The sequence below is a fragment of the Magnolia sinica genome, chromosome 10 (assembly GCF_029962835.1).
Source record: "Magnolia sinica isolate HGM2019 chromosome 10, MsV1, whole genome shotgun sequence".
Lineage (NCBI taxonomy): Eukaryota > Viridiplantae > Streptophyta > Magnoliopsida > Magnoliales > Magnoliaceae > Magnolia > Magnolia sinica.
In genome coordinates, this window is record NC_080582.1 from 24,403,550 (window position 1) to 24,475,638 (window position 72,089).

A 72,089-nucleotide genomic window follows, 5' to 3' on the forward strand; every position below is an offset into this window, starting at 1 on the left:
GCACATTTTTCAACCAATGGTAACTTTGGTTAGTATGAGTTCATTATCCGCATTATCTACGATGGTAATCCCAGACTTCTTAGGTATCACCTGATTTGGGCTCACCCATTGATTATCGGAAATAGAGTATATGATACCCACATCTAATAACTTTAACACCTCAGCCTTAACTACTTCCTTCATATTTGTATTTAGACGGCGCTATGGTTATCTAGATGTTTTCGCATTATCTTCAAGATGAATGCAGTAACTACAAATTAGATGTTCGATTCCCCTAAGGTTCGCAACCATCCATTCAATGGCTCATTTATATTCTTTGAGAGTAGAAATCAACATATTCTCATGTTCCTTATCAAAGTAGGAAGAAATCACCATTGGATATGTTTCATCTTGACCTAAGTAAGCGTATTTAAGATCAACATGTAATGGTTTTAGGTTAAGCTCTGGTGCCTTGACACTAGACGGTAGAGACTTTGAGTCAGTTAGAGGTAATCTTTCAAATTCAAGCTTTCATCGGTTAGTTTTAAGTACCAGTGTAACATCAAGCAAAGCATTTATCTCCCTAATCATTTCATCATCTAAATCAGTGGAGTGGGCCAAGCATATCTGTAAAGTGTCGGAGTATAAAGTCAAAAGTGACTTATCTTCCACGAATGAATCTATCAAGTTAATCTCGTAGACATCATCACCATTCTCCTGTTGTTTTCACATGTTAAACACGTTCAACTCAAGTGCTAGGTGATAGTTTCATAATCTCATTCTTACAATTGATTATATCATTTGATATGGCTAGGAATAGTTAGCTAGTGGTGACAGGAATTTGAGTGCTTGCATCAATGACAGGTTGTGTATCTAAAACAATAAAATATGTTGGATAATAGAATTTATCAACTTGGACTAGCATTCCTCTATCATTCCTCTTAGTATACCAATTGAACGATCATCGACTTGGAGTGTGGTCCAGGAGAGTTTTAATTCACCTAAGCCAAGCTATTTTTAGACTGAGTATAAGATTAAATTCACGCTCGCCCCCAAATTAAGTAGTGCATGCTCAATCTAATGATCCCCGATCACCCATGAGATGGTTGGGCTACTGAGATCCTTGTATTTTTTGGGTACATTTTGTTTTATGATGGAGCTCACTTTCTTTGTCAAAATATATTTTTCCGAACATTGTGCTGTAAACTTCAGTTGGAGGAATGGGCCAATGGTTAATGCAGACAAAAATCTTCAAGGGTCCCTTCCTTCAAGACTCATTCTACTATTAACTCAAAAAAGACCTTAAGAGCCTGTAGTTCAAGGATTCATGCACAATCAAGAGCATTTTAATCACAATATTTTGCAAGCATTCTAGGACATTAAAATATCCTTAGGAGTGTTTGCATTATCTATTCAAATATTGGAGTCACAATTTACTGTTAGGGAGAATGAGACTCTTTCAACCCAACCTCTACCTAACCTGAAACCGCAATACGAGATAAGTGACCCAAACTTTTCGACTCAACATGTGGAGCAATCAAAATCCATCACCACTCTTAGAAGTAGAAAATCAATCAACAAGAACATCCCGATGAGGGATGAAAAGAATAAGGACACGGAAGAATCTAAGAGAGATGATGGGCCTAGCAACATTTCACATGGGAAAGAACCGGAAAAAGAATATAAGCGGTTGCTCCATTCCCACAAAGGTTGATCTCACCAAAACCTCTAACTAATAATCAAGATATCTTAGAGGTTCTAAGACATGAAAATCAACATTTCTCTATTAGATATCATAAAACAAATTCCATCATATTCCAAATTCCAGAAAGATCTTTGTGGTTCTACAAACTAGGATTATATGTATTTGAGATGAGAGCGTTGAACAGCCTCTGATAATTGTTTATGGCATTGGATTTCTCATGCAACAACTCTTGAAATGCAGAATTGTAGGACACTCCAATATCAAGTATATATTACTTGCAAAAATATCACAAACAATTTCAACAATCTCCTCGAATTTGACCATTTCTACTTTCTTCAATTCCATCTCCTCAACCTTTCCTGTAAGGTTATCCACCTTAACGTTAACGTCGTATTCTTCATTTAAGACATATATTCCTCCCTTCTCTTTAGACTGAATCGATTTGGGATTAGTGGGTTTAGATGAAGAATCTCATGAGTACACATTTTTAGCTAGCATATCAAAATAGTCCTACGCATCATCAGAATTTGTGTTCATGAATTCCCCATTGCACACCATCTTTATGAATTGGGGCATGAGTAAAGTCAGTCCATCAAAGAAAAAGCTTATGACGCACCAAACTTCATAACTATCATGTGGGCAAGCACTTAAGAGGTCCTTAAACCTCTCCCAGCATTGAAAGAAGATTTCTTCCTCTTTCTGCAAGAAATTCATAATGGCCCTTCTAAGGGAAATAGTCTTATGAACTAGGAAGAACTTTTTAAAGAACTCCAGCTCATCTCAGCCCATGTCTTAATCGATCTCGGTCTCAAGGAGTGAAGCCAAGACCTAGCCTTCTCCTTCAATAAGAAATGGAACAATTTTAATCTCACTGTCATCCGAAACATTGTTGAAGTGTAAGGACACTAAATCTCATCAAATTTCTTGAGATTAGGTATGGACTTTCATAATCTAGTACATGGAATTTTGGAAGTAGTTAAATCACTTCTGGCTTAAAATCCATGTTTCTTACTTTGTGTGAAAAGATCAGACAAGAAGGTGTAATTGTCCTATCTAGTTGCAAATAATCACATAGAGTTCAAGCTAGTGGGATGTTTTGCACTTCTTTTTCAACTTGTTTCTCAACAGCACAATGATAAGGTTGATTCTCAACCATATTATCAGCTAATTTTGAGGATCTTACGTGTTTTCTAATCCAGCGATAGATATGCAATCCTTAAATTAATCCTCATTCACTTAAGAAATGAAGAGTGTTATCACGAACCCACTTGGGCATGAACCACTCTCAACCCTATTTCTAAAACTAAACCTACTTTTATTGAAATATAATCAATAAAAAAAAAAGAAATCTGAAATAACTTAGAGCAAGAGGGTTGGAAGGATAGTACTTGATTGGTAATTCTAGGTTAGATTTTATAAAACAAAAGAAATGTTAGTATTTAAAAAAATAAATAGAAAAACCTAATCTAGAAACGCAGTGAAGACTAATCCTAATCTTAATCTTAATCCTATAATAATTCTAATACTAAAGTATTTTAGAAAGAAATAACCAAAGTCTCCAGCAATGATGCTAAAAACTTAATCGAACCCAAGGGTTGACAACCCCAAGTGCAAGGCTGTGATGTAGTAATAACTCAGTGAAATTAAGGTCGTACCCACAGGGACTTATAAATGTGCGATTTCTAGAATACTTTAGAATTAGAACTAACTTATGGAATTTAATAAAGTAATGATATAATTAAGAAAGAAATAAATAAGGATAAAATAATAGAGCACTAAGGATCCACTTATAAGTATTTTTAATGTTTAATTCACTTGATTCAATCATGGAAATCAACTGTAAGTGAAGTCTTATCCTATCTAGCCGGATAATAGAGCAATTAAATCATCATTCATATATCAAGATAGATTTGAACTCTACTTGAATTGGTTCCCACATAAAACGTCAAGGTATTGATCATAGGGAATTCAATGCATCCATCGTGCCCTTAGTCTATGATAGGTCAATGTATTTTATAGATCGATCCCTTGCAAAATAGATAAGCAATTACTGTTACATTTCCTAAGCATTCAATGTTTTCGAAGTCGACAATGGATCAAAATAAACTAAAAATATATTTTTATTCAAACCAATATTAATGAATTATTCAACAATTAAACAAATAATATGAATCAAAGTAAACTAAGACATTATAAACAACTACAAGCTTCACCTTTTAGTCTTAGCTAAGAGATTAGCCAACCAAAGACATGATTGAATTAAACTCAAAATAAAAACATAAAAATTAAAGAAGAACTGAAGGATTAGAAAAAAAAATGAGGAATTTGTAAAAGCTCTACAACTGCTTACTCTTTCTCTTCTATCCTAATTTGTATCTAGGAAGGCTAGATTCACCTCTTTAAATAGAAAAAATTTGCATAGACTTTTAATCGACTTTAAATTTACGCACTTTTGTTACTCTTCAATCGCACTAAATATCACTTCGATCACACCAAATTAGTCTCTTATTTGCAGCCGAATTTCTTCAATATTCATCTGAAGTCCATGTCTTCCTCAAGTCGCATCGAACCTCCCTTCGGTGGCACCGAACATGGCTTTGATCGCACCTAAGTGTCGAGCCGAATTATCTCCCAAAAATCACAATTCCTTGCTAGACTATTATGTTCACATTCAGTCGGAAGAACCAACCTTAGGTGGGACCAAATAGTCTGTTATTTCTTTTAATATACTTTATAATTGTACCAGTCTTTTCTCCCTTTTGTACTTGGTTTTCTTAAATCTTTGACACTTGAATTCTTTATTAATCACATCCAAATCTCTAATTTTTTATCTATTCTTTATTTGAGCATTAAATCTTCTCTTTAATCATTCTTTTTATCTTAGTTTTTCAAATCATTTCGCATAACAAAATATACGTAAATAAATCAATTAAGCACATCTATGCTTATAAAACTAATGTACAATAAGGGAGAAATATACAATATTTCTCACTCAATACCCACATGATGGACAATAACCTTGATGGTGGCCCCACATGATAGATGACCTATATCAAGGTAGGCTCCACATGAGGACAATTTACATCAAAGGTCTCACCTTAATGATGAACGACCCACATACAAGGCGGGCCTCGCATAATGGATGACCCACTTTAAAGTTGGGCCCTACGTGATGGATAGTCTACATTAAAGGTTGTAATACTGTATGGGCCATCCATTATGTGAGGCTCACCTTGATGTGGGTCATCTATCATCTGGAGCCCACCATCAATGTTATTGCCCATCATGTAGGGACCACCTTTAACATCCACCACCCATCATGCGGAGTGCACCTTTGATGTGAATCGCCCATCGTGTAGGCCCCACCGTTGATGTGGGTTCTCCACCGTGAGGGGCCCACATTAAATGTGGGTCATTAATCATTATAGCCTAACCTTTAATGTGGACCATCAATCATGTTGAACCCACCTTAATGTGGGTGATCCATCATGTCGGGCCCACATCGATGTTATTGTCCATCATGTAGGACCCACCTTCAATATCCACCTTTGAAGTGGATTGTATATCATGTGGACCCCACCTTCAATGTTGGTTGTCCACCATGCATCGATCCGGGTTTTAACACCGCATGGATCATGGTTTAAATACTTCATGGATCAAAGTTTTAAAATTGTGTATATCAACGTATAACACAACCTAGATCGTGGTTTTAACACTGCATGAATCATGGTTCTAACACTTCATGGATCGAAGTTTTAACACTGCATGGATAGTGGCTGTAACGTTGCATGGATCATAATTGTAATATTGCCTAGTGTTGAGGGTCAAATATTGCATATCAGACCCAGTTGTTACCTAGATTTACGAACATGATACCGCTTAATGGCCTGATTAATCGTGTTTGTAATGCAGAGTGTATGTACGAGCCTGGACCGAAAATGGTGCTTAAAGCATGGACTTAACGCTCTAATCACACCAAAGCATGGGACGGACTCCAGAGACCCAAGATCGACAGAATTATACGTTAGAGATCAGAGAAAGTCCAGCCACTCATCTTAAACAGGCCTAAAAGATGTCCAGAATACAAGATCATAGGGTTCCCACCATCTGATCAAGTCGAAACTTCATACGTGGCCTAAAGACCACAAATTAACCATACACAGCGAATTCCAACCTTCAGATCCCTCCAGAAGTGGCCCAACGGACAGATCAGCCCCTAAAATCTTGCTTTGGGGCCCGCCTGATATCTGGATACACTTGAATTTCATTATCAACGCCTTAAAGTGGATGAGGAAAAGGATGGACGGAACGGATTTCTTACAAAAATCTCAGTGGACCCTACTCTAGAGAATGCACGTGCACAATGTGCATGCACTCGCTGTGCACCGCCAGTGTCCCAATCGGTCAGCATTACGCTGACCGACATATTCTCAAATTTTCAAAAACGCTCCAGCATTTCACACTGCAGCTGCGGTTCTGGCCAGTGGGCCCCACTAGACGCCCGGAGCGATGATCAGAGCCGTCCATTCGTTTCAAGGGTTAGCCAAAACCGACGCCTAGGTTTCCTTTCTCCTTCATGCAAGCATACAAGTGAAGATCTTAACCGCATGCAAGATGAACGGTAACTCAGAAAATCGTATGGACCACACCGATTCCAGTTCAAAAATAGTCCTTTTCGAATGATGTTTCGAGTGCATTCCAATGAACGGATCGGATTGTCCTAAACACGTTGATCATAGGCCCACCGATCATCAAAACAGAATTTCGGAAGCTCTGTTTCGCAAGGGAGCCTGCGAAAATTTATGTTGGGCCACCATCTGAATTAATCAGGATGATCAGAGCCATCCATTCATTCCAGAAGGTCGAACTGACCGTACAGAAGGAGTTTCTCCAAACCCATGCACACACACTCAAAAGAGTCTTGGCCAAACGCAGTCGGACGGTAGAACAATATTCTTGATGGGCCACACTATATGCGACCCGAACAACATCAAATCCGACCGGTTTTGCGAGACTAATCCAATGGCCAGAATGGATTTATGGTCTGACGATCGATCCTAGGCCACACAAAGCGTCAGCGCAAGCAACTTGCGACAACATCGTCCGAGACCCGATTGATCCGGGCCATTCAGGGACCATTGACAGGATCGGTCCGATGATTGTGACTGTCCAAATCCAACCCAGGCGACCACCGATCAAGTCCAAGGAGCCTGGATGGCTTGGATCTATCATATGAGGCAATCATGGGCCCCACCAACTGAGAAGCTCGATCCGCTAGACTGGCCTGCGCACGCTGCTGCGTAAGAAGTCTCACCAACTCTCGGGCCCTGGGGCTATAAGAAAGACGGAGGAAAGCATAGAGGGGATCGGCTGCAGGAGTGAACGAGCAGGGTGGGGTCTTGGCTTTGACGAAGGAAGAGAAACGGAGAGAGAAAGGGAGAAGGAGCGTGGCTGCTGGCACGTTAGCTGGGACGTGGGAGAAAGAGGGAGGAGCCTGGTTTTCCTCTTCCTTTACTTTATATTTCCTTTATTTTTTAATGTTCAGCCCATCCATGTGTAGCTAATCCTCTTAGCTGGGGCTAAGAGGTGAAGCCTGTAGCGAGATGGGAGACACTATTTCATGCATTTAATTTGAATTTCTGAACTGAACTTGGTTTCAAGTTGATTATTAAAAGAATATTTTCTCAGTCTTTAATGGTCTGTTGTGGCTGGAATTACAATGGGTTTGCAATGGCTTTGAATATCTCTTTGCCTCTTTTTATATTTATGAAGTCAGGAAGCCCTGTTGTTCATCATTGTCCCATGGGCATGGTAGGATGACAGTACCTTCCTGATCTTCATATATTGTTGATTGGTTGGTAATTAGTTTAATCCTGTTGTTTGCTTTGTCTCCTGGGCATGGTTAGATGATGGAATCCATTCTAATTCATATACCTTTCATCTCTTGAAAACCAGATCAAGTAAGTTTGAATTCCATAATCCTTGATGCAGGCATAAGATCTCCCTGATCTCTACAAGTGGATCCTCTGAATCCCTAGTTTCCTTCCTCAGAATTCCTTAAAGTTTTAGATAATTATTCCACAATTGTTTCTTAAATTCTATTTGATTTAGATTGCATCCTAAGCTAGTTCTATTTCTACCTAGTTTCAGGAAACGTACAGGTTTCAGTCCCTGTGGATTCAACCTCGGTCTTACCGAGTTTATTACTACATCACAACCCTATACTTGGGGAGTGAACACCTGGATCATAGTTGTAACATTGAATAAATAGTAGTTGTAAGACTGCATTGATCATAGTTCTACATGGATAGTAGTTGTAACACTTCTTGGATCATATTTCTAACACAGGATAGATCAACGTTCTAACATAGCAATATTGTATGAATCATAGTTCTAACACTGGATGGACTGTGGTTCTAACACTGTAGAAATAGTGGTTGTAATACTACATGCATCGAGGTTGTTCTAATAGCGCATGATCCCACGAAATCATTTATAACTCCTTCATTATAAGTTGGATCAGGGGATCTGGACATCTTGGAATAATAATTCAATGATTTTTTAAATGGACTAGAAACATCTATTTTCAATCGTTTGACATTTTAAAAGTGATATTGCCAAAGCCCAAGTCGGTGGTGTGTGGTGTGTGGCGCACCACGCAATACGCTTCCCCATGTCATCATAGGAGGTCTAGGTCTACCCACTGGCTCGGGAATAAGAAAGTCTATAAATACACAGGCCTGGTCCAAAGCCTTCCCCCAGTCAAAAACCAAAAAGAAAAAGGTTCCAAATGACCTCATAGAGAGTGGTAATTAAGCCCACGGACTTGCACTTCTCTTTAATGGACACTAATAAGTTCCAATCATATATTTTATTTTATTTTTAAAAAAAGAAATTTGCAATGTGCGAATCTTAATACCCTCAGATCATGATCAGATGGTGATGCATAGTAGGCCCTAGGCCTCACCTCACAACCTGTTAAAGAGTCTTATTGAGGGAGGCCCATGGCCCATCACTTGCTACTCTTTAACTGTTAGGTATAAGATTGGGGCTGAAAGTCGAGCGGGTCGGGTCAAGTTGGTGCTCAACCCTAGCCCAACCCAAGGTTCCTATACCTCAACCCTAACCCAACCATGGGTTGGGAATTCTTAACCCAAGCCCAACCCAAGGGGGCTCAGTCGGGTTGGTCAGGTGGATACATGTTAATATTTTCGTTATTACATTAGTATATTATATTTCAATACACGTCTTATTTTTTATATCTATAATTTTATTAATTATATATGTAGTTATTTATCATAAAAAATTTCTTTTTTTCTAAACAAATAAGATAAAATATAGACAACTACTTCTTTAAAAGTTGTGTTGTATAGCACACAATCCATTTGGGAGAGAGAAATCCGACATATCTTATTAGCTTGAGTCATAAAAAATGATGTGGACCAATGAGACCCAACGGCAATGGAATTTCCTATGCCTCCAAAACAGACTATCCACACTCAATTATAATTTATAAGTAACTTATATATCGATTGGGTTCGAGTTGAGTCAGGCAACCCAAGACCCCAACCCAAGCCTGACCCAAGTTTTATCAGGATGGTGTTTGTATAGCCCAAGACCGAGACAAGACCGATACATCCTGCCCAACCCCAAACCAATGTCAGGATGGTCACATGTCCGTTGGGTTGAACCTACCCAACTTTCAGCCCTAGATAAGATGACCCAAAAAAAAACATTCGATGGTGGACACATGAACACAAGGGAATGCACGGCAGGTTTGCGTATTGAGTAAACTCTATGAGGCCCACCATACTCTATATATTTTATCCAGTCTGTCCATCCATTTGACCAGATAATATTAGGGCTTGAACCAAAAAATTAAGCATACCCAAAGCTCAAGTGGACCATACCATGGGAAACAGTGTGAATTGAACATCCACTATTAAAATTTTACCCTCATCCATTTCTGTGTGATCTTATGAACAGGTTGGATGACAAATAAACGTCACTATGGGCCCTAAGAAGGTTTCGACGGTGGAAAATTCTCACTGTTTCTTGTGGTGTGGTCCACTTGAGTTTTGGATTTGCTTCGATTTTGGGCTCAATCCCTAAGATGAGCTGAAAAAAATAGATGGACGGTGTGGATAAACAACATACATTTACGGTGGGCCCAACAGACTTTACTCACTACAATAAAAGCCTACTCAGGGCCTGTTTGGATTCATGTATAAAGGTGCGTTGTATGGTATTATAACAGAATATTCTCGAATATACCCATTATACAGCGTTTGGATTGGAGCTGTCTTCCGGCGTTTACCATGCGTGCGAATACACCAATAATCCAAAACTTTCAAAAGGCGGTAAACTGATTTGAGATGCACTGGCTTCCGGCGTTTACCATCCGTGCGAATACACCAATAATCCAAAACTTTCAAAAGGTGGTAAACTGATTTGAGACGCCACTACATCGTGCAGTGCAGTCTCTTCAATGTATAGTATTATTGGGCGGTGTCTATCTCTTTGGATATTATACGTTTCAACTGTGGAGAATGGAGATATCCTGCTCCATCATCGCAGAAGATCGTCTTCTTCCCAGTGCATGTGGCCATTCAGCTGTGGAATAATTTCCTCTATTTGTATTGATAATCTATATACCATTGGGCTATGGTGTAATCTCTCTCCTCTCCATTGTTTCTCTCTCTACACGTAAAACCGTGCACGTAGCAGCATTCCGTGAGAGATGAGTCTAGAACCACACTATTAGGATCGTCACGGTTATTATCTTCTTTATATTTATAGGACGCCCATCGTTGCCTTTCTTTCTCCATCTCCATATGAACCTCTTTCTCCTCCGTCTATCAAAACCTTATCCCGTGTCAAGATGGCATTTTCTCTCTCAGGGATCTGGATCCCTGCTTCCATCCAGATCGTCGGACCTTCATCCCGATCGAGTATCAACAGTGATTGGATGAACACGAATCTCTCTTTGCCGAAGAAGGATCCTCTCTCTTGTAATCCTCTCTGTTCCGATCTCTGTATTTTCTTTTCTTTTCTTTTCTTTTAAAAAAAAGTCCATCTGACTGATAAATACACCCATGCTTTCTGCTTTTGGTAATAGAATAGTACGAGGTGATACTATTCTCTTTTATTTTTATTCCTTTTTAAAATCCTAGATTTGTAATTTTTTTTAAAAAAAGTTCATTTCTGCTCTTGGAGGGAAAAAGCCCTCCAGATGTTGTACTATGGTACAATATGCAGGCTCAATACGTCGTATCCAAACATTGCATAGTACAAGAAATTGTATACTTGCCCGAACAATATGTCATATCCAAACATTGAATAATGGCATGCTGATTTGGATGTATTCTCAAAACCATCCAATGTATAAATGAACAGTACCTAATTACAATACAATATAATATTATACGCGAATCCAAACAGGCCCTAAATCAGTACGCAATCCCATTTCGGAATACACGGAGAGGAAGTGGAGCACTAAACTTAAAAGGAGCCGTTCATCAACATCCTAAAATTATACCAATCTCATATAAAAGAAAAAAATAAAAAAAGAAAGAGACCACACATGAGCATTGCATGGCTTTGATCGACGATCATATATCTACGTGCGCCACATTCATGCAGAATTCAGGCTTAAGCACGTCGTTGTGAGGCCTCGAAAATTCTCCCCGCCGTGACTGCCACCGGAGGCGGGGGCCGCGGGTGTTGGAGGCAATCAATCAGCCGGCGCACGAAGTCGAAGACGGACCGGCACCGTACGATGATGAAACCGATCTGTCCAGTCACTTCCCCAGTAAATGTGACTATGGCTAGAGACTCCGTCTTCTAGAAGGCTCTCGGAGAATTTTCTAGAAGCTTCTTAGCTAATGAATGAGATGGGTTTCGAGAAGGGAAATGAGAAGCATTTGTAGTTGATTTTTTGGAAGGTGTAGATTTGTTGGCTGAGCTGTGTTTTAGGCTGAAAATGTGTGATTGGGCCCATACAAAAGTTCTCAGTTTCGGGAACTCTGGTGGTTTTATGTTTTTTAGTGTTAACCACGTTTAAACTAGTGGGGCCCACCTCAATGTCTGCACATGGGATCACACGCGTGTAAGCCAACAATGGTTTGTTGGGAGATCAAGGCAAGGAATTATATAGGTGTTGAGGCTCAATAAACGTAGTAGTTGCTGAATGGGCAGGATCCGTACATGGGTGAGTGATCCAGACCGTTGATCTGATGAGCTTCAGATTGCATAGTTGATGGCCCAAAAGGCTCCCAGGTTGAAGGATCTTAACCCTTCGTTTCGGTGGCCCTACAAATAGATGATTACGAGAAGATATGGCGCTGTCCACGCGTAATGGATATTCCCTAATCGGCGGCTATGGGTCCCACAAAATCAACATTCTGGATCACTGAATCATTGGGTACACATGCGGACCTACATTTTTACAAAATGTTCATTTGCCGAGGCTCATCTCCCAGACCCACCATCAAAACGCAGTTGGCAGGAATCCCACATTTCAAAACTCATCTGCCCGTGCTGGGGCCCACGCACCTTGCCCACGTGCATTGTGTTGCACCTACATCCATATTCTGATGACCTTCACACTAGTCATTATCCTAGCAGCCTCTTACGGAAGCTTCTACCTGGATCCCTTATCGGGCCCCACCTACTTGATGGCCACATGATCACATCCAACAATTAACCTAGGATCCACTGATTGAATCCTAACCACCCATTTCACAAAAAATAGAACCCAAGCTTCACATTCAACAGGCTGCGTCTCTGCCCTGTGGACGTTAGGATATTCGACCAAAGCTGTCATTTATTTTTATTTTTTGCGCCAAAGGCAAATCTACGGCGGCCGCCAGACGAGGGGAGCGGATTAGGTGTTAGTGGGTGTTACCCTTACCATGTAGGGCCTACCTTGATGAAGCTTTTGCACATCCACACCGTCCATCCGTCTTCCCATATTATTTTAGGTCGTGATCCCAAAACTTAAGTAGATCCAAATCCCAGGTCGATAACACCACTGGAAACAGTGGTGAATGACCATTAAAAGCTTTTTGCAGGCTACAAAAGTTTTGGATCAAGCTGCTCTTTATATTTTCCCTTCATCCAGGTCTGGTTAACCTTATCAACGGGTTGGATAGAAAAGAAACATTACGGTGGACCCTAGGAAGTTTTTAATGGTGGGGGCTCAGTCACCACTGTTTCCTTTGGTGCAGTCCAACTGGGGTTTGGATCTACTTAATTTTTTCGAACATGGCCTAAACTGGGCTGGAAAAACAGATGGACGGTGTGTATTTACAACACATCATTAAGGTAGGCCCCACAGTAAGGGTAAGACCCACTAAAGGTGTTACCCGGGTTAAACCTAATCCACTCCCCCAAATGAGCAGTCCTAACGATGAGGATGATACCATGCAGGTGGGCCAATCAAATGACTCTGAGCAGGTTTTTTAACGAGTTCCACAACAAAAACAGTTCCTACATACTAGTAGTCAAAAACTGAGCGACTCAAAACTCTGAATTCAGCCAGCTCAACCGAAGACACCACAAAACTCACTGGCAATCTCAACTTGACCAATTCATTAACTCACTGAGTTGACATTACTCGAACCTAGTCACCAACAAGCCATGCCCTTCATCTCTGATTATTTATGTCAATTCTTATATTCACAACCTATTAAATTCATATTAATTCAATAATCATATATCGAATCGACCCGTCCCAGCTGGACATTGAGTCGAGTGGAGCTTCCAGGTTTTGGAACTATGAATAGAAGATCATCAAAGGTTTGATACTGGAGTTCTACAAATCAATAATACCAACATACTGCTTTTAACTTACATTCTCCATCTTTTCTCTACTGCCAAATTGAGAATAACATTCCCTCCATGCTCTTTCAATATTCTCCACTTCTGGTGGTTGTAGACTCAGTTATTTAGATCACATTCACTTTTCCTACAAAACCCGCATCAAGTGATTGCGGGCCGTCACTATTACATCTCATACATTTGGTGGATGGAAGAGTGACGCCTGTCACTATGTTGATTTGTTTGCCCTCGAAGTTTCTTGGGTTTAGTTATCATGGCTTACTGTCCTATCCATTCTCCTTGGAAGACTTCCTAGAAAACCTGCATTGAGATATTAAGGGCGATTACTATTACATCTCATACATACTTTTGGTGGTCGGACACGTGACAGCGGTCATGATGCTGATCGGTCCTCCCAGTTTCTTTGGGCTGTTATCATAGTGCTTCCACGTGCTCTCCCTGGGGCTGTCTGGATTCATTCAATGTTGATTTTCATGCTATCTAGCGAATGCACAAGCCCATTCCGGTCGCTGAGCTTGTGCATCTCAGATTCAATGGTTTGGGCGATCTTCGTTTTTTCGGGCTCTGGATCTGGGAAATCGACATGGAAGGAGCCTTGCTTGATGGGCGCAGCAGGTCCCTGGCACTGAGATTGCTGCTTGATGTAGTTGTAGAGCTGTTGGTGGAAGGTGTGGTCCAGCGAGAAGCAGTCATCGGGCCCAGCAGTTGAATGCCTGGAAGAACCGGAGCCTTCTCTTCTACAGAAATGAGGGAGGGATGCATAGTCCATGACCTAAAGACCAAAATCAATAAAAAGAGCTCTCTGGTCACATGAAAATGAAAAGAAGCAGAAATCTGGACATGGCCTACTGAATCAGAATAATCAAACTAGGGCTGCGACATGGGTTTGCATCAACCTGAACACCACTGACCCAGCCCGAGTTTGAGCCGGGTTGAGTTCGGGTTGGAAAACGCCAACTGATTTGCATTCGGGTTGGGTTCAAGTTGAGCAAATTTGGGTCGGGTTAGATCATGTTGGGAATAATCACACGTATTTTGGGGTCAGGTTGGGTCAACTAAAGAGGACTTTGGGCTGGGTTCAGTTTTGGGCACCTCGGGTTGGAATTTAAGATGGGTCAGGTTGCACGTTGGGTCTTCTTGAGGTTGGGTTAGGCATGGGTTGACCCCCAACCTACCTCAGTTGCACCCATAAATCAAACAGCTAAAGGCAAAGCAAATGCTGGAATCTAAACTAGCAATTCAGACCATGATAATTTTAAGACTAGTTCATGAATCATGATGAGAATTCCATTTGTATGATGGGATTGAGGAAAGAATAAACAAAGCTCTCAATTTATTCAGTTTCCCTTTTCTTTTCTTTAATTTTCTTTTCTTCTTCTTCTTCTTCTTCTTCTTCTTCTTCTTTTTTTTTTTTGCATTCATATTCTTCTTTCCCACTCAGAAGAGCAAATCTTCAAAAAATAAAGGATTATTTGTTCTAGATAGTAATTTCTGGACCGGAATTCTGTCTTCAAAAAATAAATGATTATTTGTTCTTGGTCATTTTTGGATAGGAATTCTGTGTAAATACCGCTTGATCATTTCCACCAACTTAAAGCTCTTATTTACAGTCGATGATAGCTTATCTACTAATGAACATTACTTCAGCATAAATAATAAAATAAAAATGCTGAATATTTCCATTAACAATGGTGTTATAAATTGCTGGAAAAAAGGGGGATCATACCAGCTAGTTCAACCTGGTTTGGCCAGAACAGCAGGTCAGCTGATTGGATTTAGCACACCGAACTTTTTCCATGGTTTAAATCCACAATCCACTAGATCGGCTAACCGTTCTGTCTTAAAATGTCTTGGTGGTTCATCGAACCAATGGTTGCGGTTTACTATAATCGGGTGCAAAATGTATACCTTCACATGACTTGATGCCATCTCGTTCCTTGGACAACTAAGAGTGCCAATCGCCCATGCATTGATGCCTGCTGTTCAAAAATTGGGTCCGGGACCTTTCCAACCCTGACAATTGGGTATGTTGAAAGAAAGGAGCTTCCAATGGCCAATGTCTGACAAAATGCACAGTAGATGAGATAATCATGAACTTCCCCATCAGCATGATTTGAGGTATCTTTCATCCAAGAGGCGGCCCAGTGATTGGACCACACCAGGCACTGATCAAGCCACTTCATACCTTCTAGGCCAAAAGGTGCCTGATTGGCATGGACTCCTAAACCATATTCTAATTAATTTCTGGCCAACACCTATTCTTTTGCTGAACCGGTGCCCAACCTGGTTCTGCCCAGTCTGACCTAACAGGTGGCCTTGATGGTTCAGTGTTTCACCGGTCTTTTAGAACATTAGTGTCAAGAGTTTAGACTGATACAGTGACAGCCTTAATTTAGGTTGACCAAAACCACCAGAAGATCAGTCAAGTAAAAGGGTAATGGGCACCAGTTCAGGTCTTGCAGGACACACTTAAAGAGAGCAACCCTACCACCACATATTCAGGTCTTGCAGGATACACTTAAAGAGAGGGACATTTTGAACAAGTTGTATTCTAGATATTATGTAGTAGTTACGGATATTCCCACATGTGCGAGATCCAGGCTATTCATCAATCAGGGCCCACCATTCATGTATAGTGACCCAAAAATCAGGCCACAGCCATCAAGCAGGCTACACATGTATGTTGAATGTAGACTGTTGGATGTCTATCTTTAGTAACTGTCTGTTTCTCTAATATGGTAACGTGTGTTGTCCACCTGAAGAACAGAGCCTGATTTCTGGACCATGGCACATACATGGAGGATCTTACTAACAGGCAGCTCTCATACATGACCGCACTGGCAGCTCTCATACTTTTCCAAGTAGCCATCATATCATCACCATCTAAGCCTTAACGCAACTAACTAGGGTTAGCTACATAATCCTTTTCCACCATTCCACTCTATCAAGGGCCATAACTGCAGTTACACCATAGGTCCTCAAATCTTTTCTTACCACCTCCACCCACGTCCTTTTGGGCCTTCCCTTGCCCTTTTAGAGCCTTCAACTTGTACCAACTCACTCCTGACCCGTGCAGTTATTGGTCTCCATTGCACATGACCAAACCATCTAAGTTTACTTTCCATCATCTTGTTACCTATTGGTGCTACTCCTAAATTCCCTTGAATGCATTCATTTTTTATTCTATCCCCATCTTGTCACTCATCCATCTCAGCATCCTCGTTTCAGCTACACTCATCCTATGGACATGTTGTCCTTATCTGCCCAACATTCTGTGTCATCAGGCATGGCTGGTCTTATAGCTATCATATACCTTCATGAAAAATAAGCAAAAAGACTGTCTACCTTCAACAACTCGTCTCTCCCGCAACCTTGCAGCACCTGCACTTTCCTCCTCGTCCTCTCTTGCAAAAGGGGCTTCACAACCTGCCAAGAGTTAAGTAACATCCCTATTAGCATGCAAGACAGGCTATGCATTGTTGAAAACAAAAGGGAAAAATATATTTTTTTTAGTGAATTAACAAAAAAAATTAGTTTTATGACCAGTGGATAATGAGCATGTGGACGGCATGTCTCCTAAGGAAACTCTAAAATAGCTTTTAGGTGAAGGCTACAATGTGGAATTTTAACTTCTTTTTTCCAAAAATTGAAAATGATGGTTTGCATCTCTTCACTTTCAAGGAAAGAATCTGGAAAAGCATGAAAAGAGTTGCTGAATTTTCACTTCGATTAGAATTCAGCAAATGAATGGAAACATCACAATGTGGCTGATTCTACAGCTTTTTTCTTTCCTGAGTCAAAATTTATCCAAACATGGCCTAAAATATAACCAGAAATTCAATATATATATATATATATATATAAAACCAGAAATTCGGATTCAAGGAAAAGCATGGATACTCACCTTCCAACATGCTGAAAATATATTTCGGATTCAAGGAAAAGCATGGATACTCACCTTCCAACATGCTGAAAATATATATGGAGCATTAACTATATAATATGTTTCCGTCTTCTCTGGATAATTCAAGTCATCGATAGTAGATATAATGGTCAATAGCTGCATTGACAGAGCAAACAAAGATATCTTAACAAGCTTTCCATTGATTCACAAGCAGATAAATGGAATGTAAGTTTTAGAGCAAACAGGTTTAGATACAAATATTCATATTTAGGTGAGAAACTTGATACCAAATGTCCTCGTTTACAAAAAAGAATAAACAAAGGCATGTTCAGAACTACAAAAGAAAATTAAAAAGAAAGAAAGAAAGAAAAAAAAAAAAAAAAACAGTTCAAAAATTTCTATCAAGATTCACAAACCAATGCTAATTGCTATGAACTACCTTTGAAAAAAAACATCAGAAAACACAACAACATTGATGTTCCTTGATTTCCTCCAGACCAATTTGGAATCCTAATGCAGGGCTAAATCCGTGACAGGTTTTAAGAATAACAACTAAGAAGGGCACAACAGTTTATCTAAAGAAATGACATGTCAAGCACATGCATCTGACACGTGGATACACATTAGAATACCAGTCTCTTTTTTTTTTCTCAGCTACATCTATCTGCTGTTCACCTCCAATTTTAATTTTGACATAAAAATCTAAATAACTAGATACAGTTTTTCATATTCTATACTTGCATAATATGAATCATTATTTTATAATGACAACCACTTCAATATTACCAATGAACTGCTTGGATGGGTCAGTGTATCTGGTTTTATTGGGTCATTGTAGCTGACAATTAGATTCCATGCTGACATTCCCAAATCCTCCTTTGCTAATTTAAAATCAAGGATACACAGTATACCTGGTTTTCAATTTTGTAACAGTTGCATGTTTCAGTGATAGACTGTTGGTCTGATGTATGGTGTGTCGTAACTGCCATTATGTAAAGTTAACGGTGGCAACCGTCACATAGCGGCCGTCACGGAAAAAAATGACCTGTAAGGGCTGTTACAGCTCCCTGTAAAGTTCATAACGGTCCATTACAGGGCTGATACTAGTTTTTTGGATTTTTTATTTCAATAGATAAAAAAGAGATTGTAACGCCCATTACAGTCTTTATCGTAAAAGTAATGGTGGTAGCCTTTTTGGCCACCATCACCATTACACAATACCTTGGATGTGACCCACCATGGATGGACTGTGCCTATAAAATCTCCCAGAATTGAAAGTCACCAATCATGGGCCTGATTTTGTTTCAGTGGGAATGGATGCTGTATTGACCTCTTAATTGTCTATTTTCAGCTTACAAACTGAAATGTTAGAATCTTCTTATTGAGAAGCTGTGAGGCCTATGGTCCTGCTAGCGGGGCCTGTAGCAGATTGCAGGGGTGTGATTGTATGGCTGTGTATTGTATTGGGTACTCATGTGGGTACCATAAGGAGTTAGGGTTAGTGTCATTATAAAATAAGAGTTTAAGGAGAGAGACTCTCTAATCTCTTTCTTATTGTCTCTACCATGAATATTCACACTGTATCATTAGAGTGGGAAAAAGAGTAGATTTTCTCTCTTCCCTCTTCTTGTACCCTTTTCTTTCTTCCTTCTCCCTTTGTCCCCCACCCACTCCTTTCAATTGGAGGTGTAGCCAGTGAACATCGGCAGTCTACCAGCAACCAACAGTCCACTTGAAACCATTGGCAGCCCAATCAGACTACCAGCAGCCATCAACGTCTCAATTGTGTTCATGAGCAGCACGAGCAGGCCTGAACGTGTCCTCTGACTCGTCTTTAAAATTATTTTTAAGCTTCGCCATCATCGTCTTCTAAGCCTTATCCCAATTAATTGGGGTCAGCTACCATGTTCCATCCAATGTTTTAAATATCGTTATCGCGTCATGTGTCGCACCCTTGGGATATGGATACATATCGGTTGTATCGCATGGGATATATCAGTTGTATCGCATAATGAATCGTTGTTGTTGGGAAACATGGGAACGTTGGAAAATTGTGGAATTTTTCAATGAAACTTTAGGGATTGCTGAAAAGACATCAATACACACTTAGAAATCAAAACCTTACCAAAAATAAAATAAAATCACATTAGGGGTTTCCTTTGCATAGGGTCCTAATATATGCGATGTACAATTGAAGTGATGCAAGTATATTCAAAGTCTATTCATATAATTAATAAACATAAGAAGACATGTATGGAAACACAAGCAATTCATTCAAAAGCAAAAGAAGAATCATTAGATCAAATTACATAAATATTTGATTTTGTGTTTAGATATAGAGATTGCAACTGATTTGCGAGAAATTGAGAAATTTCGATTTTTCCCAATTTTCTGCAACTTGGCCCATCTCCCTAAATCTCAAAATCAAAGCCTCCCACAATCCATGATTTTTCATGGAAAACATGAAGAATCATAGATTTGTAACCATTTGACACTGATTTAATGTGATTTACAACAAAAAATGGATCGGAAATCGAAAATGTTCACCAAATCAAATAGGTGGGGTATATCAGCACTACGTATACGTTTCGTATCGCACAAGTGGGATACAAGATATATCGTGGAATAGATCGGCCGATATCGTCGATATTTAAAACACTGGTTCCATCGTTCCACTCTATCAAGGGCCATACCTTTAGCTAGACCATAGGTCATCATGTCTTTTCTTACTAACTCCATCCACATCATTTTGAGCATTCCCCTTGTCCTTTTAGAGCCTTCAACTTGTACCAACTCACTCTTAAATGGCATGTTTCTTGGTCTTTGTTGCATATGACCAAACCATCTATGTCTAGTTTTCCTCATCTTATTACGTATTGGTGTTACTCCTAAGTTCCGTCAAATGCATGCATTTCTAATTCTATCATTCCTCGTCTCGCCACTCATCCATCTCAACATCCTCATTTTATCTACATACATCTATGAGCCTCTTGTTTCTCAATTGCATTCTATCCCACAAAGCGTGGTTGGTCTCATAGCTATGCCAACATTCAACATTCTATCCCATCACACTAAATTTCGGAGGCACACCTCCATTTCTTCCACCCAGCTTGAATTCTATGGGCAAGATCCTTCTCAGTCTCCCCACGCTCATGAATTATCGAATCAAGGTATTGAAAGTTGTCGTTTTGGAAAATTTCTTGATCAACAATCTTAACTAATTCCTCATTTTAACTCCTATTGTTACTAAAACTGCACTCCATATGCTCTAGTTTAGTCTAACGAATTTTTATCCTTTAAATTCTAAAACACCCCTCCATAATTCAAGCTTTGTATTGACGCCCTCACTCATCTTGTCAATCAAAACTATGTCATCTACAAACAACATAGACTATGGGATCTCTTCTTGCAAATGTCTTGTTTAACTCATCCATAACCAATATGAAAAGGGTATGGGCTCAAGGCCAATCCCTGGTGCAAGCCTATACTAATTGGAAACTCACTTGTCTCTCCACTAGTGGTCCTAACATTTTTTTAACGCTCCCTCACATATATCCTTAATCATGCCAATGTATCCTCTTGAAACTCCTTTCTTTCCCAACACCCACCATATTAACTCCCTAGGGACCCTACCATATGCTTTCTCTAACTCGATAAAAAGACTACATGGAGATCCTTCCTCCTCTCCCTATAGTTCTCCATCAATTACCGAAGTAGGAAAATAGCTTTAAGTGGAGACCTCCTAGGCATGAAACCAAATTGGATTTCTAATACATTCGTCTCATGCTTAAGTCGTTGCTCAATCACTCTCCCAAAGTTTCATAGTATGGCTTGTTAGCGTATCTCTCTCTCCTTTATTCTTATATAACTAGGTACCACGGAACTGTTCCTCCATTCATCTAGCATTTTCATTAATCTTACAATCTCGTTAAACAACTTTGTCAACCAAAATAATCGAGTATCTCCCATACACTTTCAAAACTCTATTAGTATATCATCTTGTCCGAGCGCCTTTTCTGTTTTTATCTTTCGCAAAGCTTCTTTTACTTCAGATAGCATGATCCTACAAAAGTACATATGGTCTCCAACATCATTTGAGTTATGGGTCCTTCTATCCTATGTTCTTAAAGTGGCGGTCATTTAACAATTCTAAAAATAGTTTCACCTCCTTTCATCAATCTTATTATCCTTTACTAGTATTCTCTAATTATCACTCTTAATGCATCCAACATGATCCGTCCCTTCCCCTCCTCTCTTATTTTTACAAGTTTGAAGACATTTTTCTCACCTTCTCTTGTCCCCAATCTATTGTAAAGATCATCATAATCCTTAAGTTTAGCCTCAGTTACTACTTTCTTAGCAATTTTTTGACATTTCTATATTGTTCAAAATTTCCATCGTTTCTAGTCTCTTGTCACGCTTTGAAACATGAACGTTTCTCATGAATAGGTTTCTGTGCATCGTCATTCCACCGCCAAGTTTCCTTACATGATTGGTTTTTGCTTTACATACTCCTAAAACATCTTTTTCCATAATGCACTTAGTTCTCATATTTCACATAATATTTACTTCTTCCTCAACATTTCAATTTCCTTCTTCTATCAACTTATTTCTAACTGTCATTTTTCTCCTTTTAAATTCCACTACTTAGTTTTTGGACACCTATTAATTTCACTCCCTTTATTCCATCTCTTAATGTAAACATCCACAAACTATTAACCTATGTTGCATAGTTAGATTCTCTCCAAGTATAACCTTGCAATCCTTACATATTGACCATTTTTTAAAGTAGAAAGAAATCTATTTGGCTTGTATAGGATACAATTTTGGAAGTTATTAAATGTTCACCTCTCTTTTGAAAGTACATGTTTACTAGAGCAAGATTATATGCATTAATGAAATCAATGATAGCATCCCTCATCTAATCTTCTCTAAAATCATATCTTCCATGTACGCACTCATATCCTCTACTTTCTTTTCCTACATGACCATTTAAGTCGCCTACTGCAAATTTTCTATGCTTCCTTCACGATTGAAATAAAGAAATAAGTGGAAAATTGAGATAATTTTTTAAAACTAAAAAAAAAAAAAAAAAAAATTAAATTAAAAGGGGGTTGTGAGGCATATTGGCCTGTATTGGCTTATACGACTCATTTTATTTTTTTTTATAATAGATCAGTTCACCCCCTATATATCACATAATGGGGGTGACCGATAGGTTGCATAATGGCCAATACAACTATAACATAGTTGTTTCCAAAGCCGTGGTCATCCTTGTCCAGCAATGGAGACATCCTCAGTGCTTTGGTTTTTGAGTTGTTCATGAGTAATGAGGAGCATGTTAAATCTTTGGTAACATGCTTGGGTCAAATGTCCTTGAAGTCTCTCAAGCTGTTATTTACAAATAAATTTGCCAATAATTTTAATTTCCAATGTGAAGGTTAGAAGTTGTTAGAACATTGTAGGACTATTCCTCCAAACAATTATAAAAGTTCAAATTCCTTTTATTTAATTCATTCTGACATGGGGACCTGCCACAAAAAATTCGTTTTTGATTATCGATTATTACTCTCGATTTACATGAGTTTATCTAATAAAGGGCAGAGATGAGGTTCCTTCTACTGTCAAAACATTCCATAAGATGATCTTTACCCAGTTTGATACTAAAATAATAATATTTAAAAAAAAAAAAATGATCAAATGATGCAAGGAATATATGCACCGTAACTTACAAACTTTATTAAGCATCGTGTAGAATTCCAAACTTGTTTATATGCAGATAACAGGATGGTGTTACTGAGCGGAAAAATCACCACCTTTTAGAGGTTACTAGATCCATCATTACAGGGATGTTGGTAACTAAAGGATACCTCCTATTCTTGAAAAGAGTTATTCACTGAAGCTTTTGAAACCTGATCATCCCTTATTTTGATCTCCCCAAAAATCCTTACATGTGTGTGTGTGTGTTTTGTCCATGCTTCAGGACCACTGAAAAATACGTTGGAACCTCAAGCCTTAATATGTATCTTCTTAGGATAAACACTAAAAGAGGGGTGTAAGTGTTATTGCCCACTGACTAGAGAAAGGTGTATCTCTAAAGATGCTAACTTCTTTGAGAAAGTACCTTACTTCTTGTCGCAGGATACTAGCATTGCTCCAATCTAATGATGATGCATTTCCTCTCTGATTGTGGACTGTCCATTAATTGTTGTTCAAGAACAGTTAAGCTTATGAGAAGTTGCTAAATGTGTACATGTGGAGGAAAGACAAGGATAAGCCCTCAAAGACAATTCATGACCATCATCCATCCTCTAATTTATCTCCCAAAAGTAAAGCGGTCAAGTTACTTCACATCCAATCAATAATTTTGTGTCCAACTGATCATCTTTCCTTCCTCGAAGATATATCCTTTATTTTAAAGATAAATCACTTTTTAGATTGAGGCCAAAGCCAAAAAAATTACAAAAAAGAAAAATTCAACAGAAACCAATTAAAATCTAACCATCTGGCAGGAAATTGATTTATGTCTATTAGGCTAGATGCCTATGCCCATTCCATCACATTCAATTTCACCCTCCTAAAGACTTCTGAAAGACGACCCTTTGATTCCTGAAACAACGATTGCTACCCCCCAACTAAATACCCCATATCCCAGCTAGTAAGCAAAGATGCCAAACTCGCTTCCCCACTTTGCCTTTGCCCCCACCATGCCAAGCTAAGGAAAAACTGCTCTATTGAGATTGGGACAACCCATGCAACTCCAAACAAGATAAAGAAGCTCTCCTAAACCTTTGAAGAAAAAGAACAACGAATAAAGAGGTGGTCGACTGATTCCTTATCACGATACCACATTAAACAACATTTGGAATAATCATTTGAAGCTTGCATAATTTGTTGACCATGAGAACCTTATCCCTTCCCACTAGCCCAGATACAACTACCACCTTTGAAGGACCACCATAACGCCAAACAAGGGCTACATGGCACACAACCTGCTCACTACTCTCCCTGACAATCATCATAAAAAACTTGCCTAACTTTTCTTTTAAACACACCATAGAATCTGATTATGAGTTGAGAGGATGGATTTTAGATAGCATTTCTAGCATCCTAACTAGATCTTCCACCTCTTCATCTTTCAAATTCCTTAGTTTCCTCTCCAAGAATAGAGAAGCACCGATCCACTGAAACATTTGGCTCTAATGAAATACCTGCTAGTCGAGGAAACAAAACGTTAAGCTTCTGATTACCAATCCAAGCATCTTGCCAAAATTGAATTTTCTTGTCATCTCCTAATGAAAAACCCACCCCCTCTCAAAGCTTTATTTTTCAATGAATCCATTGATTTCCAAAGAGATGAGGTCCCATACAGCGAAGAATATTTTGTCCATCTACCCCCTTCCTCGACCCCGTACTTCCCTACCCAACACTTTTCTCCACAATACACTCTGCCCCAAACCTCCAAATCCACTTTCCCAACAAGGCCAAATTCATTATCCCCAAACCTCTTAAACCGGCACGCCTTAATCCATGGGTTTACACACTTCTTCCCATTTCATGAGATGAAATTTATGATTTTCTTTTGCCCCCTTCCACAGAAATTCTCGCCTGATCTTTTCCAATTTGATCACCATTGATTTTGGACATTTGAAAGTGGACAAAGTAAATCGGGAGATTAGACATTGATGACATAATTAGAGTTGACCTACCTCCCAAGGAAATATGCCTTCCCTTCCAACATGATAATTTTCTTTTGAATCATTCTATCACTGTCCCATAAATGCTTGCCCAGTTTACCTATACATACAGGGAGACCAAGGTATGAAAATAGAAAAGAGCCTGCCCACATCCGAAGAGTGATGCAAACTCCTCAACTTCCACCTAAGGCCCACCCCCAACAATTCACTTTTGCAAATGTTAACCTTTAATCCCGAGATTGACTCAAAGCATGTTATAATCATCTGTAGATTAACCACTTTTAACTCATCCACCCCGAATAAGAGCAAAGTGTCATCCGCATATTGTAGATGAGAGATTTGAAAATCTGAATTATCCACCCAAAATCCTTTCATCGGGCCCTCCACAAGCCCTTAATTTAACATCCTCCCTTGCAGCTCCATCACCACCACAAACAAATAAGGAGATAATAAATCCCCCTGCCACAAACCTCTAGATGCTGAGAAATACATTTTCAATGCTGCATTAACCAACACCAAATTTTTAGCCGATCTAACACAAATTTGAATCCATGCCCTCCATTTCTCCCTACAACCCAAACACCCCAACTAGTAATCAAGGAAGTCTCAATCCACATGATCATATACCTTCTCAATATCTATTATCTAACTTACAGATAACTCCCTTTCTTCCTTTCTTATTGCAAGAATCGATACATTCATAAGCTTTTAGTGCACTATTCGCAATCTTCCTACCTTCCACAAACGCCCCTTGAGATTTTAAAATCACCTCACTAAGGACCACACTAAATCTGGATGCCAAGATTTTAGCCAAAATCTTATGAGGACCCCCTGATAAACTGATCGAACTAAAATCCCTTAAACTTTTCACTCCATTTTTATGAATTAGAGCGATAAATGTCGCTCCTAATTCTGACACCAAGTAACCCTTCTTGAAGAATTCATTTATAAACCTTATCAAATCCATTTTTACCATCTCCCAAAAAAATTGATAAAAAGCTATTTAGATAGCCATTTGGCTCGGGTGCAAGGTATTCCGTAACAGTAACGGTGGCCGTAACGGCCACCATTGTTACCTTTACGATACGCCTGTAATGGCTATTACGGTCTCTCTTTTTTTCTATTGAAAAAAACTCAAAAAACCTGTATAGGCCCCGTAACGGGCCATTACAGGACCATTACAACCTTTACGGGGGGACATAACGGGCTGTTACAGAAGCTGTAATGGCCTTTATAGGTCATTTTATCCGTAACGGCCTTTATGACCCCATAACATGTAACGGTTGCCACCGTTACCTTTACGTAATGGCCTTTACGGCACACCATGCTCGGGTGCCTTGTCTCTTCCCAACCTTGAAACTGCCTTCTTGATTTCCTCTTTTGAGAAAAACTTTTCTAACGACTCCACCACTGAGGTTGATGAGAACCGAAAGAAAGATTATCCAGCCTAGATCTCTCCCAATCATCCGTCTTAAGAAGATCCTTATAGAAATTAACAATCGTTACCCTTTCCTTCAATTCTTTCCCCTTCCACCATTAAAGTTTTAATTTTATTTATCTAGCTCTCGCACTTTACCCTTTCCTTCAATTCTTTCCCCTTCCACCATTAAAGTTTTAATTTTATTTATCCAGCTCTCGCACTTGCTATGGTGTAGAAAAACTTCATTCTCTTATCACCCTCTTTCAACCAAGCTAACCTAGAAAAAATGTTTTAAATATCGACGATATCAGCCGATATATCCCACAATATATCTTGTATCCCACCTATACGATACGAAATGTGTAGGTAGTTTTGATATATCCCACTTATTCGATTCGGTGAGCATTTTCAATTTTCGATCCATTTTTTTTTAATGTAAATCACGCTAAATTAGTATCAAATAGTTACAAATTTATGATTCATGATTTCCACGAAAAATCATAAATTTGAAGCTTCGATTTCGAGATTTGGGGAAGATGGGGCAAGTTGCGAAAAATTGGAAAAAAAAAAAGTAAAATTTCTCGATTTCTCACAAATCAGTTGCAATCTTTGCATCCAAACACAAAATAAAACATGTAACCTAATCTAGTGATTCTTCTTTTGTTTTTGAATGTATTGCTTGTCTTTCCATACATGTCTCCGTACGTTTATAAATTATATTAATAGACTTTAAATATACTTACATCAGTTCAGTTGGACAATGCATATATTAAGACCCTATACAAAGGAAACCCCTATTATGTGCACTTTCTTTTGTAATGTTTTGATTTCTAAGTGTGTATTGAAGTCCTTTTCAACAATCTTTGAAGTTTCCTTGAAAAATTCGACCAATTTCCCAATGTTCCCATGTTTCTCAACAACAACGATACATTACGCGATACAACCGATATATCCCATGCGATAACCGATATGTATCCATATCCCAAGGGTGTGATACATTATGCAATAACGATATTTAAAACATTGCCTAGAACAATGTCTTCATTTAATTTCCTCCTCCCTCAACCTAGCATTGTACTTTGCGTTATAAACCTCCCTCCTAGTCCTACCTCTTCTTCTTCCGACAACTCCTCTACCTCTTCTTTGATATTAAGAGCCTGAATATCGAGCAGAATTTTCAATGACTCTTCTTCACGATGCTTCCATACCTTTTTCTTTTCCACATATTAATCTTTCATTTTAATAACTTTAATTTCTAAAATACGGAGAAACCCACATAGCCTTCAAATCCTTCCACCTCTAAGCAAGCAAGTTCAAATCTAAATGGATGAGCACCCCAATCCTCCTCCACCTCTAAACTAATTAGGCAATGATCAGGCATTGTCTCGACAAACCTCTTTGGTGAACTAGTGGATATTTCTCTAACCATTCCGGAGAAATTAAAAATCTATCCAACTTTGATTTAATAGCCTTAACCTAACCATTGGACCATGTAAACTTCACTTCACCCATTGGTAAATCCACCATTTCATTTTATCTATCCATTCAGGAAAAAAAAAAAAGAAATCATTTTGCAGGTTAACCGGCCCCCATTGGATTTTTCTTATGAAAATCTCACTACGTGCCAAAACCCCACCCACACACCAAGGTAAGTTCCACTTGTTTTGACATTTGTCCACCTCTTACCAAAATAATGACCTACATCTCAGATTGGTACACACATACCGCTATAAAGACCCAACAATAACTTGTACCATATCCCTTGTTTTCGTTGCTTCTACACTTGTAAATGCTCTAGTTGATCCTCACTGAAAAGTAACAATGGAGATGTCGGCTCCAGAGAGAATGAATATAGGATTTGGTGGAGTTGCCGATGGTAGAGTACATTGTTGGTGGTGGCAAATGGGTGTACAGCATCAATATCCTACAAAACTCACCATTTGTATTGCATCTTCTTCAAGCTGCTATGACAATTGATGACAAAGGCCTACATGTCGAACTAGCAGCTCGTGCATGGTATGACGTGGAAAAACACATCATCTCTTCTTCCAACTTGAAATATACGTCCCCAAATTCATGTAGTCTCCAATACGCTTGAGAAAATTGCATGGTTATCTCCAACAATAAACAATGGCACAGCATCATAGAAGTGTTTTATTAATTGAACATCAGGAATGCAAGGGAAACTAGGAAGTGAAGGATGGTGAGGAATCACCCTCCCCCTCACAAACTAGAATTAGTGGCCCAAGGTCCCCATGGAATCCTCTGTTACAGCCCTTAAAGGGTGCAAGCCCCGAAGCCCAATACATCAACTGGCCCTTCCCTTTAAAACTTTGCTTCTTTAAATTTGTATCTATTGTTGTGCTCTTTCCAAATTGATCACATCAGCAACAAAGATAAGCACCAAAACTCCCACTTCCTTTTGCCCTGAGCACACCAATTCTAGGTTTGGAAAAGATCAGCGATTGAGCCTGGAACCATCCAAATGCCACTATTTTTGGCATGCTCAATTACTGCCAATTTGAAGCCGTAGGGGCAGCTTGCCTACCTACATTCCCATCCTTGAGGTGACAGTAAAATGATCCAATTGTGAAGCTCCCCAAATGGATCAAACCTCTTCCCCTCGAGATGACAGTATATTGATCTAACCATGAAGCTCCCCAAAGGATCAAGCCACTTCCCAAAAACAACATCCAATATGTGAAAATCCTGTTAAAGCTAACTCTAGATAATGCAAAAGAGTTCCCTTTGGTGGCAACATGGCTCCAAAACACGTTTGTGAGACAAATGGAAAAATCGAATTAAAGATTTAAAAATGATCATTCTATAAGATTAAAGTACCAAGACTTCAATTGGGGGGGTGGGGAACAAAAACAACAAATTAGCAAAAATATGACACTTAAAAAAGAATAGATCTCTTTCAAAAGATTTACGTAGAACTTCAATGAGAGCAAGTTATACCTTTATTTGGCTCAATGCTGAAAGCTTAAGGCCAGTCATATCCAAAACCTTCAGGCATGTGCCAATATGCCGCCCTTGCTTCTTTGTTGCAGAAGGCTACAACATAAACTAACAGTGAGTAAAAATGTGACTACAAAAGCTCACTAGTATGGTCTTCTTTTAAACAACAAGCACAAAAGCATTACACCTACCAAAACTACACGATCTCGGTACTCGTTAATTTGGATGTGTGACTGCACATAATAGTGGACCTACATTGGAAGATAAACATTCAATTGAGATATTAGGAAAGGAGGGCATTGCTGAGAAATGCTGGAAATATCCTAAAATAAGGTGGAGATATGTATGAACTAAGGAATAAGCTTATTAGCTGCACAATGCAGATTCAAATTCATGAGATGTGCTCGAGAATCACCAAATATGCATCTTGATAAGCGCAACATCATCATTATAACAATGTTTTCTCCAAAAAGAAATTATTGTTTTCCTGAGTGAATAACTTATGTTCTACCTTGTTTTTCACAAACAATGGCAAACAATAAAGAAGAAAACAAAAACAAAAACTGGTTATTTTGAAACAAAATCAGTATATCTCAAAATCTCATGAGAGGTTTAGTTTTCACAAAATCAGGACTTTGTTAACTATTTGGACAAGGTCTTTCTATTGAGTCAAGCTGACTTTGCTAACTCCTCTTCCATCTCTGACTTGTTATCTTTTCCCTAATGATCAGTATACATTTTCTTCATGTTCACCCTATAGCATGCAAGAAAGTTCCCCGCAAGTTCTTACACTCACAACTCATCAATTAAGCCATTTAAAAACATCTGGAGAACCTTGGTCAAGTCAACTAAATATTCAAATAAAAACAATCAATGTTTTCATAGCAGAAACAATTGCTATCTTGCTAAACCATACGGTCACATTCATGCCTAGACAACCTTAACAGGGAAGTAGGAATGCTTCAATGACACAAGGTAAAGCTGGTGTGATTGCAAACTAAAACTTAAGGGTGAAAGTTCCATAGTTGTCTTAACTTGATCCTACATCACAAATTTAATTACGTCATTTCTTTGACCACCAAGGAACCAGAAAAATATGTTTTGGCGGGAAAATTACTCTCATAAAATTAGTTTTGTCCTACCTTCCATTGAATATGTATATTCCATGCTGCGAAGATTGAGGGGATTATAAAGCTATTTCTGTTGAATGATTGTGAAGACTGTGAATCTGCTGTTGCTTGGGAAGTGCCGCTGAGACTGGGTACTGTGATCACTTGTTGAATAGAAAGTGTGTTTGTGGCTAAATATGGGGTAGGCATTAATGGCTGGGACTCCATCAGTGTTCATTCTCCAATTTGGAGAGCTATGCAATGGCCAAAAAATCCTGTCCAGCCATTTCCAATTCCAGAAATGGGAAAAAGGTGAGGTTTCTGGAAGATGTTGGTGTACTGATTTCCATTTATCAGAACTGTTTGAGGAAGTGTATCTATTTCAGATCAGAAAAGAGTCTAGGTGATGTTCTTCTTCCAATATTTGGGATATAGTTGCACAAAGCATGGAGGGAAAGCACCAACAGATTCAGGCACACGATTGGGGAAGTGTTTCTTTCAAAATGTTTTCATGTATAAACAAAAAGGAAGCAGGAATGGAAGTGTGAATCCGGAGAGCGATTCGAAGCAAGAGTGACACCTGGTAAGAAGGATCATGCAGCTAAGGTTTGGGAGGACAGGAGGTTTGGTTGGTGGCCAATACTCTGGCAGACTTAAATGAGAACGGAATTTTGAGTTTTGCTCAGCTTCTGACTTTCTTGCAAAGTGTTATATTCCTTGCCAGGGTGTTGACAGAAGGATTTGGGTACTGGAATGTAGTGGTAATTTCTCCATTAATTCTATGGCTTGCTCCCTGACCACCATCCCTGCTGTTAATTCCGCATGTTCAAAGATTTGGGCAGCTCTGGTCCATTGGAAAGTGAGGCCCTTCACTTGGACAGCGGTCACAGTGAGACTCTCAACATAAATTGATCTAAAAACTTGAGGATTTGTGTGACAAATAGTTGCTGTTTATGTTTACAAAGAGGAAGAATGTTTTCATGTATAAACAAAAAGGAAGCAGGAATGGAAGTGTGAATCCGGAAAGCGATTCGAAGCAAGAGTGACACCTGGTAAGAAGGATCATGCAGCTAAGGTTTGGGAGGACAGGAGGTTTGGTTGGTGGCCAACATTCTAGCAGACTTAAATGAGAACGGAATTTTGAGTTTTGCTCAGCTTCTGACTTTCTTGCAAAGTGTTATATTCCTTGCCAGGGTGTTGACAGAAGGATTTGGGTACTGGAATGTAGTGGTAATTTCTCCATTAATTCTATGGCTTGCTCCCTGACCACCATCCCTGCTGTTAATTCTGCATGTTCAAAGATTTGGGCAGCTCTGGTCCATTGGAAAGTGAGGCCCTTCACTTGGACAGCAGTCACAGTGAGACTCTCAACATAAATTCATCTAAAAACTTGAGGATTTGTGTGACAAATAGTTGCTGTTTATGTTTACAAAGAGGAAGAAACTGCAGTCCCCTGGGCTGTTCCTCTTACACTGTATGTAACTTCTGAGATTTGGGCTGCAGTCCTCCAAGTTTGAGGTGAGGTGGGCTGTTCCTTCCTTTTGTGGTTAGAGAGGTTAGCGACAGCTGTATGGTTCCTGTGGGGTCCCCTGGGTTGGATCCTTTGGACTATGGTTTTGTTTGCTAGTTTTTGGACAATATGATTGGAGCAAAATAACAGATTCTTCAACAGTAAGGTGCGGCCCGTGCACTTGATTGTCAAGAATATCCTCAATCAGATTTTCTTGGGGAAGGTGTATAAAAAATTCAGGGGCATTCTCATTCAAGGAAAAAAAAAAAAAAATCTTGGGACAGCAGTCACAGTGAGACTCTCAACATAAATTCATCTAAAAACTTGAGGATTTGTGTGACAAATAGTTGCTGTTTATATTTTCAAAGAGGAAGAAACTGCAGTCCCCTGGGCTGTTCCTCTTACACTGTATGTAACTTCTGAGATTTGGGCTGCAGTCCTCCAAGTTTGAGATGAGGTGGGCTGTTCCTTCCTTTTGTGGTTAGAGAGGTTAGCGACAGTTGTATGGTTCCTGTGGGGTCCCCTGTGTTGGATCCTTTGGACTATGGTTTTGTTTGCTAGTTTTTGGACAATATGATTGGAGCAAAATAACAGATTCTTCAACAGTAAGGTGCGGCCCGTGCACTTGATTGTCAAGAATATCCTCAAGCAGATTTTCTTGGGGCATGTTCAAAGATTTGGGCAGCTCTGGTCCATTGGAAAGTGAGGCCCTTCACTTGGACAGCGGTCACAGTGAGACTCTCAACATAAATTGATCTAAAAACTTGAGGATTTGTGTGACAAATAGTTGCTGTTTATGTTTACAAAGAGGAAGAAACTGCAGTCCCCTGGGCTGTTCCTCTTACACTGTATGTAACTTCTGAGATTTGGGCTGCAGTCCTCCAAGTTTGAGGTGAGGTGGGCTGTTCCTTCCTTTTGTGGTTAGAGAGGTTAGCGACAGCTGTATGGTTCCTGTGGGGTCCCCTGGGTTGGATCCTTTGGACTATGGTTTTGTTTGCTAGTTTTTGGACAATATGATTGGAGCAAAATAACAGATTCTTCAACAGTAAGGTGAAGCCCGTGCACTTGATTGTCAAGAATATCCTCAATCAGATTTTCTTGGGGAAGGTGTATAAAGGCAGCTCTGGTCCATTGGAAAGTGAGGCCCTTCACTTGGACAGCAGTCACAGTGAGACTCTCAACATAAATTCATCTAAAAACTTGAGGATTTGTGTGACAAATAGTTGCTGTTTATATTTACAAAGAGGAAGAAACTGCAGTCCCCTGGGCTGTTCCTCTTACACTGTATGTAACTTCTGAGATTTGGGCTGCAGTCCTCCAAGTTTGAGATGAGGTGGGCTGTTCCTTCCTTTTGTGGTTAGAGAGGTTAGCGACAGTTGTATGGTTCCTGTGGGGTCCCCTGGGTTGGATCCTTTGGACTATGGTTTTGTTTGCTAGTTTTTGGACAATATGATTGGAGCAAAATAACAGATTCTTCAACAGTAAGGTGAAGCCCGTGCACTTGATTGTCAAGAATATCCTCAATCAGATTTTCTTGGGGAAGGTGTATAAAAAATTCAGGGGCATTCTCATTCAAGGAAAAAAAAAATTCAGGGCTATTTCACCTCAGATGATGAAATCCAGTTGTAGTGAGGTTATTCATAGTGGAGTGGTTAGATCTCAGAATCTGATTTCCTAGAAAGATCCTCCTGTTGGGCATGTGAAGGCTAATTTTGATGGTTGCTGTTGGGGAAATGCAGGGCCATCCAGCTTTGGCGCTATCATTCATGATTGGAGTGGAATTCTTACGACCAATTGGCATGAGGGACTCCAACTATGGAGTTCACCTCTGGCCCAATTATTTTCAAGGGCCACTCCAGCAATGCCATCTCCCAGGTCAGTGGCAACTTGTACCCATTGAGAATGGCCAATTTGATTAAGTTCAATGGCAACCTGTACCCTTGGAGAGTGGCTGATTTGATTAAGAAAGTTTGTGGCCTATATGTGCTTGGAATGTCTCCTTCTCTCAAGCTCCAAGTGATGCAAATGTAGTTGCGGACTCTCTTGTAAAGCCCAGTGCTAGTAGGGAACATTTCAGTGTAATTGTTTTTTTTAGTGTGCATTTGTTTTTGTTGTTTTTTATTTTTCAGTATTTGGCTCCTGCTTCTATGTTCTCCGTTAGGTTTTCTTTTTTAATAAATTTTGCTTATCCATAAATGAAAAGAGATCTTGGAGGAAGGTTGTCAGAAAAAGAAACATAGCTCCAAAAATCTATGATCCAAGAAGTTTTCATGAGAGATTTAGATGCTTAGTGGGCGGAAGTAGATATACTTGACTGATAATAACCAATGTTTTCAATATCAGTATCGATGGATGTATCACACCCTTTGGATACATAAACATATCAGGTCATAACCAATGTTTTCAATATCGGTATCGATGGATGTATCGCAACCTTTGGATATAGAAACATATTGGGTATCGCATGGGAAATATCTAATGTATTGGGTAATGTATTGTTGTTTTTGCAAAACATTGGGAAATTAGCCAATTTTTTTTGTGAAACTGTAGCCTATAGAGAATGTTAAAAAAAAAAAACACATCATTAAACACCTAGAAATCAAAAGATCACAAAAAGCAAGTGCAAATAATAAGTTTCCTTTATATAGGGTCCTAAAGTATGCGCTATCTAACACAAGTGATGCAACCATTTTCAAAATCAATACATATTATTTATAAATTTAACAAGGCATGTATAAAAACACAAGCAATACATTCAAAAGCCAAAGAAGAAGTGGAAATGCACCCGTGATAAATTTTTTAATTAAAAATTATTTTTTCTTCAAAAAATCCAAAAACCTGCATCAATATGTAGATCAGCCTCCAACATATCCAATGTGATTTTTCATACTCTAGTTGCAATTTAGAAGGGTGAAAATGGGAGAAATTTTGTATTTTCCCAATTTTTTTCCCAAATCCACAAATCACAGGTTGAAATCCATGATTGAGCAAGCAAAATCATGGATTTTCATCTTTAGTTTTGGTGATTACAAGTGATTTACGAAAAAAAAAAGGATTAAAAATTAAAATTGAAAAAAGTTTCTCATCATTTAAAAATCAAACCCACTAACGCAGGACAATTAACCACTTGCTCTAAAAGCTCGAATTGTTAGAGTATGGCGAATCAATCCCCTTATCTCATAGCCTAGGCCCCGCATCTCATGGGTTAGGACCTCGGCCGAACCCCCCTCGTGGACCCCAAATCACATGGGTACCGCCTCACACGGGCCACCCACCCCGAGTATGTCCCCGCATCCCACAGGCTACCTCACTCGAGCCAGGTGTGAAACGTGCATTAATTACCCCCGATGAGGAGTCTTGAACACGAGACCTCCCTAGTGGGCCCCGCCCACCCTGAGCGTGCCCCTGCATCCCACAGGCGACCCCACTCGAGCCCGGTGTGAAAATGCCCCTGCATTACCCACCCAATGTCTGATCTTTATTTCCACATGAAAATTCAATTTTAAAATCCAGTTGTGATTACAAGCAAAAGATTTGAGGAAAAATGGGAATTGTTTTTGGTTTTTGAGAATTTTTTTCTCAAGGAAAAACGAAAGGGGGTTGTTAATTGGGAGTATCGCCGATACTATCAAATATATTGTCCATACATAGTAACAGGTGATACTTTGAAATATTTGATGATATTTTGCGCAATACCTAGAAGTCCATAGACTTTTGGGCTATTTCTCATCAGCCAGCCTCAATACCGATGGTATCAACCAATATATTGATATTGCAAACACATAAACCAAGCTGAAGCAAAGAGGAAACACCTTCACGAATAGAAAGTTGACAATGGTTCTTAGAGATGTCATTAAAAGGAGATTTGATAGTTATAGAAGAGAGATCTTGAGAGGCAAATTGCAATATTGTGGGCATGTGTCAAAGAGCATAAGGATGTCTCGCTTGAAAGAACATCTAATGAGGGGCATTGAAATGTTGTTGATTGCCCAAGAGTTACAAATGAGGTGAGAGTGAAGATGAAGAAGGAAAGGGTTGAAGATTAGAGATGAATGTGTTGAGCGTGGGAGGGAGTTCAGGGAGGAGTTAGCGCGACCAACCCATGATCTTGAGGATGTAGAGGAGGTGAACGAGTATGAGGACACGTTGTTGATAAGTCATTACGGGAGCAGCGGAATAGGGATCATATGAGGCAGTAGGACGCGAGTAAGCCCTCTTTTGAAGGATCTACGCAAAAGGGGAGAAGTGGAGCGAGGGATAATAGTCAGGGAGTGATGGTAGCAGGGGATGATTGTAGTTGGGTATACGAATGACGAATGTACCTTCGTATTTGGTAATGTATAGAAATGAGGGCAAAGTGGAAGTGGCTGAAGGATTTGTGAGTGAAGGGGATGTAAGGAAGCCCGCGACAAGAAAAAAAATTATATATATTTCTAACCATATGTCAGCCAATGCAGCAGCAAGCTCCCACTTCAAGAATATGAACACTAAAGTGCAGCGTGGGGATGTTTTAGGAGGATGGCTATTCTTGCTATATGGTGGTCCGTTTGGGAAGAAAGAAATAGTAGATGTTTTAGGAATTTGTCTAATCCCGCTGATGTGGTGACCGACAAAGCTAAACGGTTGTTGATTGAATGGGCCACTCAAGTAGACATTTTTAAGGATTTTGATTTTCTTTTCCTTGAGGTGTGGTTGTTTCTGCTTTCTCAGCAGTCTCTCACTTCTCCTCTTGTATCCTCTTTTCCTTTTAATATAAATCGTTATCTTTCAAAATATTTAAAAAAAAAAGTGCAGCGTGGGGATGAGGGTGTGAAGCCACCTACACAGCTACACCATGCAAAATTATGGAGTAGAACCTAAACGATGAGGTTGCTAACATGCATCCTTAATCACTATATCAACAAGCTAAGGCTATGTGAGAGATATGAGTCATGCCGATGTGTGACAGGTGAATGGAACCGAAGAGGATGCCCGTCATAAATTTTATGATCTACTATGGAGGCAAGACAATATTCTTATTTCTTAATGCCCACTTATGTGTCAAATGAGATTTAAAAAAGAAAAAAAAAAAAAACCAAAGTTTGTCATGGACAATGGGAGCACATTGGTCAAAGCGGGGAAGGAGTTGAAGAAGTACAACTTGTATCAAACGCCATGCACAGCCCATTGCATTGATTTGATGCTTGAGGTGAAACATTAAAAGCTTGTTGTCAACAATGTGATTGTCGATGAAAGGCAATTACAAATTTCATCTACAGTCACACCTGGCTATTAACCAAAATGTACGAGAGGTGTGATGGCAATTCAGTACGACCTAAGGCGACACAGTTCACCACAAATTTCATTGCCTTAGAAAACCTCCTAAAACACGGGAAAGGGCTGAGACAGTATTCGAATTTGATTCAGAGAGGCAAAAGAGTAGTGTGGAGGATTGAAGAGATTGTTCTGAGAAACTCCTTTTAGGAATGAGTGCATAATGTAGTGGGTATTTTGGAGCCCATATACAGAGTGCTAAGGATGATGAATAACGAGACATCCATGGATGGGTTCCATGTATGAGTCCATGCGATTCATGAAAAAGGTCATCAAGGGTAAAGTCTCAAATTTATGTCAATGGGTCCTTGGAACTCTCGAGCGAGCGCTTCACAAATCACAAGGCAAGTAATTAGATTTAATTTTCTATATCACTCAATACTTTACTGGTTGCTTCATAGTATAGACTTGTATAATTATTTTTGTGATATTAATATGTGAATATGTGCACCATTCTAAGTTTCAGCATACTTCTTGAACTCAAGTACCATTGCAATTGCAGACTGAGCAAGAATAACGACTTAAAGAGGATGTTTGCACGAAGTCTACGAGAAGTTATTCCCCAATTATCCAAGAAAAGCCCATTTTGGTAATAAGGTAAACATGTTTTGCATTTAATTCTTGTCCAAGTTCTTGTAACACTTTATACTGACAGTTACCATCAAATGGCATCAATAGGTTGTGGCCTTCCGAAATGCAGAAGGCATGTTTGGGAGTGTGAGGCCGCGAGTTGAGGAAGACAATGACGCCATGTGAGTTGTTGCATTAGTTAAAAGTTCGTTTAATTTAAAATTACATATGGAACTAATGGGAAAGAAGAAATATCGATTTTACAGGCGAATGGTAGGCCATGTACGGGAGCGACTGTGAGACATTGCAACGACTAGCTATTCGTGTACTCGCACAGACGATGTCTTCATCACCATGAGAGCAAAATTGGAACACATTCTTTCTCATTCACACAAACAGACAAAAGAGATTGGGTTATGAGGCTCCAAAAACTAGTTTTCCACCACTATAATATGAAGCTTCGAGAGAGGTTGCTACAGGCAAAAGGTGCAAGAAAAGCAGACAAAGACTCATTGAATTTAATGATAATCAGTCATCATGTATTCTACGAAGAGATGAGTCACTTTACAAGTAGGTTACGTCAGATGGCCTGGATCAAGCTTATGGCCGACCAGAACCGAATATAGTAGAGGCAGCAACATAGGGCATCGACATTGATGCAGTTGTAAAGGAGGCTAGATCTTCCCCTGAAGCCTGCAACCCACTACCGAGAGTAGAGGAGGCACCCAATAACAATCAATATCTCACAGGACACGTGGTGGGCACAATATCTGACACTAACCACGATACGAAGAACAACAAAGGTAGCGGGCCTATTGGTAATGATGATAACGGTGGTGACGCGACGATGATTTATGTGACTAGAGTCAGACTCAAAGGCCTCTTAACCCATTCACTGGGGAGAGGAATTCTGAGCACGCCAACCAAAATGAAGATCATGGTTCTATTTCATGAATTGTTCAAAATAAGGGTTACCGTTACCGTAAGAAGCAATTGAGTGGCGTTGATGAGGACTCTTTAGCATGGATCATAAGTTCCATGAACGTCGATGGTGGGCAGGGCAACTCTAGTTAAGTATCACAATATGGTTATAAATCATGTGATTATGGACTGCATGGATATGCAATGAGCAACTCCAGCGGTTATGGTACACATTTATTCGATCATGGGCAGGAGTATGCTTCTGCGTATGGGTAAAGATATCTAGTGTATGACTATTGGTAACAAATGCATTCAAGAGCTTCATATATACTCATCCTATATACAGCTCCATATCGATATCAGCCATAAATGATAGATGATGATGATTATGCAATACCCATGGATGAGCATACCGATCCAGTTCAAAGAGTGTCAACAATGTGTCAAAGAGTATCTTCATTGGTATCATTCTACTATAATCGGGGCACAATATTGTTGCTTATGAAGGAGCAATACTATGGTCAACCCCATCGACATCAAGATGTGGATCTGAGGCACAACTGCACATGCGCATTGAGGGCACATCATAAATATATTTCTACTTCTTTGGCTTTTGAGTGTATTGCTTGCGTTTTTATACATGTTTTCTTAGAATTAAAAATGATATGAACTGATTTTGAATATAATTGCATCGCATTTGTCAAACAATGCATAATTTAGGACCCTATACAAAGGAAACTTATTGCGTGCACTTAGTTTTTGTGATCTTTTGGTTTTTAAGTGTGTAATGATGTCATTTTTAAAGTTCCATTGAAAGATTCGACCAACTTCCTAATGTTTCCCAAAAATAGCGATACATCCGATAGTTCCCATGCAATACCCGATATGTTTATATATCCCAAAGGTGAGATACATTCATCAATGCCGATACTAAAAACATTGACTCTGAGTATAGGGTGGAAAAAATTAAGATTAAGAACGAATTCAAAGACAATAATTGAAAGGTGTAACTCATAAATTGTTTTCTCAAAAGCATACACATGTACACATTTGTCCATTCCTCACACAACCTCATGAGTACCCTAGTAGTTGTACTCATCTGACTTCTGATTAAATATATTGTCGAAATCATTGCCTTGATGTGCACTATGAATACCTTAATCCATCAAGACTTACCATAAAGCCAAAAATTACCCAATAAAATGGAGCTCCTTGTCCATATCATAAAAATCAAAGATTAAAGAGGAAAGCATGTCTCAAACTCATTGTGGTTAGCAAATTGATAAAAGAACTCAGATGTCTCACCAGACAACAGGGTAAAGAGTTCTTTGACTAGAAAAAGGCACAAAACTGCAAAAGAAACCATCAAGTTGATCATATCCCAGTCAAGTTAACCATTGGCTTGGAAGACTACTTGAAAACCAAACCGAGTCAGTGACGGAGACACATCATGCCCTTAATTCTTTTAATAGTTGAGTTTTCCATAGATTTTAAAATTGTTCAACTCAGCAACTTAACTCTGGATTTCTATGCAAACAAGTGGGTCATTCTTTTATGATAATTTTCATGCATCGGCTAAAAAATGTCACTTCATACCTAATGGAGAAAGCATCTCTCAACAAGAAGCTACAAAAGCTGTTACCTATACGAGATATCATGACCATAAAATAAGGATCTCTTGTTCGAGCCAATGGGTTACAGATTTACTCCTCCAATATTTTTTATAAGCAGAGAAACCACTCAATTAACTAATCTAAAAGCTACACTGCATTAGGCACCAAAATTAATATATAAAATGAAATTCATTAAGATAGCAAGCCATGGTTTAATTACCTGTGGAGCTAGTAAGAAAAGATTCTATAACATATGGTTAAACTGAGGTTATGATCCATGATGGAGTGGATGGCGGAACAGGATTCATGTAGCTGACCCCAATTAGTCTGGATGAGGCTTAGATGATGATGATGAACCCCAATCAGTTGGGACCATGGTATACAAAAATGGTAATGTTACGGGTATAACAACTGTTATGGAACAATAACAGTGGCGCCCGTTATGTGATACAGGGCCATAACACCCGATCTGGAAAAAAACAACAACGAATGGCCAGTATGGAGCTTGATATGGAGCCGATACATTTTTTCCTTTAAAAATAATTACGACCATTACAAGGCCATAACAGCTTTTACAACCTATATTGTAACAACCGTAAGGCTGACCATTATGGCCACCATTACTGTTATTGAATACCTTGGCTGGAACAAGTCTTAGATGATGACAACGATGATGATAGCGAGCTGTAGGCTAGTGATTTCTGACAATTATGAAACTAGAAAACAATCATGCACCTAAGGTAATTCAAGCGATGTTGGGACAAGTCTTAGAAGATGATGATGATAGCAAGCTGTAGGCTAGTGATTTCTGACAGTTATGAAACTAGAAATAGATCATGCACCTAAAGTAATTCAAACTATATGGGTGCTTAAGGAACCCTTTCCATTCAGAATCTCAGATCCAAAGGAGTTGGTTTCCGTGTTGGTTTTATACCCATATCAAATGATTTTAAGACCATGGAATTATAAAGAACATTGAACTCTTTGAAAACTTTATGCATTGCCAATGACAAGCACATTGTTAGTTTGTTACGTTCATTATATGCTTAAATCCAAAATAAAATATCTGATCCAGGTCGTTTCACAATGATTCTACACATGGAGTGTCTTGCTTACCACAATACACTTCAGAGACTTTTCTACTCAATAATGAACTTTCATCCATACTTAAGAAAAGGATCTTTAATCATAATGAAAAGAAAAAGAGCTGAAGACAACATAATCCTTACAGATGCTTTGTCAAATGTGCTAAGTCCAACACCAACAGCAAAGACAGGAAGGCCCTGCAAAAATAAAACCAAAGAAAAGTTGAATGTAAGAGAGAATGAAATGACCATAGGTCGTAATTTTACCTTACTATAATTAAAATTTTCAATTAAACTAAAAGTAGTTCAAGACTCAAGAGATGACAAGGACAGATAAATCAGATCCCCCCATATCAAACCACAAAAAAGAAAAAAGAATTAATCAACATTGATACAGACGGAGAAAAAAAACAGAAGAAGAAGGCAGCCTCTAATCAAGAAAAAACAGAAAAACCATTGAAGAGCTAGATTCTCCAAGGTTGATTAGGAAAGAAACTCATATAGACCAGTATCTTCAAACCGAGGCCAGAACAGGCAGTTTTACCAGTTTGGACTGGAACTGGGCAACAAAACAAGTCGGGCCATCTGTTCAGGCCTTAATATGGTCCAACCATTTGGTCAGATCATCCAGTTTGAATCCTCACATATTCAAATGAAGGCAATTCTGCAATTCCATTAGTTTGTTCTGCCTCCACTGAAGGCTATCTGTGGAGATTGCTGAGATGGGTGGAGGAAATAAGGGAATTGAAGGAAACTTCCTCAGTATCCTTCCTTCAAATTTTTAGTTGTAGGTAATAAATGATATAGCTGACTGATTGGGAAGGAGGCAATCTCATATCCACTCCCTTTTGATTAGAGGCTCCCTCCTTTTGTTAATAAAGTTTTTAGCCTAACCTTAAAATATAGTCCCGTTCCAAGAAATACAGCTAAGCCTCCTATGCACAACACAGTGCTGCTAACTATCACAGAAAACACACATGTTCACATGTTCTCAACTACTAGGTAGTGGAAATATGTTCAGATAGTGTTGAATCTATGAATGATTAATTCTATAAACCTGACAAAATTACTAAAAGGTAAATATGGTGCACTAAGCAGAGATGAGCCAAAATAGAACCAGTAAAATCTCACAAGTACCAAGAAGACAGTTTTACCTCTTTCGAGTATCCAGACAATCCTATGAGCTGTGAATCACGTACTGCTCTGTATAGATCAGTCGGAATTATAGGTTTCTGTTATAAGAAACACAAGTCAAATCAGAAGCAAATACATGTAAATGAATGATATTATGAGGTTGTTTTACCATAACACCTCAAAAATCAAATCTTACTAAAATTACACAAGTTTGAAGCATCACCATGACTACAAAGTGAAATTTTGTATTGCTACAAAAATAAGTGTGAATTTGACAATTAAGCATTGTGAAGACTGACCGACAATATTATGTCGATCTCATTTTGTATCCTCCAATTTAAACAATCCACCAACTGCAATAGGAAAATGAGCATCATAATTATAAGGCTACTCACGGGATAAAGAACCAATATAACCAAAGTTCCAAATCAGCATGAATGCATGCGTACCATTTTGTGTGCTTTGGGGACATTCCACTCTCTCGCCTTGAGGAACCGTACCAAAGCTTCACAATGATATCCTTGATGAATATTCTGGAAAGGAAGCAAATCAGGCAGTGAGCTTAGATCCTACTCAGGTTCCTCATCATCCATCTTTCATCCAAATTTCCTTTGTATTTTGTCTGTTTTTGTTTGGTGCTTATAAATACAATTTAGAGAAAAAAATAATAATAAGAAGAAGAAGAAGAAGAAACCCATAGTTTAGTTCACCAGTGTTACAAATCATCCCAAAATAGTAAATACTCCTCCTAGGTGTGGGTCTCTAGTGATAAGAATCTAGAGATGATCAATGTCAAATTGTTCTTGAGCCATTGAAACTGGTCTTTCCACAAGGCTTTGGTGAAGATGCTTAAAAGCTGATGATGCAAGGTGACACAGAAGTTTCACGTCTCCAATAGAAACTTTCTTAAATTTTGGATCCATTTAGTGCAAACACAGAGGACAAAATTGGAAGCCATGCATAAACTGATGTTTTTGTAAAACAGGGTGAATGGGTTGGAGAGAGCCCAAATCACGAGTTAAAAAGCACACCCATGTAGCTGCTAGTGATGTTAAGCTTCTAAACTGAAGAACAATCGGTTATTTCTTTGCACATTAAGAAGTAAGATTCAGACCAAGACAGACAAAATATACAGTGGTTGATCCTCGAGAATCACATGAAGCTTCTACACACAGAAACTAATGCAAGGGACCACATCCTTCATATCAAACTATGAGTCAATAGTGGAAATGAAGGATGAAATCAAAGATTCACTGTCACCTTTGGGCATAATGCTGTCCATACATAGCAGTAGGATTAAGCAACCCTTTCCAGACAAAAAGGCAAAGATAAATCAACCTGACTGCACAAGGACCCATACTGAAGGTGAAATGTGCTACACTGAGTACACCATGTGAATTTGAAGGCTTTTCATCTACACTTCCTCAATCAAGAAGCCATGGAGAACAGCGTGGATGGTAGCTAGGTCAAGGCAATGATAGCACTTCTAAGCAGAACTTTGTCGAATGAGGACATGCTTCTTGAATTGGGCCAAACTTGTGGGAGCAATGCCTTTGATGTTTGGATAGTAGGCACAACCAAAACCCTGAATAAAGGCATTCTTAACATCTACTTGTCACATGGACCAGCAATGAGTGATAACTAAAGAGAGAAATCCTTTGCAACCAAGAGAGCCTTGATGATGTTCGATGGAGCCATTTGCCCATGTTTGAGCTTATATACCAATTTGAAGCCAACTACATTCATATTTCGAGGAGCATGGAACTAATTCTCAAGTTCGATTAAAAAGAAGAGAAACATATTTTCCATTACTTCTTCGCACCATTTGGGTCTTTGGACACTATGACATTTATGTATGGCTCCAAAGAGGCATGGATAAAGGAAATTAGGGTTGATAGACATTGAGGGGCGATTGTTTTCTGAGTGTGAGACTTCGAGCATACAATATCAAATGAAAAGATATCATTCTTGACATGGGCTGGAACAATGATAAACTCCTGTGGGATAAAGGAATGAAACGTCAATGATAGATGTCCTAGTTTCATCCCTCTATTGTTTAAGCCGAGTTGCATTGAACGATATTTCAGACCTCGATGTCAACACAGCGGCAGCCATAGCCCTGGTTACTAGAATTATATCCAATGAAGACACATTTTTTTTACCTGGACTCAACTTGTGGGAGCAACGGTAGTTGTCATTGTAGAGCAAGCATTACCACAATCCAAAGAAAGGAATAATAAGGATGCATTCCGAAGAGGATCTCATATGGTGATTACAAATGTGAATATCTTCATTTCTTAGGCTCTCACCTTTTTTTTTTTTCTTTTTTTTTTTTAAGGAAATGGAAATACCATTCTTGAGGAAAATGGTGGAAAGGGAAATTGATTTCCACAAGTGCTTTTGTTTTCAGAAATGGCATCACATCTGAGGAAACGATTTCTTTTTTACACTACTAACGAGGATTGCACCAATCCAAACGGGCCCTTATTGCAAATGTTGAGATCCCTTATTCATTCGAGCTAGAAGCCAACCAGTCATAAAACTATCCACAGAAATCACATAATGTGAAATTAAAGATACGGTTGCTTGTGTAAACTTTCCCAAAGATAAAAAAATTCTTTTGAGGGAGAATATGCAAAACATTGCCTAAAGGTAAAGGACCAAATGTAATTGGCAGCAGAGTGCCATCACCAATAATGACACAATCATCATGGTAGGGAACAAGGCAAAAGAAAATACCTGTATCCAAGGTCATATGATGTGTAGCTTGAGTAATAGGTACCAATTTGATCGGTCAGTGAGTCAGTGCCACTGCCATCTTTGCCTGTGGAAACTGCCTAGTTTGATATACGGAATACAATCATAGCAAGTAAAGGCAGTATACACTTGTTATCCACAGATCTTGCAGAAGACCCAACACCAGCTAGAAGATTGGGGAGAGCAATAGGTGTATCAAGCTGGCCCATAGTAGGTGGACCATGACCTAAGAGATCAATATTGGAAAGACATTGGCCCCGGCGAGCATTAGAGTGCTGAAGTGATGCCAGTCCACCACAACCTCCTAGAGTATTACAACAACCAGAACATCCTCCACGAGAAAACTTGCAGACCTGACCTCCATCAATCCAACCACTTTGCTGACCAACAAAGGAAAAAGATGGTGCCAACTTCAACGAAGGAAAGAAGAGATATGCAAGCCTTCTTATCAAAAGTGAAGACCCAAAGCCCACCAAGATAGGGTAAGGAATGTGAATAGTAAGAGATGCAACTAATGGTTCATGGTCAGGTCCAAGGCCAATAACAACAGAAACATTTGTCCTCATCAAAAACTAGCTGCTGAACTGATGCCAGGGCATTGGATATAGTCTTGACTCAACCAAAGTAATCAGAGACAGAAGAAGAGTCATGCTTGCGACTTTGTAATTGGGCCTTTGGTTGAACAACACAAGCCTTAGATGATTGAGTAAAGAATGCTTCCAGAGTGAGCGGGCATTGTGAAAAGTCTCCACACGATCAACTTGAGAAAGTTCCTCTCCAGTGGCAGTAGCATTTACCCAACTAAGTAGTAGTTGGCATTCTTGACCCATTGATGAGTAGGAGTAAAACATGGAGTAAAAAATGGAGGAGAATCAACAAAGGCAGGAGGAAAGCGAGGGGCCAATTGGTGGGACCTGCAGGTGGTGCTTGCGGCGATGGGTAGCGTGGTGATTCGACAGGAAGAGGGAGGTGAGATCTGCAGTGGCTGAAAGTTATTAGAGGTACCAAGAAGTTATTGAAACATGAAAAAGAAAAGCATCAGAAGATTGGAAATGAATTCCTGATACAAATAGCCAAGAACCCTCTCTTCCTAAAGAATAAGTGACACCATCAGCCTTCTACCATATATAAACAAAATGTTCATCCTAGAGACGGAAGTCCAAATTTCATGGTAAATAAAAGATCATTTCCAGCGCTCAGAATGCTCAGTAGAAACCAAACCAACCACATTAGAAGAATCTCCTTCCACAATCAAAAGTTGTTAGCAAAGACTCACAACCCTCTCACAATGAGAACCGAATAATGTTGTTTCCCTATAGTTCGTCGTTGTCACTTTGGACATCATTGAAGCTTGGCTCTATAGTGGCTTTCCTCTTTGCCTCTATCTCCTGCCTCTCAAACCACTAAGATCTTGCATTGTCTATTTTTACTATTCTATCAATACCCTTATCTACCTATCCGGAAGGGAGAAAAGAAAATATATCTCAGTTGAAAACGGGAAACTCTTTCCACCAAAGAAAAATCTAGTACAAAAAAGATCAGACTTCCTATTCTACATCCTTGAGATCCAAAAACTGATTTTCCAGCTTAAGACCATCCCTAAAACAGTATGTATCACCCAGTGTAAATTGTATGTTTTACCTCAATGATACAATACATCAGATGCAAGCAATTCTGATATGCAATTGATCTGTCGAAATTCACACTGATATGGACGTGCGTCATGCATATCATTTGATGCAAACCTGTACTCGTTGTTTCAAGAGCCAACTTACATGTGCTCTGATACTAATACTGTAAACCATGGTAATGCCACATCGCGATTTTCAGAAGCAACGAATTTTTGTCCAGGTTTAATGGTTGGGGAAGTATACGAGAAAGGGAAAAACGGATGACTAGATTACCGAAAACTATGATATAAACCTTCCTATTAAGATTTCTATTAATCATGAATACACATCCTTGCATGCACGAGAACGAGCAAACAGGCTGCGTGTGAGAGATCATATGATAATCCCCAACATGTATTGCCCCGTTCCAAAAACCGGCCAGGTCAATTCATCAGCTGGGCCGCATGTGTACAAAGAAAGCTTTTATAGAAGCTTTAACAATTTATGGAGTGCAACTGGATCTTTTAAAAGCGAACTTTCCTAGTTCAAAGGTCTTCGACGGTCCCCGTCTACCTCGCCTGCCGGCCCTGAATTATTCAGAATGAACCGGCGGGCGGGCAAGAACAAGTGCCAGAAGTTGACATTCAGGGCACAACTTCAGCCCACCCGATGACAACACATGCCTGATCTTTCACCCAGGATACACGGAGGCATCATACCCCTAACAAGAAGATCAGATCTCAAATGTGTGCACCACATTGGCATATGCTGACACATGATTACCAGCACACAGACAGGTTTCATCTCAGTGCAACCAAGCGACTAAAACACATCTAGTTCAGTTCATGCATCTACTCGAAACCAGTTGATGGGTTTCGGCAACAACAATCACTCCACATATAAAAACCACATCAAAACCGCCATTCCCCCTAAAGTCATGTAAATCAACAGCGGTCAAACACATATGATACCCAAAAATCTCACGTCCATACCAAAAACGCAATTAACTAAACAGATCAAACAAACCCTCAAAAAATTCATCACATTTCAAACAAATATCATTAAAACCCACCAAAAAAAAATACCAGAAGCTAAATTGCACTGCTCCGTCTAAAACAGCAACTGCAGAATCCAATTACGAAAAAAAGAAAAAAGAAAAACTAGAAATAATCAATAGTCGTAGATCAAAGCAGCAACTGAACAGGGAGAAGGGGAAAACCCAGATCCATAAATCTACGAAAACTATCTAAAAATCAGACAGATCAAAGAAAACAAACACACACAAAGAGAGGGAATGCAGACCTCAAATGTCTTCTTCGATGCCTCATCGACTGCAAAAAAACAAAAAAAAGTTATACAGATTTTTAAAAATCCAAAACAAATTCAAGAGATAAAGATATGAGGAGCTGAACCATGATCCATCAAAGCTTTGAACTGCCTGACTGCATCTTGAGAGGCGATCCCCATTTTCTCAGAACTTATATAAAAATTACAGAATTTTTATTTCAGCTTTTCCTTTTTGTTTTGCTTAGAGAGAGAGAGAGAGAGAGAGTCAAGAAAGGCGGGTTTTTCCGAGCTTTTCTTGCCCCTCTGTGAGCTTTCAGTCCTCTTCCTTCCCCCTTTTATGACTGAAATTCAAAGGAAGGGCCGGAGGGTAGAAAAAACATGGTAATGAAAAAACCAACAACGGATAAGGCGATTCGCGCGAGGATAGCAAGGGAAGAAGTAAGTCGCATCTCACGTGCCAAACCGCACACGTGTGAAAAATCTTTGCCAGCTGGTACGTGTGGTCGATCGTCAAGATGCCACGGTTATAAATCCGATCGATCCACGCATTATACATGGCCATTTTTGCATGAGGAAAATGGACGGTTGGAAAGAAAGGCGTGGAGTGGGCCACTGATGAATGGATCAGCTTGAGTTTATGGAATGAGCATGCTCAAACGGATCCAAAGTAGGGGAACGGATTGGCTACTCCCCCTGACACCAGCCACAGGCTAATGGTCGGTGTTCTGTGGGGCCCATGATGATGTATGTGTGTCATCCATGCCGTCTATATATTTTTATATATCATTCTATGACATGAGAAAAAAAATGAAGTATATCTCAATCTCAAGTGGACCACATTACAGGAAACAGTGTTGAATGAATTTTGACCATTAAAAACGTTTTTGGGGCCATAAAAGTCTTGGATTAAGCTGATATTTATTTTTTCCTTTCATCTGGGTCTTTATGACCAAATCAACAGATTGGATGTCAAATAAATAGTACAGTGGGCCTTAGGAGGATTTTAATGGTGAATATCCATTCATTATTTTTCTCCTGTGGTGTGGCCAGCCTAAGACTTATATCCCTAAAATTTTTTGCATTAAGCTATAAAATGATCTGTAAAAATGGATGAACAGAATGGATGAAACACGTAAATCATGGTGGGGCCCACGGAGCACCGACCATCAGCCACGGGGCTGGTGTCAGGGGGAGTAGCCAATCCGTCTCCCCAAAGTAGAGCATGATTTCCGGATCTCCTATGTGTGAGGTCCGTGCCATCATTTGGTACGGCCTAGCACGCGCGATTTGAAATGCCTACTGCATCTCGACCAGTAGATGACACATGTACGTCCAATATGGACGTTTGGTAAGTGATGCTAACGGTCTATCTTTCTCCTGTAAGTATAGCCAACGTGCTGAATGGACCAGATCATGGTATTATATAGAGATGGCACGGCAGAGCAATGCAGCACTGTGATACATTGATTTAGACCATCCATCTTTTTTTTCGTACGATAGCTGGAAAATGGTTCAAAATACAAAAGGAGGCGGTCTGGCTGGTGATCCCAACACGGCAAGCTAGCTGGTGTCAAAGTCATGTGGGGCCCACTATGATGTAAGTGTTTTATCTGTCGTCCGTGCATTTTGCCAGCAATTAATGAAAAACACAAATATCAGCTTCATTTAAACATCTGTGTCGGTCGTAGTCAAATTGATATTTAGATCTCTCTCATTTTTTAGTTCATTTCTTGTAATGAACTGAAATTGGATGGACGGGGCAAATAAAACACATATATCATGATGGGCCCACAGAGTTTTGACGGAGACCTCAAACAGAAGTAGATTTTCAACGTTCTTTGTGGGAAGGTGAAGAAAATCCATGGACAGGATCTTCAAACAGGTATGAATTTGTAATTTTTGGCCGTACATGGAAGGCATTACTGGATGGATGGCTCAGATAATTGCATCACCTTACCACATGGACGTTGTATTCAGATGGCTCAGGTTCATTATGCTTCTCCGCACTCTACCGTATCGGGGTGATGGCTGGCTTTCCGACGGTGGAAAATAAAGAGTAATCATCGCAAATGACCTATTTGCACGTGACATTCACATGCAACCCAGCTCGCATGACCGCTCATCCCATGTTGTACGTCGTACTCCTGAAAGCATGGGTCCCACTGTGAAAATCCCCGGGAGGTGAAATCAGGCTGGCATACTCATTAGGCGTGCCACACGTGCTTTGAATTAAACTGCCGGGACATTTTAACTGTCGGTCCATATATGGAGCGGATGTAGGTAAGGCCCGTACTTACCCCGCGTCGTGCGTACCTGAGCGTGGGGCTCACCTTGATAAATGAATGGTACATCCTCTCGGTACATTCTTTTTGAAAGCTTATTCAGAGCATGAATCCAAAAATGATACAGATCAAAATCTCACGTGGACTACCACATGAAATAATGGTGACTGGTCATTAAAAACTTAATATGGATCACATTGGCAATGGATCAAGCTTATATTTTTTTTCCATTAACCCATGTCTGTGAGACCCTATCAACGGGTTGGATTGAAAATAAACATTATGGTCGGCATTAAGGTGAACGATTAGTATGTAGTCTACTTGATATTCAAATTGCTTATTTCTAAAACAAACTTAGGGGTCGTTTACACCCTAATCCATAGCTCAAGTGGTAGAATGAGTGAAAGATACCTCATTTCAACAATGAGGTCTTCGTATGGATCTCTAGTGGGGGTGGCTAACAGTGAACTGTGAACTGACGGTGTGGTGTACTAACAAACTTAAAAAAAAAAAAAAAAAAAAAACTTAGGGGTCGCTTGGCACCATGATTGGAGGGGATTTGTAATGTCCTGGATTTTTACTGTTTTAGATTTTATTTTTTTAAAAAAAAAAAAACCCTTGAATTTTTTATATATAATTAACTTATATTATCACTTACTGACTATTGACACTCAATGTTAGTTTATACACGAGTGTTACCAGTAAAGAACCACACAAATCTGATTAATCAATAATAGGAAGTCAACGAATCCTATCGATTACTTAAATACCGAGTTTAGCCACATGATTTGTTTACATGGGGCCCAAATCTAGCTAACATATCACTGACTAATCAAGGCAAACGCAACCAAATGAAGACTCACCTAAAGTCGAGATAACTAGGGGTCGGATCTTAATTAACAAACCAAACTGAGCCGGTATCCTTTTAGCTTAAGAACTGACGGTTTAAAGTGATTATAATCGAATCGTCATTTTCACTAGTTGCGAATACGCCACACTATGAACTTAACTAATCCAAATTCTAATAATTGCGCACAAGAAATCTTGATACCTAATTCATTCCAAAAATGTCTCGATTTTCCGAACAAGCTTTAGACCGCTTGTTAGTGGGCCACTAGTTCCGAAACTATAGAACAATGTCTGTCTCGCTGGGCTTGACGTCCATCGCGGGTGGAGAATCAAGATAGTACTCAGAACTGCGCAACTTCAGCCAGAGGTCGAGTACTTAAAATGCACAAATACCTTAGGCTGAAGCCTGGAACTTAAGTGAAATAAGTTCATTTGTTCTTTCACAAAGTTGTATCTTTCAGACCGTTGATTCAGGGTCAAAGTCAGGGTACCGACTAAAGATATTTCTTCAAACATATCTGCATAGTCGCGGCCCCAATCGACTATCGGTGACCGTTGATCAGACTTCTAATCATATCTGTCAATCTGCGCATTCAAATGGCGGGCTGATCATATCCATACGTAGATCATTATTAGGGTTAACTATCCTACGATATATATCAATATGTACACCCCATAATGGGCCCTAGAGGTTAGAAAAACCCTCCCATAGGGATGGTATAGTAAAAACCCAGCCCTTGGGGCCATTTACACCAAATCTGGCACTATATAAGGGCTTCATTTGGGCGCCTCATCTCTCCATACGAATTTGCATTTTTTAAAGGAGAGAAAAAGAGAAAGAAAAATAAGAAGAAGAAGAAGAAGAGTGAGAGTAGGAGTTGGAGGTTTTGGTGCTTTCTTTCATCAGTCTCCTCGAACTAAGGCCCTGGCTTCAATCATTTTCCTCCACCGAATCTACCCTACTTGCGATTTGGAGGTAAGAAACAAATGCTACTTTATAACCTAGGTTTTTCTAGAATGAATTGCATAGATCTTATATAGTTCTTGGTGTTTATATAAGAATTTGTAATTTTCTCCATATCCCTAACCCTAGGAGCTCAAAATCGGATGTTACTTCTTAAGGTACGGACCATTATCTCTAGGTTATCATTTATTGACCCTCGAGGGTCTCAGTTAATGAATAGATGCTTGTAGATGAATTTGTACATGTTAATATGTACATGTTTTGATTTGTCTATAATATATGCTATTTGCTGAATATGGATGCTCACATGTTTGATGAAATGCTTGAATGGTGGAATGTATTATTTTTTCAATGCTTATGTGCTTGATTTAATACTCAAGTGATTGTATTACTTTATGCATGCTCACATGTTTGATTTAATGCCTTAGTGAACGTAGTATCCTATGTATGCTTACATGTTCGATGAAGTGCCTAAGTGGTTGTATAGTAGAACATGTCACGCCCCAAACTCAGAAACCGGGCTCACAAAATTTTCAATCCCCGAATCCGGCGCCGACAGCCTCCGTAGAAGCCCATTTTCCGCTCCTAGCGCCCATTCGCCAGGTTCCGATCCTGGGATGCTACGAGGAGGATTTTCAACATCAGTTTGATTCATAATAAGCATAACCAAAGGCATAACCCACAAACAACAACCAAAAACTCCATCACATTTCTACTATGATAAAAAACTTTACAAGTACAATGAGCATAAAGGGAAATACAATGAAGATGAACAAAACTCTAAAACGATCTGCCACGCGCCCAAGCCTCAGCGCTGCTGCGATCCAACGTCACCTGCACGCAACGGTCGTGCATAAGCTTATAGAAAGCTTAGAGGGTGGTGAAAGTTTATGCTCAAGGTGGTAATGCAGTTATGCAGTATCAGAGTAATGCGGAACATGCTGATGAATGCCAAGAATACCATTAGACGTACCAAGGTCATGCGGTGTAAAGAATGATGTCGGCCATACCAAGGCCATGCAATGTAAAATGCAACTCAAGCATACAAATCCTCATCTAAGTCCACATCAATAAGCTCAAAAATATGAAATATCACCGGGGTCTAGTACACTCCAAGCCAGATTGCCGCCCAATCCCTCGCAATAAGGTGAGTGGAAAAGACCTCACTATCCGCCTGCCAATATTGGGCTCGGCTCGTCAATAGTAGACCCATTCCTCGAGCTGGTCAGACTCAACCTAGCTTTGCCCCCTCCTCTCGGGCGAGTAAGGCCGCACCCCCTTCCAACCGACCACGACACAGTGGAAAGCGCAACCGTCTGGTAATCGGCACTCGGCGCTCATGCACCCACTCGGTCTAGACGTTGGAGCAACATCTTAGTATCATAAGGGTTTAGGGACTTTCATCAAGGGATATCTATAGCACCCCATATAGAACAAGATTTTCGGTATCCAATCCTGCCAACAACGATACGTCTGTGGAGGTTACGACCCTGATGTCGTTAGGGCGTATAGTACCATATCACACAATGCGAATGCATAAATCACATTATTCAGTCATGCAGCAGTCCTGCGCGTACCGTGCGCTCATGTAGGGCAACACCCCCTATCCGGGAGCCCCTAAACAATCTGCCCGAAGGCATATGCGATGATCAGTCATTTCTCATATCAAGCATACGTATGATGCATATGATTATGAATCATGGAATTAAACATGTTATATGGGATGGATGATGTTCATAATGAAGGTGGGCCTAGACGGCCTACACATTACACGTACAAGCCTAACAATGGGCCCTAGGGAAAAGCATAATGCGGACATTTAACCAACACTATACTTGTAATGTGGACGTCAAACCAACATTGCTCCCAAGGCACGACTGTCATAAATATCATTACATAAATTATGTTGGGATCACACATTGCAATGGACCTTAGGTACATCCCATTGGGCCTTAAGTACATCAAATGGGCCTTATATTCATCAAGTGGGCCACATCATTAGGCCGCACCAATAGGCCTTATGTGCATTGCAATGGGCCATAACCCGTGGGCCCTAGAATGCATCCAATGGGCCTAATCTTATGGGCCTTATGTGTAACAAATGGGCCACCCCAATGGGGCCCCAAATGTACATCAAATGGGCCTCAACCCATAGGCCCCAAAACATTTTTAATGGGCCATAACCCATGGGCCCTTAATACATCAATGGGCCTCAACCCATGGGCCTTACATACATATCAAAGTGGGCCTCAACCATGGGCCACAAGTAAACCGAGATGGGCCTCCCACCACCAGTATATCATATATAATATAATATATAATTTATATATACTACATATAATACTATATATAATATAATATTATATATATATAAATATACATACACACACACCCACACACACACACGCACACACAACACGCCCATGTGGCAATAACACAAACATCACAGCGGGCTCCACCGTCCACCTGGATGGTGGCAATGAACACATAGATCACTGTGGGCTCCATGTGGGGCCCACCATAATGTTTGTACACCATCCAACCCGTTGATAAGGTCACGTAGACCTAGATGAAGGGTGAAAACAAATTTCACCCTGATCCAAAACTTCTGTGGACCCAAAAAGGGTTTCAAGGGTAGAGTTCAATTCACACTGTTTCCTATGATGTGGGCCACCTGAGCCTTAGATCAGGCTGATTTTTGGAGTGGGCCCACGTTAGGGAGTGGCCCACCCGATGAACGGGTTAGATGACAGATAAACATCAAGGTGGGACCCACGGCTACAGCCGTGGGTGGCTGTACGTCCGCCTAGCCCACCCGGGCGCTGGTGTGCAGGCAGCGCCTGCTACTCTTTGACACAGCAGTGGCAGCTACTGTGATGGAATTTTTTTTTTCTATTTTTTCTTGGTTTTCACTGGTGGGGTCCACATCTAGATAATCCACTCCATCCAATGGCCCTCCATGGCTCCAAACAAGCAAAACAAGTCCAATATTGGGCATATTTCGTCGTATAAAAGCATTAGGGAAGGTTTCAATGGTGAAAACCACCATTTGCTACAGTATGGCCCACCAGGACCTCGGGTTGACACCATTTTTCGGTTCAACGTCTAAAATGAGGTTGGGGACGGAATGGACGGCGTGGATTGAAGACATACATCAAGGTGGGGCCAAAATAAGTGGGCCTCCCCCATTGGCTTGGAACCAAGCTGACATTTGTGTTTTCCAACAAAACGTCCAGCGTTCCTGGACGCTGGACTGTCTGGCCGTGCAAGGTGGGCCTACTCATGTGAGCCACCACTGATGGATGGTGTGGGTACAACACACACAAAGTGGGCCCCACTTGTAGATGGTTTGGATGGAATACATACCTTGTGGTGGGGTCCATTCAAGTGAGCCACACAACCTCATTATCATCACACATAAAAAAAATAGAGAGGGAGAGAGAGATAGAGAGTGGGACACGCATGATGGAGGGACTTCGGCACTATGGGCCCTCCCTTGCACTAAATCATACATCAAGTGGGTCCCATTACACATAGGCCCCTTAAATAAAAATCCAACGGTGGAGATCTCTTCTCCACTAAATTAGACGGTCTAGATGACCCTATGTATGCATGGAAAATAAACATCATGATGGGATCCATGGAGAATGGCCCCATCATGGAATGATCATGATGATCCAAGTGGGCCATCGGCCACATCTTAGAGTCCAAAGTGAGATCCAAACCATTGATCGGTTGGCCTCTCTTGGCCCATCTTAAAAACATTAAAACTACCCTATTAAAGCACCCACTGCTTGATCTTCTTGCTCCCTTGGCTTCCTTAGCTCCTTGTGCTTCTCTTTGATGGAGGAAGATGAGAAATGGATGGCTAGGATGGGAGATCTAGGGATGGAAAGGTGGGCCACACTTGTAGCTTGGAAGAGTTGGAGAGCTCATACGTATGGAATTTTTTTCTTGCTTAAGGAGAGTTTGAAAATGAGAGAGAGACTTGTAAAGGGAGAGAGAGAGGGAGTGATGGGTGATGGAGTGATAGATGTGGTGGTGATGGGTGTAAGAGCCCCTTTTTGACTTTTGTGGTAAAAGTTGTAAGAGAAGGTATGGGCTTGTAAGATCTTTTTGACTTTAGGAGCTTACTTGGGAATGGGTGAAAGGTGATGTGTACTTGACATGATGGGATTAATGGGTTGATTGATTGATGTGACATCTTGAAGAGATTCTCTCAGAATTCGCACGCGCGGTGTTTTCCTCGCACCAAACGCTGGCCCACATCTCCCGACCAGGGTATCGCCTCGACGCGCGAGTCGTGGCATTGGAACTACGGCGACGACGCGGTCGCTAAGGTACAAGTCCTGGGTTGAGTCGACTCGGGTTGACGGCATGAGAATCAGGGTCGCGCGCAAATACTGGTTAAGGGTCGAAGGTTGCCGAAATTCGACCGGAAGGACCGCGGAAGCCTAAGGAACGGTACGGTCTAGGATACGGGGCTTACAGAACCTATGCTATAATTGTGTGATGTAGTGTTTAATCCATAACAATACTTAGGATTGCTACAATGTTGGGTCAGTTGGCTAACCGCCTGAACTAAAAGGTGGCCCAACTTAAGGCGGCCACCCTAGGCTTGTTCGATTGACCCGAGTTGAACACGGACGACCGACAGTAGCTGGACTACACAGGCTGCTTGCACCCAATACTGATTATATCGTGGTTCTCCCAAGTCAATCAAATTAGTCCACTAGCCTACTGATCATGTATGTTCACAATGTATGACATGACTAAATAGAATCTAGAATACCCCGTTCTCAATGGATGTGTCTATTTATAATTGTTAGTGCGATATGATCCCAGTCCGAGCTGTCGGCCTATGCTGGGGTGACGAGCCTCTCCATAGTGACCAGTGAGCACTAATGGAGGTGATACATCTTTGTTCGAACGGCCCCCGTCAAATTACCCCGGCCGATGGTTCCATGCTAGAATATCATTCGAACAGCTCGGGCATGAACGGAATTAGCTGACGAGCCATTTTCCTTTATGTATTTTGGTTTTATGTGACAAGCCCGCATCTTGGAACTAAGTGATCATATTCGGTATTAGGTGACGACCCATACCAGGTTGATTTTCATACATTTAGGTATCATACCATACATTTGAAATTGTTGATTTGTGAGATAAACGAGCGACACCTAAATTTGGATCAAGAGACACTAGTAAGGAGTCGCTACATGCGACAACGAGCCAAGTGATCCAGATAAGGACTCGTGATATAATGTCAGTATCCTATCTTCGCCAATATGCTAAATGAATGGAACTTAATAATTACTCAACTAACATGATCATTCATTGCATCGCATTAGTTTAGATGTGGTGAAACATGCATTGAAGTCGCATGTTGAGGAAGTATATTAATTTACGAACCAGGTAGTCGAAGTCGCTTGTGAGGGAGTGTTGTTTGAAAAGGGCATGCATCGTTTTATATCTTTATATGCACATTTAACAAAAGTATTTACAAAATGTTTAATTTCTTATTTTATCATTACCTGCGCTGATTGGGTTGATAACATGTGTAACTTAGAACTAATAAAACCATTGAGTTAGCTACTCACTCCCACCTGGGACGGTGTTTTAAAACACCAACCAAGCGTGTCATTGATGCAGGTACTACTGAGACCTCAAACAAGTAGGCTCATATCGGGTTGTACCAACACCGTTATGTTTTGGAGAATTGGACGTAAACTAAAAGCTTTACACTTTAACCATCTTAGGTATGTATATTGTAGATTGTGGCTTGTATAATCTTCATTTTGGGGCGATCACTACTATTAAAAATGTATTTTTGATTGTTAGCCCTATAATTCTGAATCTTTCGTTCTTCTACCTCGCTTTAGATCCGCTAAGTGAATTACGTTACTCTAATTATCCGTGTGCAGAATGAATGTGAATCTGAATGAGGTCACATGTTTATTCTGATTGGGTTAATGCCCGGGAACTCAGGATCGGGGTCTTTGTACTTGGGTGCTGATTTTTGTGGCGTTACAAGATTTGAGGGGGTTTCAAATCCCCTAGTTGTTTGGCAGCATAAAGTAACTGGGGGTTTCAAATCCCCTATTTGAAGAGGTTTACAATCCACAGTGAGAGCTTGGATTACACCTAAAATCATTTCAATAGTTGTAGGTGTAACTTATGTGTCACTATACACTGTCATTCTATTGGGCACATGGCCCGCTAATGATGATCAGCACTGTCCAAACATTGTCCATGTAAATTAACGATTAAAAATCATTGGTTAGTCACTCAGACATGATCTTGTGCTTGTGGCTCATCCAAGACTTGGAATTTCATCATTTTCGGGCAACACATATATTTTAGCCGGCTTATCACAACCATTGTGTCGAAAAGTACATATCTCACTAATTAGAGATACTAAAGTTGATTTAGTAATTAAATTCAAACCCCTGTAAATATACCATGCTTAGGTACTTTTGGATTAAAGTTGATTCACACTCCAGGGTGCCAAACACAGTGGGAGGATTTCAAATCCAGGGGGTTTCCAATCCTGGGGGTTCCGAATCTAGGGGGTTCCAAATCCACGCTCCTAAATAGGCCCGTAGCCTTGAAATCACATTTTTATTTTTTGGAGAACTAAAATACCCCACTACCACAACCACTCGTGCAACGGTCTCTTGTCTCGAAAAGAGGACATCCTTTTAAAAAGAAATATCCCCCCCACCAAAAACTGAAACTCGACTTACCCATTGGCCGATCTGATTCTTTCAATTTAATTAGGCATCCGTGATGCATAGTAGAGTTTTTTCTATTTTCTTTTTGAAGTTCTATGACCTACAACTACATTAATATTATAAGTTAATTTTAGATTGTTTTATTCAGTATAGTCCATTTATAATGAATTTTTCCATCAAACATTGACCGATGACATGAAATTAAAACTCCTTACATGTGAACGGATTGGATTTACTTCATGACAACTCGGTAGGCCTCACATAAGATGTATATGGGTTCAAAATGTGAGGCCCTCCGCACGAGGGTCATTTGGTTGTTTGGTTCTTCCTTCCTTGGTTTTTTTCACAGGAGGGGAGGATGGTGCCTTTTGGCTCCCTTTCTTCTTCCTTCATCATTCTTCTTGTCTTCTTCCTTCCTTCCTTTTTTCCTTGGTTTCCTTTATAGTTGTTTTTCTAATTTTTTTTAATTTGATATGAATGGTAGGAGTTTGTGAATGGGAAAATGGTGTGGAAGAATACTGTAATAAATGAATTTTTATAATGGAATGATGTTGTAATAGATGAATTTTGTAATATAAAAATGTTGTAATGTAATAATTTTGTAATTGAAAAATGTTATAATAGATGAATGTGATAAACATTAGAATGAATGAATGTTGTAATGAATGACTTTCAAAATTGATAAATTTTTGTAATGGAAGAATGTTGAGATGGAAGTATGTTGTAATAGATAAATGTTGTATGGTGGATCATTAATATTTACTATGGATTGTTCATGCTCACTATAGATTGTCAATATTTTTACTATGGATCACCGATATTTAGTATAGATCATCGGTATTCACTATAGACTGCTGATATTAAGAGTAGATTGCTGATATTAAGTGTAAGACTCATACCGTTCCGTAGGCTCCTGTGGTCCTCCCAGTCGAATTTCGACAACCCTCAACCTATATCCGATGTTTGCGCATGATCATAAGCGGAGTCCTGCATACCGAAGTCAGCTCGTCTCGAAATTTATATCCTAGCGACTGCGTCATCGCCACGATTCCAACGCCGCGACTCGCGCACTGATCCGATACCCGGACCAAGAGATGTGGCCCGCGTTTATTCTGAAGAAACGCCGCGCATTGCGAATTTCGAGAGAATCTCTACAACATGTCCCAATAATCAAGTCAAGTATACCACTTATAACTCAATGTCACCTCACCCTATCCCAAGTACAAGCAACCATCACTCTTTTTCTCTAAGTTAACTCTCTCTCTTACCCATCCCTCTTTTACACAATTTTCAACTAAACCCATACCCTAACCATCCTTTCCTTATAATACCCATCCCATATCATTCCATCACTTCTTTCCCTCCCTCATTTCTCCAACACTCTCCCAAGCAACAAATTCCAACGTCCAAGCATTTTCAAGAGCAAACAAGTGTGGCCCACTTTCCCACTCTCTCATCTCCCATCTCAACCATCCATTTATCATCTACCTCTATCAAAATTGAAGGCAATGAGCATAGGAGTCCAAGGGATCAACGAGGAGTGCGATAGGTGGGTGATCTACTATTGATTTCAATTTTAGGGCCCACTTATTGTGGGACCCACATTGATGTATGCAATGTAGAGAGGGGCCCATAGTGGCGGGGTCCCTCTATTTCACCGTCTCTCTCTCTCTCTCTCTCTCTCTCTCTCTCTCTCTCTCGATGACTGGCCCACTTTGATGAAATGAGTAGATCCAAACCATCCATCAGTGGCAGCCACCTTGCTGTCTACCTGTTAAACAGTTTTGGGCAGCCAGAATGAAGGGAGAAATACAAATAATAATTTGATCCAATCTAGGTGGGCCACCCACTTGTGAACCCATTGTGATGTGTGTATTTTATTCACACTGTCTGTCAGTTTGCACTGTTGGACTGTCTGTCTAGTAGTTTGCAGACCCATCCAGCAAGGGAATGTGGACCCCTCTCAGGAAGCAGATTGGTTAGAGTACTATATCCCAGCTATGTAGATGATGTATTGATGTCATTAGGTGGGCCTTGATCCCGATCATGAGGGTTGTGTTATATCCCAACCGTTCATCTAAGGACTTACGAGCAGCAATATAGCTGTTGTAACAAGCGTACACAGGTCTGTGGGTCCCACAAGATATAAGTGTTACATCTATACCATCCAACCACTTAGGGGAACGTCTCACGGCATGAGATAGGTGCGAATTTCAGGTGGGACCCACCCTAATGTACGTGTTTCATCTGCGCACCGTTCAACTGGACGGTGCTTGTGTAGTGAGTGGGTCCACACCGTCCATTGCTTGGATGGTGGGCCACTGCAGCTCATGTATTCTATCCAGTCGTCCATCTATCTGGACGCTGGGCTCTTTCATAATAATAATAATAATAATAATAATAAATATAATAATAATAATAGTCACATATATAATATTCATATAGCCATGATAAGGTGGGCCACACGTGTGGACCCACCACGTTATTGCATCAGATCTGCACCGTCCAGGACCTCCAGGGTCTAGATGGTGGGCTCCTTATATCTTATATATATATATATATATATATATATATATATATATATATATATATATATATATATATATATATCTATTATATTATGTTATATTATATTATGTTATATTATATTATACTTTATGTACATACCTTCTGGAGGTGGACCGCGTATGTGGGACCCATCTTAATGCGAGCAATCTGCACCGTCCAAAGGTCTGGACGGTGGGCTGATCTCTAGGTATGCATTATACCTAACCGTCCATCCATTTTTCTTACGGTGGGCCACCTGGACGTATGTATGGTGGGCCCCATGTGTGATGCGTCTGTGGGTGGATTGGCCGGTGTACGTCATCAGTCATGAGGGCCCCATCATGCGACATGAATCATATTCCAACCCTCCATTCATCTGACGCCCCGGTGGGCCCCACCCTCTGATGCATGTGTTGCATCCAACCGTCTATCCATTTGGCGAGCGTGGACCCCACCTACTGTACGTGATCCAACCAAATCGTCCTTCTATTTGACCACCTCGTCTCACAGCTTGAGACTAAAAATAAGGCAGATCTAATATCAAGTGGACCACCCTTGAAACCCCTTTAGGCTACAGAAGTTTTTGGGTTACAGAAGTTTTGATTCAATATAATATATGTTTTCCTTCCCTGTTCGGGTCCTTATGACCTTATGAACAGTATGGATGGAAAATGAATACTATGGTGGGCCCACTAGAAATTTAACTGTGTAAATCATTATCACCACTGTCATTTGTGGTATGGTCTAGATGATCCTTTGGATATGATTTATTTTTGTGATAATGCTCTAAAATGATCTCTAACAATAGATGAATGGTGTGTTATGTCACGCCCCAAACTCGAAAACTGGGCTCACAAAATTTTCGATCGCCGAATCCGGCACCGACAGCCTCCGTAGAACCCCATTCTCGGCTCCCAGCGCCCATTCGCCAGGTTTCGATCCTGGGATGCTACAAGGAGGATTTTCAACATCAGTTTGATTCGTAATAAGCATAACCAAAGGTATAACCCACAAACAACAACCAAAAACTCCATCACATTTTCACTATGATAAAAAAACTTTACAAGTACAATGGGCATAAAGGAAAATACAATGGTGATAGACCAAAAGCTCCAAAATGATCTGCCACGCGTCCAAGCCTCAACGCTGCTGCGATCCAACGTCACCTGCAAGCAACGGTCGTGCATAAGCTTATAGAAAGCTTAGAGGGTGGTGAAAGTGTATGCTCAAGGTGGTAATGCAGCCATGCAGTGTCAGAGTAATGCGGAACATGCTGATGAATGCCAAGAATATCATTAGCCGTACCAAGGCCATGCAGTGCAAAGAATGATGTCGGCCATACCAAGGCCATGTAAATGCGAAATGCAACTCAAGCATACAAATCCTCATCTAAGTCCACATCAATACAGCTCAAAATCTGGGGTATCACCGAGGTCTAGTACACTCCAAGCCAGATTGTCCCCCCATCACGCGCAATAAGGTGAGTGAAAAAGACCTCACTATCCGCCTGCCAAAGTCGGGCTCGGCTCGTCAATAGCGGACCCATTCCTCGAGCTGGTCAGACTCAGCCTAGCTTTGCCCCCTACTCTCGGGCGAGTAAGGCCGCACCCCCTTCCAACTGACCACGACATAGTGAAAAGCGCAACCGTCTGATAATCGGCACTCAGCGCTCATGCACCCACTCGGTCTAGACGATGGAGCAACCTCTTGGTACCATAAGGGTTTAGGACTTTCACCCAGGGATATCTATCGCACCCCATGTAGAACAGTATTTTCGGTATCCAATCCTGCCAACCACGATACGTCTGTGGAGGCTACGGCCCTGATGTCGCTAGGGCGTATAGTAACCATATCACACAATGCGAATGCATGAATCACACTATCCAGTCATACAACAATCCTGTGCGTATCGTGCACTCATGTTAGGGCAACACTCCTTGTACGGGAGCCTCTAAACAATCTGCCCAAAGGCATATGCTATGATCAGTCATTTCTCATATCAAGCATACGTATAATGCATATGATCATGAATCATGGAACTAAACATGTTATATGGGATGGATGATGTTTATAATGAAGATGAGCCTAGACGGCCTACACATAACACGTACGAGCCTAACAATGGGCCCTAAGGAAAGTCATAATGCGGATATTTAACCAACACTATACTTGCAATGTGGACGTCAAACCATCATTGCTCCCAAGGCATAGCCCAACGTAAACATCATTACATAACCCATGTTGAGATCGTACATTGCAATGGACCTTAGGTACATCCCATTGGGCTTTAAATACGTCAAATGGGCTGTATCATATGGGCCTTATATTCATCAAGTGGGCCACATAATTGGTCCGCACCAATGGGCCTTATGTGCATTGCAATGGACCATGACCCGCGGGCCTTAGAGTGCATCAAATGGGCCTACTCACATGGGCCTTATGTGTGTCAAATGGGCCTCGCTAATTGGGCCCCATACGTGCATCAAATGGGCCTAAACCCTTAGGCCCCAAAACATTTTTAATGGGCCATAACCCATGGGCCCCTAATACATCAATGGGCCTCGACCCATGGGCCTTACATGCATATCAAAGTGGGCCTCAATCATGGGCCACAAGTAACTGAGGTGGGCCTCCCACCACTAGTATATTAAATATGATATAATATAATATATATAGTACATATAATATTATATATAATATAATATTATATATAAATAAATATATATATATAAATATACACACACGCACACACCACACACGCACGCACACAACAGGCAAATATCACAGTGGGCTCCACCGCACTGACGTCACAGTGGCCCCACCGGACAGATATCAAATGGGCTTCACCATTCAATTATCACAGTGGGCTCCATGTGGGGCCCACCATAATGTTTACATTCCATCCAATCCATTGATAATGTCCCGCGGACCCAAATGAATAGGGAGAACAAATTTCGGCTGGATCCAAAACTTCTGTGGCCCCGAGCAGGGGTTTCAATGGCAGACGCTCAGCCTCACTGGTTCCTTTCGTGTGGGCCACCTGAGTTTCGGATTAAGCTGATCTTTTGAGTGGGCCTACTTCAGGGAGGGGACCACCTCATGAACGGGCTGGATGACAAGTAAACACCAAGGTGGGTCCCACGGCTGGGGCCGTGGGTTGCTGACCGCCAGCCCATCCATTCGTCTCTGGTGCGCAGGTAACAGCAGGCGTTGCCTGCTCTTCTGACAACGGCAGCAGCGTTGCTGCTGCCCATGCTATGTTTTTTTTTTATTTTCAGAATTTCCGTGGATTTTACAGGTGGGGTCCACATCCAATGAATCCACTCCGTCCAGCAGCCCTCCATGGCTCCAGACAAGCAAAACAAGCCCAATATTGGGCCTGTTTCGGCGTAAAAAGCAATAGGGAAGGTTTTAATGGTGAAGACCACCATTTGCTACGGTATGGCCCCCCAGGACCTCGGGTTGATACCATTTTTGGGTTCAACACCTAAAATGAGATTGAGAGGGGAATGGACGGCGTGGATTGAAGACATACATCAAGGTGGGGCCAAAATGAGTGGGCCTCCTCCATTGGCTTGGAACCAAGCCAATATTTGTGTTTTTCTGCAAAACGTCCAGTGTCCGTGGACACTGGACTGTTGGCCGTGCAAGGTAGGCCTGCTCATGTGGGCCACCACTGATGGATGGTGCAGGTATAAGACACACAAAGTGGGCCCCACTTGTAGGTGATTTGGATGGGATACATACCTTGTGGTGGGGTCCATTCAAGTGGGCCACACAACCTCATTATCATAACAAAAATAAATAAATAAATAAAAGGGAGAGAGATAGAGAGTGAGACCCGCGTGATGGAGGGACCTCGGCACTATGGGCCCTCCCTTACACTAAATCATACATCAAGTGGGTCCCATTACATGTGGGTCCATGAAATCGAAATCCAACGGTGGAGATCCCTTCTCCACTAAAATAGACGGTCTACATGACCCTAAGCATGCAAGGAAATAAACATCATGATGGGGTCCATGGAGAATGGCCCCATCATGGAATGATCATGATGATCCAAGTGGGCCATTGGCCACATCTTAGGGTCCAAAGTGAGATCCAAACCATTGATCGGTTGGCCTCACTTGGCCCATCTTAAAAACATCAAAAACTACCCTATCAAGGCACCCACCGCTTGATCTTCTTGCTCCCTTGGCTTCTTTAGCTCCTTGTGCTTCTCTTTGATGGAGGAAGATGAGAAATGGATTGGTTGAGATGAGAGATCTAAGGATGGAAAGGTGGGCCACACATGTAGCTTAGGAGATATGGGGAGAGGCTCATACGTATGGGATTTTTCTTGCTTATGGGAGAGTTTGAAAAAGAGAGAGACTTGTAAAGGAAGAGAGAGAGAGAGGGAGTGATGGGTGATGGAGTGATGGATGTGGTGGTGATGGGTGTAAGAGGCTCTTTTTGACTTTTTTGGCAAAAGTTGTAAGAGAGGGTATGGGTTGTGTAAGAACTTTTTGACTTTGGGGCTTGCTTGGGAAAAAGTGAAAGGTGATGTGTACTTGACATGATGGGATTGATGGGATTGATTGATTGATGTGACACCTTGTAGAGATTCTCTCGAAATTCGCACGCGCGGCGTTTTCCTCGCACCGAATGCTGGCCCACATCTCCCGACCAGGGTATCGCCTCGACGCGTGAGTCGCGGCATCGGAACCGCGGCGACGACACGGTCGTTAAGGTACAAGTCCTGGGTTGAGTCGACTCGGGTTGACGGCATGAGAATCAGGGTCGCGTGTAAATACCAGTTAAGGGTTGAAGGTTGCCGGAATTCGACCAGAAAGACCGCGGAAGCCTATGGAATGGTACGGTCTAGGATATGGGGCTTACATGTTGGTTTGGGCCCATTTGATTCAGCCCATTTGTATTGGCCCATTTGATCGCCCCAATTGAATTGGCCCATTTGTATCGGCCCATTTGTATTGGCCCATTTGATCGCCCCAATTGATTTGGCTCATTTATATCGGCCCATTTGATTCGCCTAATTAATTTGGCTCATTTGTACTGGCTCAGTTAATTCGGCCCATTGATTCGGCCCATTCGACTTGGCCCATTCGATCAGCCCAATTAATTTGACCCATTTGATCGGCCCAATTAATTTGGCTCATTTGTACTGGCCCATTTGATTCAACCCATTCGACTTAGCCCATTTGATCGGCCCAATTAATTTGACCCATTTGTACCGGCCCATTTGATTTGGCCCATTGACTCGGCCCATTTGATTCGGTCTAATTGACTCGGCCCATTTGAACCGACCCAATTGACTCGGCCCATTTGATGTAATTGAGATGTATATTAGGCCCTTGTATGAGGTCGTGGGCCCATTATACGATTGGCCCTATTAGCGTCATTCCTTGGGAGCAATGTTGATTAAAGGTCCACATTGTTGGGCAATGATGGTTGGACGTCCACATTGTGACCTTCCCTTAGGACGATTATCGAGGCCGATTCCGATTGTCGAGGCCGATTGCGATTATTGAGGCTGATTCTGATTATCGAAGCCGACTTTGATTATCGAGGCTGATTCCGATTGTTGAGGCCGGATATCGAGGCCGATTGTCAAGGCCCATTGTGATGTATATGCGACCCGTATTTAAGGCCCATTCTGATGAGCATTCGGCCTCGGCTTGATGCATTTGAGGCCAATGTAATGTATGTGAGGCCTATGTGATGAGGCCCATTGTGGTGCATTTGAGGGTCAGGCGATGGAGCCTGTTTTGTTGTATATTAAGCCCATGTGAGAGGCCCATCATGATATATAGTAAGCTCTTGAGTAAGGCCCATGGGGTTGTATATTAGGCCCTTGTGTGAAGCCATGGGTCCACTATATATTAGGCTCTATGCGGGTCATTCCTTAGGGGCAAAGTTGGTTAAATGTCCACATTGTCGAGGCTGATTGTTGATGCCGGTTATTGATACCGATTATAAGTATGTGACAGCATAGCATCATGATACATGCCCATACGCATCATCTGTATGTTTGTTATGAGATGTGGTTGACCATTGCATATGTCATTGGGCAGGTTGTTATGAGACTCCCTGATAGGCGAAGATTGTCTCACATGAGTGCACGGTATGTGCGGGATTGATGCATGACTGGATTGTATGACTCATGTATCTCGCATTGTGTGTTATGATTACTGTACGCCCTAGCAACATCAGGGCTGTAGCCTTCACAGGCATATCGTGGATAGCCAAATGGGACACCGGAAATACGTTTTTAGCATTGGGTTATCATAAATGGTCCTGGGTGAAAATTTTTAAACTTTTGGTACTAGAGGACGCCCCAACGTCGAGACCGAGTGGATATATATGAGCGCATGAGGGCCGTATACCAGTAGGTCGCGTCTCCCACTATGTTGTAGTCGGTTAAGAGGGGGTGTGGCCTTACCCGCCTGAGGGAGTAGGCATAACTAGGCTGAGTTTGACCAGCTTGTGATTGGGTCCGCTATCGACGTGCTGGGTAAATATTGGTTGACTACTGGCCAGGCAAATAGTGAGGTCTCTTCCACTTACCTAGTTGTGTGATTGATGGGGCGACAAGCTGGTATAGAGTATACTAGACCCCGGTGATGATCCCAGAGACGAACAGTACTGATATGAGAATTTATTGAGCAGGAGTTACATACTCATTCGTTCATTTATTCACTATCCACTCAGGCTGGTGGTGTGTAACTATTTGTTACGTATACCTTTGCAATGGCTAAGATTTTGGTTGGGGCGCGCGACTAACCTGAGATCAGGAGTTTACCTCATTGAGTCTGCCTATTCAAATTAAGTATGGGACTGGTTTGGATAGAAGACCCTTGTGATGGACTCTATAGCCTGTGATTCTATGGACTATCATTCCGACTTCACACTCTATAACACCTGCTCCATTCGGTACTATTTTCCATGCTTATGATGATTGAAGCCCTTAGCTAGACATGGATTAATCATTTATAGTACACACCCAACTGACCGGAACCCCAAGACCTCGAAACTTATCTCATATCGACCGCCCCATCGCTGCGATCGTGGAGGTACCACCCGTGCGTCGGTATGACACTCCGTTAGTGTGATACGCCGTGAAGAATAATAAGTGTATCATGTGCGCATGGCACTATGTATTTCATTCCACACATGTGCACAACACATGTCATGCACACATGTACATGCCACACATGGGTGAGAGAATCTCTACCCATGTGTGTGATGTCAAACACCCATACCTCCCATCTCTCATGTGCTCCCCAAAGTCAACATCTCTCCATGCCACAACTCATGTATGACATCATCAAACCATGTCATCCCATGCTCCTTTAATCCACCATTAATTACAAAGCATGAATTAAGTACCATAATCCTAGCCTAAACTAATATTAATCACATTAGCTTAACTTAACCAAAATTTTATCCATTTCTTTATAAATACCCCTCCATGTCTTATCATTTCACCATTTTTCCATAAGAGAGAGAGAGAGGAGTGATCATGGTGGGCCATCAACTCCATCAATCCCATACCTTCCATCTATCTCAACCATCAATTCCATCCCTTCCATCCATCTCAACCATCCATCTAACTCATCAAGGTGAGTACACCTACTCCACTCTTGGTTTGTTTATTTTTTTTAAATTATTTGTATGATTATTAGTGGAAATGATTTAAGAATAATGATGTGATCAATGGTGTGGATACATAAGAGAGTATATATAGATAATAATAATTAATACTTGTGATGATATGATGATAAGGATGTGATTAATGGTATGGATGCATGGAAAAAAATAATAATAATAAAAAATAATAATTTATTATAGGCTTTAAGTGGGACCCATTGATAGTGGGCCCCACCAGAATTTTGTAGCCATCCAAACTGTTCAAGTATGGCAATTTGGTTAGCCACACGCTCACACATGCACACGTGCATACACACCACAGGAAAAAAAAAGAAATAAAAGAAGAAAAGAAGGCAGGCGTCCCGCCGTTTGAAAGAAAAAGAAGGGAAGAGGTATGGGTCCACAATGGGCCCCACCCATGATGTATGTTTTAAATCCATGCGTCCATTCAATTTTTCTAATCATTTTAGGCGTTGAGCCAAAAAAAGAAGCCAATCCAGTTCTCTGGTAGGCCACACCATTAAAAATCATGTGAAGACTTGTTAAAACATATAAAAGTACTTGTTGGGGCCCACTTGAAATTTTTATACATCTGAAACTTGGACTGGCCCCTCCACCACGTGGGACACATACAACAGATGGACTGGATCGTCCTGTTGTGGGCCCCAAATATGAAAAACAAAAAAAAATGCAAAACAGCCTGACACTATTGCTGTTAGCGTCTGACGCTGCAGCAAGCAGCGTCTACTGCTCACGCTGGAAGAAAATGGGCCCCACCACAGGCCCTACCTTGATGTATGTCGAACATCAGCACCATGCATTTGATGGGTCCCCTTTAAAAATGGGTCACCCTCAAAATTTAGCCGTACACGGAACTCATATAGCCCACACTATAAAAAAAATGAAAAAAAAATAAATTCATGAAGCTGAATAAATCAGCAATTTTCATGGGTCTGATCATGTGGTATATGTTATATCTAAACCATCCATCCATTTGGTGAGCTTGTCTTAAGGATTGAGAAGAAAAATAAGATAGATCTAACTATCAAGTGGGCCACACTACAAAAGCAGCAAGGATTAAATATCTACCATTGGAACCCTTTTGGGTAAGAAGTTTTGGACCAATATGAAATTTGTATTTCCCCTTAATTCAGGTCTTGGTGACCTTATGAACATATCGAATGGAAAATAAACATTATGGAGGGCCCTATGAATGATTTAACGGTGAAATCATTATCCTCACCACTAATTGAGGTGAGGCCCAGATAATCTTTGGTTATGATTCATTTTTAGATAATTTTCTAAAATGATTTCTAAAAGTAAATGAAAGGTGTAGGTATAATAAATACATCACTTTAGGACCCATGTAACTTTGATCTCCTTGAACCATTCGTACAACTCGAAGCTCGAGCATGTAAAATCACTTGTTAGGTCCACCTGAAATATGGATGTATCTAAAACTTGGTCTGACCCCTCAACCAAGTGGGACACACATAATGGATGGGCCGGATTTATGAACCACATCTCTGTAGACCCGATTATGAATATTTAATGGAGGGTAAACCTCTCAACTTGTGTGTAGTATGGCCCACTTTGATGCAGGTGTTATGCCACTTAATCTACCATGGCTATGACACGATATATATTTAAGATCCTCACCGTTTATCTATTTTATTAACCCTTTTGACGGTATGTTACCATGAAGCAGGCCCATCTAATGATTAGATAGCCGTACATTATGAAATAATATAAATTGAACTCTCATCACTAAAAAAATTTATTAAGGGTCATCCTGATGATGTATTACATATTCAACCCATCTAGCCCATGTACCGGGTCCTCTTTAGAGCATTGTCCCAAAGATCAGTCAATCCAACCTGAATTGGACCATATAATACAAGGTTGCGAGAATAAGGACCTAACTATTGAATCTAACCTAAGCCAAACATGGGGTATCTATTTAATCCATGCGGACCATCCACTTCCTCATATCATTTTATAATTTGTACTAAAATCAAAGTAAACCTAAGTCTTAAGTGAGTCACATACGACTTAACCTCATGGGAAAGCCCCATGAGCTCCACCATATAGAACTCATTGTAAATTCCATTTATTTGTAGGTCCAAGAATGTTAAGGCCTATTTTAAGTGAATGCCATGTGGGCCCATCAATGGTAGCCTTGTTTGGGCCAACCATTGGGCCTCTTCGACAAGGGTTGGTAATCTTCATGTGTTGAATATATGACAAACTAGTATTGTAATTTTTGAAGTAATGATGAATAATCCCTTTAATGGGCTGGTTGTGGACAACCCTTGATCACTTGGCACTTTGGTTAGAGTATGGTCCTAAGTAATAGGATCATGTGACTTGTGTTTAAACCCTTAAACATGTTTAATTATAACAAATATGTAGACTCTAGTGGTGTGAGGGTGTGATATCCCTGTTTGGACCATTAATGATGTAGGTATTTGATGTATATATAGCCACCTAATCATAGGCAATGGTGGAGTATATGTAGTATATGTAGTCATTTAATTGTATGAATGAAAAATACGTACAAGGCTACCTAACCGTATGAAATCAAGTGGCATTGATGGTCATTCAATAGCGTAGGTTTGTGCTTATCAATATAGATACCGCCACTTGAATC

At 40.4% G+C, this 72,089-nt stretch overlaps 1 protein-coding gene and 1 non-coding gene across 2 annotated transcripts; one reads left to right on the forward strand and one right to left on the reverse strand.

Annotated features, from left to right (window-relative positions):
• The first annotated feature begins 2,309 nt into the window (after positions 1-2,309).
• Positions 2,310-2,416, forward strand: LOC131217832 (small nucleolar RNA R71). Its single transcript, XR_009157422.1, has one exon. It is a non-coding gene; the product is annotated as a small nucleolar RNA R71 (small nucleolar RNA).
• A 10,985-nt stretch (positions 2,417-13,401) lies between these two features.
• On the reverse strand, positions 13,402-48,759 carry LOC131258199 (phosphatidylinositol/phosphatidylcholine transfer protein SFH1-like). Its single transcript, XM_058259333.1, has 11 exons — positions 48,542-48,759; positions 48,432-48,460; positions 43,212-43,295; positions 43,062-43,115; positions 42,783-42,860; positions 41,773-41,826; positions 29,699-29,758; positions 29,508-29,603; positions 17,484-17,585; positions 16,871-16,951; positions 13,402-14,297 (listed from the first exon to the last, which is right to left on the reverse strand). The coding sequence occupies exons 1-11, from the start codon at positions 48,594-48,596 to the stop codon at positions 13,980-13,982; spliced, it is 1,011 nt and encodes a 336-aa protein (XP_058115316.1). The 5' UTR covers positions 48,597-48,759; the 3' UTR covers positions 13,402-13,979.
• Positions 48,760-72,089: the final 23,330 nt, after the last annotated feature.

Coding starts and splice junctions, on each gene's coding strand:
- LOC131258199 (XM_058259333.1), bottom strand. CDS start 48,596: ATGGGGATCGCCTCTCAAGATGCAGTCAGGCAGTTCAAAGCTTTGATG. Junction 43,296..48,431: donor CATCGAAGAAGACATTTGAG/GTCTGCATTCCC, acceptor CTTCCTTTCCAG/AATATTCATCAAGGATATCA. Junction 29,759..41,772: donor GCACATTTGACAAAGCATCT/GTAAGGATTATG, acceptor CTTCCAATGTAG/GTCCACTATTATGTGCAGTC.